Below are 72,089 nucleotides of genomic sequence, written 5' to 3'. Positions count from 1 at the left end.
ATAATGAGGAAAAACATTATAGTTATGAGAAGTGAAAAAAGAGAATTGTGATTTAATTACATGCTTTTGCTATTTTAACTGAGTACCAACTTAAGTAACACACAACTAAAGCAAAGTTCTTTGACAACCTTTAACAGTAAGCACATGACAAAATCGTGAAGAGAACAAGACGTTGAAAGAAAAGAGGGTGAGGGGTCTTAAAATAAACATAATTTAGTATATGTCTGATAAGTGATATGGAGTTGCTTGGCATATATAAAAGGAAATTAACTAGAAGCAGCTGATGTTAAGCTTTTGGAGGATTATACTGCCTGTATATTGCTTAATGCCAAAAGGAAAAGAAAATATTTTCATCTATCTATTGCAGGTAACCTTGGCTGGCCACCAGGTGCCCACCAAACCCTTCTATCACTTCCCCTGTTCAGCAGAACAGAGGGAGAAAACAAGAGTAAAGACTCATGGGTCAAGATAAGGAGAGGGAGTTCAACTCATCAATAAACATCATGGGCAAAGCAGACTTGACTTGGGGAAATTTAGTTTATTGCTAGTTAATAACAAAGTAGCATAGTGAGAAATAAATAAAACCACCCTCCTCCCATCCCCTTACTTCCCAGGTTCAACTTCACTCCTAACTCTTCTGCCTCCTCTCCACAAGCTGTAGAGGGGAACGAGGAATGGTGGTTGTGGTCAGTTCATCACTTGTCTCTGCTTCTCCTTCCTCCTTACATTCTTCCCCTCTTGCAGCATGGAGTCCCACCCACCGGAGACAGTCCACCATCAACTGCTCCAATGCGGATCCTTCCCCCAGGCTGCAGTTCTTCAAGAACCACTTCAGCATGGATCCTTTCCACAGGGTGCATCCCTTCATGGGCCCCCCACAGGGTCAAAAAGTCCTGCCAGAAAACCTGCTCCTGCATGGGCTTCTCTCCATGGACCATAGCTCCTGCTGGGAGCCTGCTCCAGCATAGGGTCTCAACAGGCTTCTGCTTCATTTAGGACACATCCATCTGCTCCAGCATGGTCTTCCAAAGGCTGCAGGGGAGCAATCTGATTCAGCATGGCCTTATCCAGAGACTGTAGGTGAATCTCGCCTGGATCACCTCCTCCCTCTCCTTCTTCCCTCACCTTGCTGTCTGTAGGGCTCTCTCACACTTCTCACTCCTCTCTCACATTTTTTACCCTATCTTAGTGTTTTGCCAGAGTTGACATCAGCATTGTTCACAGGCTCAGATGTGCCCTGAAGTGGGTCCACTGGAGCCAGTAGTAACCACCTGTGTCTGGCACAGGGCAGCCCTTCTCCTCTTTACTATGCTCCTCACAGGGGCCACCTCAACAGCCCCTCTGCTACCAAAACCTTGCCACAGTCACCCAATACCCCTATGTATGCATCAGAGAACATTTTCTGATATGTCAAGAGAGAAAACAGAATTAACCTTTACTGTTTTGCATTACATATTCAGCACAGTATTACAAATCTTTGCCTGAAGAAGCAGTTGCTTGTATTTAGTCGAGTGATCTCCTTTACTAGATAGCACAAACAATTGGAAGGTAAGTGCTGGAACAAGAAACAGAGGAGGCTGAGTGCCACACTAGTGTATTCAGTCCATCACTCTGGAATTTTTTGGTACTATAAGAAAACTGGGTAGGAAAGTTTTATATGAGCTGTTTTAATGCTATTGGATCATTCTACTTCAGTATTTTAGTTTCAGATCAGAAGAGTTTTGAGGTGCACCTCCTGATTGTCTCCTATGATTCACATGGTGGAGTGGTTTCAGACAGGCAATTATTGAATTCCTTTTGGCCAAAAACTAAACCACTAGATGCAATATAGGGGTTCATGTAATGCACTGAAATTCCTATCAAGTTCACGTCAAAAGACGAAAGTAGAGCTGGCGCAAAAAAAACCCTGCCCCTGAAACACACACGGTGGTTACCATTTTCTCATCTTCATCTGTTTGCTCTGTAAGTCTGATAAAATTATATTTCAAGACCTGCTGATGTAAACATGGTCCTCATGGTCATGAGTCTGAAGGTCAGGCACAACTATTAGTGGTACAACAGTATTTTGGAATCAGATCTTTTGTAACCTATTGAAATTAGTTTCGAAAATACCTTCATTTAGATTGTTGTAGGCAAAGTCAGGGATATGAAATGTATTCCTTATGAAAAATGAAGGAATTCTGGGTGGTGATTCTCCTATTACAATGTCTCCATGTTTCAGGAATCCTAGAGCATTATTACAGTGAGACATCGCATACAAACCCACCATAAGAAATTCAGCAACTACAGCAAGTTGCCATAACTATTGATTTGTTACTCTGAACTACTAATAACATGGTGTCTTAATCGACAAAAACAAGATTTGAGCTTTTATGCAAACAGTTGTTCAACACTGTTTCCTTCCACAAAACAATGCAAAAAGGAAATCTCACATAATTAACACAATCACTGTCTCATGGAACAAATGTAAAATGATCATTTGAAATAGCAGTTTGAGGGAGAAGATAACTTAAAAAAAAATCACTATTTAAATTAATTTATTTCATAACTAGGAGATCTTCTCTTCTGCATGAAAAAAAGTTAATTGTTAGAAGAGACATTCGTGAAGTCAGGCATTTTTGGTCAAGCATAGAGCTCAGTAAAAATATAATCCTTACAAGCATAATTCAGTTTCTTGATTTCATAGAATACAGTAGAGAAGATTGTAATGAAAAAAAATCAGAGACTCATACAGTAATTTGGGTTGGAAAAGACCCTTAAGATAGTTGAGTCCAGCCATTAACCAAGCACAGCCAAGTTCACCACTAAACCATGTCCCTAAGCACCGCATCTACTCGTTTTTTAAATACCTCCAGGGGTGGTGATTCCAGCACCTCCCTGGGCAGACTGTTCAAATGCTTGACCACCTTTTTTCTATGAAGAATTTTTTCCTAATATCCAATTTAAACCTCCCCTGATGTAACTTGAGGCCATTCCCTCTTGTCCTGTTGCTAGTTATCTGGGAGGAGAGACCAACACCCACGTCAGTACAACCTCCTTTCAGGTACTTGTAGAGAGCAACGAGATCCCCCCTGAGTCTTCTCCAGATTAAACAACCCCAGGTGCCTCAGCTGCTTCTCATAAGACTTGGTCTCTAGAGCCTTCACCAGCTTCATTGCCCTTCTTTGAACACACTCCAGAACCTCAGTGTCCCTCTTGAAGTGAGGGGTCCAAAATTGAACACAGTATTTGAGGTGCGGTCTCACCAGTGCTGAGGCCAGGGGGACAATCATTTCCACAGTTCTGCTGGCCACACTGTTTTTGAGCCTTCTTGGCCAGCTGGGCACACTGCTTGCTCATGTTCAGCGGGCCATTAACCCTCTCCCCCTGGTCCTTTTCCACTGGGCAGCTCTTCAGCCACTCTTCCCCAAGTCTGTAGCATTCCATGGCATTGTTGCGACCCAAAGCCTCAAGCAGATCAACATTCCCACCCAGCTTGGTGTCATCTACAACCTTACTGAGGGTGCACTCAATCCCCTTGTCTATATCATCAATAAAGATATTAAACAGAGCTGTCCCCAATACTGAGCCCTGGGGACCATGACTTGGGACCAGCGGCCAGCTGGACTTAACTCCACTGACCACAACTCTTTTGGCCCAGCCATCCAGCCAAAGAATACAGCTGTCTAAGCCACGAGCAGCCATTTTTCTCCAGGGGAATGCTGTGGGAGACAGTGTCAAAGGCTTTACTAATGTTCAGGTGAAAAAACATCCATGGCCTTTCCCTCATCCACTGGGTCGGTCACCTTGTCATAAAATGAGATCAGGTTCATCAAATGTGACTTGCCTTTCATAAACCCATGCTGACTGGGCCTGATCACCTTGCTGTTGTGTATGTGCCGTGTGATGGCACTCAAGATGATCTGCTCCATAACCTTTTGCCCAGCACTGAGGTCAGACTGACAGGCCTGAAGTTCCCTGGATCTTCCTTCCTGCCGCTCTTGTAGAGGGGCACCATACTAGCTAACCTCCAGTCAGTTGGCATCTCCCTGGTTAGCCAGGATTGCTGATAGGTGATCGAAAGGGCCTTGGTGAGCACTTCTGCCAGCTCCCTTGGTACCATCATGTGTATCCTATCTGGTCACATAGACTTATATGTGTCCGAGTAGAACAGCAGGTCACTAACCATTTCCTCCTGGACTATGAGGAGTTCATTCTGCTCTCTGTCACTGTCTTCCAGCTCAGGGGGCTGAGTACCCTGAGGGTAGCTGATCTTGCTATTAAGGACCAAGGCGAAGAAGCCATTATGGAGCTTAGCCTTTTCCTCATCCTTTGTCACTATGTTTCCCCGCCTCATCCAATAGAGGATGAAGTTCCTCCTTAGCCCTTTTTTTTCCTAACGTATTTATAGAAACATTTCTTATTGTCTTTTATGGCAGTAGCCAGGCTAATTTCTAGTTGGGTTTTTGTCCTTTTTAATTTTGTCCCTGCATTATCTCACAACATCCTTGCAGTCCTCTTGAGTTACCTGCCTCTGCATCCAAAGGTGGTAAACTCATTTTTTTTCCTGAGTTCCAGCCAAGGCTCTTTGTTCAGCCAGGCCAGTCTTTTTCCCCACTGGCTTGTCTTTCAGCATATGGGGACATCTTGCTCCTGCAACTTTAAGATTTCCTTCTTGAAAAATGTCCAGTGTTCTGGACTGCTTTGCCCTTCAGGACTGCCTCCCAAGGGATTCTTGTCAACCAGGTATTAAACAGGCCAAAGTCTGCCCTTTGGAAGTCCAAGGTAGCAGTTCTGCTAATCCACTTCCTTACTTATCTGAGAATCAAAAACTCTATCAATTAATGATCATTGTGCCCAAGACAGCCTCCAGCCATCACATCACCCCCAAATCATTCTCAGTTCATAAACAACAGGTCCATCAGGGTACCTTCCCTAGTTGGCTCACTGACCAGTGGCATCAGAAAATTATCTTCAACAAACTCCAGGAACCTCCTAGACTCTTTCATCTCTGCTGCATTGAATTTCCAGCAGACAATGTATGCTATCATATGGAGACCATCAAACTCAGAATGTAATTGAGGTCAAATAGTCAGGGCTATGAATACCTCTGGGAGATAAGACACTATGCATAATTTGACTTCAGATGCCAGTCCTAAATAGTACATCATTCTATAAATTAAAAAAAAATAATTAACAATTTTCCATTAGTATACTACTGTTGCATGGGTTGAAAATCTTTTTTAGCTGACTAATTTGGATTTGATTGTTGCCTATCACTTTTTGATGCAATCAATTAAAGGAGAAATCAAGAAGAAATGTCCAGAAGCTTATTAGACTAGTGTATTAGACTCTTAGATGTAAAAGTAGGCAAGCAGAAGAACAGTAGAATAACAATAAAAGAATTATCTTCTTTTAAAAGAACAGATAATCTCATAAACCTACTTGTTATCTTCTTGTCAAGCTAGTATGTTGAACACAAATTCAGTATCAATTTAAAGGCTGAGAGGTAGATTTCAGTTATTCTGAGCTGCAAATAGATTCTAGTTGCTTAGAGCATCTTGGTTTGTCTTCACTTAAAAGCAAGCACAAAGACACATTCCACATTATGTGGAAATGTGCTGAAAATGCAAGATGGCAAGATTCTTACAGAGAAAACAGAATTTAAGTCACTATCCAGGTGTATACAAGAGCAAAACAAATTATTTAATTATTTAAGCTGAAAGAGAATAGGTTTAGATTAGCTATTAGGAAGAAATTCTTTACTGTGAGGGTGGTGAGGTATTGGAACAGGTTGCCCAGATAAGCTATGGATGCCCTATCCCTAGAAGTGTTCAATACCAGGTTGGATAGAGCTTTAGGCAACATGATCTAGTGGAAGGTGTCCCTGCCCATGGACTAGATGGTCTCTAAGGTCCCTTCCAACCTAAACCATTCTATGATTCTATTTTCAATAAAAAGATGCAGGAACACACCTGTCTATGCACGTGTTCTTGCCAAATTTAATTGAATTTTGTATACTTTAGATGTAGCATACTGTAACAAGCCCAAATACCTGTTTATAACAGTACAGAGAAGTTGGTAAAACCAGCAATTAGCAGAGACAAGTCAAAATAATTCTAATCAATAAATTGATATTTTCATGCCTTTTTCCATTCTGGGCATGTCAAATTTTTTTTTGTTACTTCTTCTGAGACCACCTAAAGGAATTTTATTCATGGGGGAGAGATGTTCAGCAATCTTGATAAGGATCCCTTTGTTTATGATGAGTATCTTGCATTACTAGTTACTTTTACAAATTACCTATGCATATTTTTTCATGTATTAATTTCAGTTTTATTTAAGTCAAAGACAGTAAGGTTTTTGAATGAAAATAGTTCATTCTATTTTCTAGAATGACTAGCTGACAAAAAAACACCAAAAACTCTTGGAAAGGAAGCCTTAGGTTCTTCAAATTATATACACATCTCTGTATATGTTTATATACATATACATTTATATAAATTTGTATATTTCTGGTTTATGAGGTCTTTATTTAACATTATAAATTTGCTGTTTAGAAAATACTAAAAAAGTTATTTGGGCAATATTTAAAATATATAAATAATTTAATAATGTTGCTTCAGTGACCCTTTCTCTTCTGAACAGTCAGTGACTTTTGGGTATGCTCACTCATAGCATTTTAGATGTTTACATCCTATGGTATCATTATGCACAAACCTATAAAGGTAAACCTACACAGCTTAAAAGGATATAACTTGGATTCAAATACGTACTTTTTATCTTCATCTCATGTGAAGTACAAACTTTCTTAATGAGTATAACTCAGAATGGGTTGCAGGATTTGGATCTTTAGCTGTAGGATGTCAAACTACTCAGCGATAATTGGGAGACTCAGTGAAATGTGGAATGTCACAGAAGTGCTTTTTCATTTGCTTTGCTTCATCTCTTGAAAACACTGTGTACCTGACCTGCAAGCTGGCATTAGATGCAAAAATAAATTAGTTGTGTTATGTTAGATCAGGTTCTGTTCTTTTCTTTTTTTTTTTAATTGAGATCACTCCAATTTAAATTTTGCCAGATTCCTTTGTAGTGTATTCTAAGAAGCTGAAACAGTGGAAAAAAAAATTTTGTGATAGCTTATACAAATGTGAGAAAAGTTATAAGACAGTTATAGGAGAATTTATGTGACAATTTTAAAGACAATCTTCTGTTATATTTTATTTGATGCCTCTTTCTGATATGGATGCTGAAAGACAGTATTTTCCAATATGTATAAATGTATCCCATTATACTGTTGTGTAACTTGTCATACCAATACCTGTACCAATACCAGACAGAAAAACAAGCTAGTGAACAGATTCAGTTCTCACAATTTTTTCCATTTCTAACAATTCTGTAAAAATAATGAAGAAAATAGATTTCAGCTTTTAATCATTATTTGACGGACAATCTAAAGGATAAATTAATGCATTTATACTGCATTTATGCATTTGACATTCTATTCAGCTGTCTATTTTCACTGACTTGTCCCACTTTTTTATTATAGGGAGAACTGAGGAACACAGAACTTCCATCAGCATTGTCTGATGTTTCATTGTGGTACTGAGACAGGAAATTGTCTTCTTATTACTTCTTTCAGATTTTATGACTTCGCTCCATTTAAACAAATCACTTTAAGTATTTAAGAAGAGTTTGTGAGAGTCTCATTTAACAGCTTGCACTCATGTACTTTGGTTTGGACACAGGGATGAAAAGTACAGTTAGTGTATTTTCTTGATAAGCCTCCTGAAAACTAGGATTTTTCTCTAAAACAGGACAGAAAATATTATGAAAAAACAATTTCTATGTGTATCCCAACACCGACTGAACACAATATTGTCTGGTGGTGAATTCTCTGTTGTTTTCCACTGCATACGATATGCTTCTCCTGCAGCAAGGATCTAAGTGTGCAAAGCAAGAAGTCATTTGCTGATGTTTAACAGTCAAATCATCCAGTCCTTTGTCATTTTTCTTTTCCATTGATTGTGCAATTCCCTTTGGAGTGACAAAATGTACAGGATTTTTATTAAGGGCTGCTGAATCATCAAGAGTGTTCACATTTGTAGATCAGGTGTGAGTAATTGTAAGACAAATTGCCTGACACATACTCAGTTGGACCTCTGTGAAACTGTGCAGGCTATTTTTTGCCCATTTGCTCATAACTTTACTTTTATTTCATGCTATGCAACAGCCTAGCCTGATACATTCTCAGAAACTTTTCTGTTACTGTACTTTTTCAACTCCTTGCATAAAAATGGGGTCTGCCCTTACTCTGTAATTGTCATTAAAAAAAAAAAAAAAAAAAAAAAAAAAAAAAGAAGAGAGAGAGAGAAAGAAAAAGGGGAAAAGAAAAAAGAATACCCAATCCAAACATGCAGATATACATTTCTTTCTCTGTCTGCGTAAACTGCCCAAAAGGAGTCAAGAGATGGGGAGAATGGTACATTATCATTCAATATTTTGTACAGAAACCTAATACCAATGTTTACTTGTTGATTATGTGGTATAGCTTTTGGATTCTGGCTCTACATAGTACACATTTTCTTCTTGGTATTAAGTGAAGAATTCTTAGAAGAAATTGTAATTGAGACCTCTAACTTTTAAATCCAAACTGCTTTGAAACATCAGATACACCATGGCTTTACGCAAACCAGAAGAAGGTGGCATAAACTACCCAAAAGATGTGAGTCAGATATAAAATGGTAATTAAATAGATAGTAGACATTTGAATTGTGTTTTGGAAAAGTAATGATCCAGAATCTAAACACCTCGTATGACTGAAGAAGGCTTTTAAGCATCTGCTTATGCACATTCCTTAACCTGTCACTGCATAAGCAAATCTCCTTTTTCCCAGTCAAGCCTAATTATCATGTAGAAACTAGATGACAGAAAATAGATGATATTATATTTCCATTTGCCAGTCCATTGTGGCTAGCATTTTGAAAGTGCTCTTGGAACTAGCTGACAATACAAAAGCTTCATGGCAGAATGCACATGCATCTCTTCAAGTGCAGTTTGAGGAGAAGGTATCTCTAATAAGAGCTAAAAAAAGGTTCTCACATCAAGAAGTAGGAGACCTTAAGCCTTACTGAAGCCAACCTTTCAACTTCCACCAGCCAAGGAGCTGTCACATGAGGCTATGTTTTTTTTCGTCTCCTCCCACTGAAAAGAAGAATACAAGCTTCCTGGTGTAAGACAGGGAGTGTTAAATCAAAGAACATTATCTCTGAGGGCATTCAGCTGCAAAAGGGTACACCTGGCTTTTATCATTAACTTCTAAAAAAAATGTATACTGTATATATTTAAGTTGCTTAATTTGGGAAAAAAAAACAAAAACAAAAAAAACCCCAAAGGTGATGGTAGAATAAAGAAAAAAGAAATAGCTGCTCAGGACAAATGGCAGCTATCCCAGACAAGATCTGTTTACCTATGTTCACTACCTTCATTTAGGAACAGTAGTATCAGACAGGCTGGTTAAAGACGATACAAATGATAACTGTCTTTGGAACAGGAACTGAGGAATCTTTTCTTCTGAAGATTTTATTCTTATATTTAAGATCAATGAAAGAACACATACAATGAAAAATGTTAATCTTGCCTGCTTCCAGACTGATTCTGAAACTTCTTGCTACTTAAGCAAACAAGAATCTAATTGAAATAATTGAACTGAACATGGAAATAGAAGATTATTTACCCAGATGAAAGTATGATGACTGATCCTATGATACTTAAATCTGTGAGTTACTCTGCATATCAACAGTACCCATGGGTGGTACTGTTTTTTTGTTGTTGTGATGTTCACAGTCAGGCACTGTGATCCATTTCTAAAATTTGATTCATATTTTCATTTGTATTACTGAAGAATTTCAAGACTATACTCATGGGTTAGGACTGTACTGTGCTTTGAACATTATACACCTATGACAAAAACACAGTTCCTCCTGAAATTACTTTAATTTTTCTGTGTAACAGAATGAGTAGATAGAAGATGATGGAGAGATATAACGGCCTCAAGTTGCACCAGGGGTGGCTTAGATTGGATATTAGGAAAAATTTCTTCACTGAAAAGTTTATCAAGGATTGGAACAGGCTGCTCAAGGAAGTGGTTGAGTGCCCATCCCTGGAAGTATTTAAAAGACATGTAGATGTGGTACTTAGGGACATGGTTCAGTGGTGGACTTGGTAGTGCTAGGTTAACAGTTGGATTCAATGATCTTAAAGGTCTTTTCCATCCTAAACGATCCTATGATTCTTTGATTAATGTCTTTAGGAGTGGTACCTTAGGAGTACACTAGTGAATAGCCAGGAACTCATACACTGATTTCCATAATTATTTCATGGTTTATGCATTTAATTTTAACCTACCTGAGTTAAATCCAAGGAGGCAGAAAGGACAGAGGGCAAACAGCAAACAAAAAAGAAAAAAGCACCAGGATCTATTTGCTGGTTGATAACTCCCATTTTTCTCCAAGGAGAATAGCAAGGTTTTACTTTACAGAGCTGGAAGGAGTGTAAGTCCAGGAAGTCCCAAAAGCCTTTATCTATGAAAGGGACGAGTCATATAAGGACTGAATGAGCCAAGTTAAGCACCCAAGGTGTCTGACTGAGTGGATTCTGAAAGAGATGCAAGGAAATTCTGGCGGAAAGGCTGCAATGCACATTTTTTTCTTAATTGAGAGTCTCAGTAACATGACTGAAAAGATGTTATTAAAGGAAAAAATGGAGATTAGATACAAGGAAACAAAGGCACAAAGGCCTTTAAAAAGAATAAACTTTAAAGTATTTCCAAATGAATGAATAATGGTTTAGGTTATTTTAACTAAATTAATAAGAAAGCTCCTTTTTCTGTGCATTCCTTCAATCCTGACATGACAAAATGTCAGTGAAAGGAAAAGATACCAAGCTCAAATAGCCTCTTTCTTTGACTTCCCCAATACTGGAGGTTATGACTTCAGTATCATTGCTTGGTTCTCTGTTACTATCAATGTTACCTGTATGCAACCCTAATACAGTTGAGTACTTCAGAACTGGTTTATTTTGGGTTATTCATTCACTGTGTAGCTGGCTAATGAGAAATAAGGCCCAGCGTGTGTGACTTGGGTTGTTTTAATGCCTTAGGTTTGCACTGTCCTTTTTCAGTATTTAAACTTACCATTTGTACTGTTACTGTACCTTTTTGGTTCCTTGGTTAGATTTCTGTGTGCACATGTGAGTATGAAAATAAGTATCGCTTTAATGGCTACGTAATTTAAACAGCACAAAGAAACAATATAATTTTGAACCTACTTGACCAATAATACTATAAGCTAGCATACACAGAAGTCAAAACAAAATAATATTATGCAGACTTTGAGAAGCAATTTGGCTTCTGAAGAATAATAAAGTATCTAATGGCCTACTAGGCAAGGTTATTCAAGGAGAAATGCTGGAAACATTCAACTAACAGTGATTATGTAGCACAATGAAGAAAACGAAATACAGAGAAGAGAATGTGTTTTGACAGGCTAAATGCCCTTTACTCTTTCTTCAAAAAATTGTTTTATTCTTATTTATGGCTTTCCTTAGTGAAAATGTGTCCTTGTTGCATATTCCTTTTTAAATGCCCTGTAAAACCATTATGACACCTGCTGTAGAACAACTTGCCTGGTTTATGTCCACACAGATTGAACCGTAGTGCTGTAAATCTAAGAGCTGCCAAACTGTCCACAACACAGTATGCTGAAATTGTCTGTGATCCTCCATTAGTTGTCTTTAAATATTTTACAGTTCTGACATAATTCCAATATTGCTTGCTTGGCTGGATGATATTTTCTGATTCCAAGGTCATTTGCTGTGACCAGTAGTTCATGAACCCTGTACACAAACATTTTTTAGCTCTGTTTCCGGTTATATGCTAATGTACTTAAATAATTAAATTAATGTATTTTAAAAAAGGTCTCTTTCTCGAACATAATTGGGCTCTGACATGACCATGGAGAATGCCAACAAATGAATGTAATGGAAACAGTCGAGTAATTCTGAATTCTTTACCATTGGTAAATCTGTTACCTTTTTTGACTGTTGTGTGGTTGTGTAAAAAACTTAAAGGACAAGTAGTGACTGTTTAGACTTGTATATAGGACCCAAAAAGTTCACTTGCTTCACATGACAGTTCATTTATGTCACACCAGGTCATATTTTGATCAAAGCCTAATGCCCTATCCCTTCCCATTCCAAATATTAAATATATAAAATATTTGGTCTTAGAAGACTCCAATCACTGAAAAACAGTTTTATCCCAGTGACTGAGCCTGAATATGAATCTCGGCCTACTTTCTCATCTATAAAACACACTTGATACCAGAATCAGAGGACATCTGGTCCAACCTGGTGCTCAAGCAGAGGCACCTAAAGCCCAGTACCTAAACTACGTCCAAATTGCCTTTGAATATTTCCAAGGATGGAGACTCCATAAATTATCTGGACATCCTGTGCAAGGGCTCAGTCACTGTCACAGTAAAAGAAGTGTTTCCTGATGTTTAGAAGGAAACCCCTTGTTATGGTTTAACCCCGGCTGGTAATTAAGTACCACACAGCTGCTCACTCACTCTCCCCTCACCCAGAGGGATGAGGAGGAGAGTTGGAATGTAAAACTCAAGGGCTGAGATAAGAACAATTTAATAGTCAAAACAGAATAAAAATGAAAGAACAATAATAACAATGATGACAATAACAGTTATAATGAAAAGGGGAAGGGAAAGAATGACATCCAGAGGACAAGGAAGACAGGAACACCTGATACACAATGCAATTGCTAACAATCTACCATTACCCTGACCAACCTCCCAGCTATACATACTAGGTGTGATGTCCCATGGTATGGAATACCTCTTTGGCTAGTTCAGGTGAGCTGACCTTGTTGTGTCCCCTCCCAATCCCTTGTACCCCTCCCGCCTTTTCACTAACAAAGCCTGAGGAACTGAAAAGTCTCACATCAAAGCCAAAACACAGCACTGTACTAGCTCCTAAGAAGATAGTTACTTCCATTCCACCTGAAACTAGGACACCCCTGTGTTTCAGCCTGTGCTTATTTTCCTGTCACTGGGAAACACTCAAAAGAGCCTGGCTCCATCCTTTATACACCCTCCTTTCAGGTATTTATATGCATTGATGAAATCCCTTCTGAGCTTTCTCTGCTCTAGGCTGATCCTAGAACTCAACCTTTCCTTGTGGGAGAAATGTTCCAGTACCTTAATGATCTGTGTGGCCTTTTATTGGACTCCCTCCAGTATGTTGATGCCTTGTGCAGAGGAACCAAGAACTGGATACAACACTCCAGATGTAGCCTCACCAGGGCAGAGTAGAGGGAAAGGATCACATCCCTTGACCTGCTGGCAATACTTTGCCTAATGCAACCCAGGATATCATTGGCCTTCTTTGTGTCAAGGGCACACTGCTGACTCACGTTCAACTTCCTGTCCACCAGGACCTCAGGTTGTTTTCTACAAATCTGCTTTCATTTGGTCCCCAGCATATACCTGTGCATGGGGCTGGCCTTTCCTGGGTGCGAATCCTTGCACTTCCCCATGCTGAACTTCATAAGGTTCCTGCCAGCCCATTTCTTTGGCCTGCTGAGGTTCTTCTGGATGGAAGCATATTCCTCTTGTGAATCAGGCATTCATCCCCAGGTTTGTGTAACGAGCAAACTTGCTGAGGGTACGCTTTGCTCTATTATACAGCTCATTAATGAAGATTTAGAACAGGACTGGACCTAGTATTGACCCGTAGAGTACCCCACTTGTTACAGGCCTCCAACTAGACTTCTTGCCACCGATCACCACCCTCTAGACCCAACTGTTCAGCCAGTTTTAAATCCATGTTACTGTTAACTCATCCAGCTGCTATTTCATCAGCTTCTCCATGAGGAACTTATGGAAGACCATGTCAAAAGCCTTCCTGGAGTCAAGGTAGACAGTATCCACTGCTCTCCCCTTATCTACTGTAGAGGAATGAATCTGGGTTAATTAGCATTGATAATATAGAACTGTGGGCTGGCTTCAGGGGTGTCGCGTTGGCCAATGTAGATAAGGTGCAGCTGTGGCTGGTTCTGTTAAGTGGTTGAGAGCCAATGAAGAGAGAGCAGCTGAGGAAGAAGCAGGAGAAGCAACAGAAGAAGCAAGAGGAGAGGGAACACATACCCTGGGTGAGGTGAGGCTAAGATAGCAGAGGGGCTGTATGAAGAGTATGTTGGTATGAAGTGGTAAAAGACCTTGTTGCAGTAAGATAGTCTGGAGAATGTTGTGACAATTTACCAAGGCAGTCATTTCACAGTAGAAGGTTATCAGGTTGGAAGGTGTACTGAGTGTATAAGGTAAGGCTTTGGTAGCCAGGGGTAGCAGGGGTGGCCTCTTTGGGAAGAGGGCAGTTGTTGCTTTTTACCAGATGCTACTGGTTCCAGCAGGCTCTGGAATGAACACACTAGAAGCCAAATCAGTCAACTTGGTGGTGCCTCTGTGAAAAGGTTTTTAAGAATGGGAAGAAAATACTGTATATAGAGAAACAGGGAACAAAATAAACCAGCAAGGGGAACACCAATGTCAGAGGAGCAGGAGTTGCTGCATGGTCAGGCAGGCATACCTTCCAAAGGTACTGCAGCTCAGGGGTGAACCCATACTGGAGTACCCCAAAAGGAGTGAACCCCATGGAGAATACATGCTGGAGCATAGGAAAAAAGTGGGAAGGAAGGAGCAGCCAAGAGGAGCTGCTTACATCCTGACTGCAACCCCCTCCCACCGCTCCAGTACCAGCCATTAACTCACTGAAGGGACAGAGTGTAATCCATGATGTTAAAAGGGTGTGGAGGACAGGTGCTTGGAGTGAAGTTGAGCTTTATGTTTTATAGATCAGACTTATGCTTTAAATGCAAAAGGGGAGGGAAGCTGTTAATGTCTGTTTCTTTTTTCTTTTGTTTTTTCCCCCACTACCCAAATCGCTAATTAAGTTGTAGTAAATTGTAGTAGTATATAATAATTTATTTTATTTACTTGTAATAAGTTACTAATTTATCTAAATGTGGATTACTATAACTGTATTGCAAATATAATTCTTAAAATCAACAGTTACAATTACACATACCTGTCTTTTCATATTTGCATCATACATCTCATCTCATATGTCTTACAAGTTTACTGCGTACTGATAACAACAATCAGCTGTTGTTTTCTCAGTCATTTCCAGGTAAGATCCCTGCTTGTGGCAGAAATCTTCAGCCCCTGTTCCAGGATAGTACATTTTATGTTATTGCCTTCCAATTTATTATTATATTCATTTCAATGTCACTGTTAATGATATCACAGTTTTCTTTTATATTAATATCTCATGAAGTGTTTTCAGCAAATAAAGTTACTTTTGCAATAAGGTCTTTAATGAGCCTGTTAAATTGGCCCACACTATTTCTTCAGAAATTCCACTGTTTAATTCACTGATGACTAAAAGTTCGGTTTTGTCCTATACTTTTTAGTTACTTTACCTATAATGTGTTAAAGTGCTTCCACCTGAAATAAATTCATTTCACATTGAATTAAAATCTGAATTTTAAATACAACCTATCTTTTTTATTCCCTGTATTTCCCCAAAAGGCTATAAAACATATAAACGTATTGGTTTCATTTAGCATAATCAATTTTTAATGCACTTGTAGTTGTTTTGCACTCCTCTTTCCACTTATTTCCCTTTCCTGCCTGATGTCTTCTCCTGCATATTGGTGATTGTTACACTGACAGATCTGACCCTAACCATTCTGTTCTTTTCTTATGTATAAGTCCTAAATAACCATTTTGCAATTGTATAGCATTGTCAAATTATATACTGAAGAGGTCTGCTCAAAATACCTGGTATTGGATTTGAAATTTCAGAATTATCAGAGGGATATGGGGTGATTCCCAAATGTGACTGCAGTGAACTGGGTGAGAGAGATATGCTGCCATTTAGTCATTTTACTAGCAAGCCTTTGCATATTTCTTCTCATTAATCTTATGCAAAACTGAGAAAGTAATTTATTTTGGTTTGGGCCCATTTCCTGATTAACAAAAATATATCACTCCTACAATACAGAACACACACCTCCCCTTTATTTGTTTCCTTTATCTGGAAACTTTATTGAGATACTTTACAATTGCTGTCTGACATTTTCAAGTGATACTCTACAACTAAGAGAAATTAGGAAAAAAAAGTTTCCTGCTGGTCCATTTATTATTTCAAAGGATTTTATCCTACTGTGTCAAATGTCTTAATTTCAATTCTCCTTATGTCCTTTTATACATGGATTCATTCATGTCAAGCACTGGTTCTATATTACAGTATTGACCCAGTATTTTGGTCTCCCATTTGTCTGGACTAGGCACCTATCGAGGATGTGCCACAAGGTCATTTCTGCTTAGGTCTCTTAGTCTTTTTTCTGCATGTTTCTTTAATGTCCATAAAATTATAGATCTGAAACAGCAATTTATTTAATTCCCTTATCTGTCGAATTAATACTAACTATCCTGAAGATTTACTGTTCTTAATACAGTATTCTGTATTTTGGATATCACAGTTTTGCTTTTCAGAGAAAATAGATCAGACTGTATCATAAAATATGGTAGTTCACATTATTTTTTTTCTCCTTCTGAGTTGTTCCCTGTACTCAATGCACAGAGGTTCTGTTGAGAGGTTCCCATTCCTCAGATATTTACTTCATTTTATTTGATTGATTGATCTATCTGTCCCTGCCAACGTGCACCCCTTCTATTCTGCAAAATTATTTTTCATTCTCCATATATTAATCTAATATTTTACAGCAATGTTCTATTATATCACCTCATAAAAGCAAGTTTTTCAGAGACTTGGTACTTTCAACTGTGTCTGCTGAATGACACATTCAGCATTTGCTGTCAGTATGGGACTGTCAGGGAGGAGCAAAGGCAGGGGAGCTGTAGGTGGTAACATAGCTGGCAGGAACAAGGCTCCATCCCACATTCTCCAAGCAAGGAGAGTGGGGCTATAGCACAGGGAGAGTAGCCACATTCAGCAGAGTCAGAATCACCAGGCAAGTCCTATTGATGGGGCATATTGGGGGGTCGAGCCAGGGACTCATGGTCAGGTCTGGAAACATTAACTGGGATTGGACAGTCCAGTGGTCACCACGCAAGTCCTTAATGGTGAGACACATCTGAGGTCAAGGTGGTCAGTCTACTGGTCAACCTCCTGGTCAAGGCCAGGGTCCAGACCAATGGGGTACATGGCCAGACATGAGTATAACTGCAGCACTATTGCAATGTGGCTCAGGTTGGTATCAAATATTTGAGAGCCTCTGCTTAAAAACAGCTTCCGAGTGAAAGAGCTCTTGCTGATGCTTCCTAGTGTATTAGCTCAGCAGGGCCTTCCTGAGGCTTATTCAGGTTTTTTTTTTTTCTCCTAAAGCCAGCTGAAGCATTTAAAACAACTTGCCCTCATCAGCAAGCTGGCCTTGAAACTGGCTGCTTGAACTTTTTACCTGGGTGCACTGGGCCTGGCTAGGATGGAGTTGACACCTACGTTTTAGTTATTGCTGAGCAGGGCTTACACAGTGTCAAGGCCTTTTCTGCTCTTCAGACTGCCCCATCATTGAGTAGGCTGGAAGGGCACAAGAAGCTGGGAGGGGACACAGCTGGCCCTAACCATAGGGTGTCATGCTCAGCAATAAAATCTGGGGGAAGAAGGAAGAAGAGGTGATGTTTGAAGTTATGACATTTGTGTCTCCAAGGCAAATGCATGATGGAGCCCTGCTTTCCTGGAAATTTGTTGTTTTGCTTTGCTTGTGCTCACAGCTTTGGCTTTACCTACCAAACTGGCTTTGTCTCAACCCATGAGGTTTTTTCCTTTTGCCCTTCTGAGTCTCCCCATCCCACTATGAGGGAATAAGTGAACAGTTGGGTAGTACTGAGCTGCCATCCAGGCTGACCCAACAAAAAGTGTGCTCCAGATCCTGACAGACTTCATTAATATATGTTTTACAGTGTAAAAATAGGAATGTAAGAAGAAAGAACAAAAGTCTGAAACCATAAATCCACAGTCAACAAGTATTTCCAAGTATACCAGCTCTTTCATAAGAGCAGGGAGAATTAACCTGAAGAGGCAGGAATTTAATCTTAAATATACTCATTCAACATAACACAAATACTTACATTCCTGACCATCATTTTTCACACTCCAAAACCTACTTCAGCTATATGAATTAAATTTATTACTAAAAGTGAAACTTACCAGATCACTTTTGAAGCTAATTTTTTTTATCGTTTTGCATCCTAAACTATGTTGCTGGATTGTGTAACATTTATAGTTTAAATTCGTGTTAACCGATTCTAAACTCAGGTATGTAGAATTTATCTAATGGAATCTTATTTTGCAGGACACTAAGACAATGTTTCAAGTTATCTTTATTAATCAGCAGTAAAAAACTTCATATTTTTAAATCTCACTGATTTCAGGAAAAATCTGTAGCTCAGCATTTGTTATTGCAATGTATTCTTTAACAGAAAAGAAATATCAAATAAAATAATTCACAAAATAGTGTAAGAACATGGTATTGCATGTATTATAACTCATAAAATGGAACATAAGTCTCCATCGTGTAGCAGCAGTTGAGATAAACCTGATTTATTTTTAGAGGTATCACTCTCAAAAAATGGTTAGCAATGTTAAGTAGTCAATCAGATCTGCTGAGGAACTGTAATGACATCATAAACCATAATAGAACATTGTACATGGTTATTTAATCACTATCATCTACAGCTGAAATTTCATAGTGAAGGAGACGAGACATAAGAAAAGAGCTAGAAGTGGTAAGGGAGGAAGGGTAAAATGTCTCTGTACAGTCCCTCTGGAGACAGCAGGATAAAATAGGGTCATCCAAGGAGAGTTACAGATTATTTTATATTGGTTTTTTGTTTCATTTGACCACTGATTTTAGAAGAATACCAGGGATATGGCTGAGTATTTTGTCCCAGTTTTGAAATAAATCCACTGATTGTCCCCACTTACTATGCTCAATTCAAGGAAAAGTTCTGATACATAGGAATTATATCCCTTTTGGAGGAAATGGAGCTGCAAACTCTCCTCCAAATACATACAAAATATGCTCCTCACCCTAATGGAGAAAAAGATCTTTGAATCAGTGATTGGATTTTTGAACACCTTTGGCCAAGTCTTTGAGGGATGCTCACTCCTACCGATCAGACTCTATCTAGTTTGACACAAAACCACTAAACTAAAAATTGTGTAGATAATGAGGACCTTGGAAGCAATCGTTTCAATCTTCTGGTCTATTTTTATTGAGCCAAATTACTTGCCACTATAGGGATTGCCTAGGGTGATTTGCTGATAGGCTAAAGGTACCGTGAAATCTTAAAGTTATAGAACGTACAGACTGTGCTCAGTTCTGCACTTCTACGCTTTTCCTGTCTTTAGCTACCACAGCCCATAAAATGCTCCCCACCCCATCCCATCCCAGGATTTGTTGTAATATGCTCCCATTTTTGTGACTTATCTAATCACTAAGTAGTTACCCTGTTAATCTTTCTGCCAAGAATGCCCTTTCCTCTATAACAGCAATTCTCACCTGCCGTTTTAGAGACCTCCTGCCATCCAGAATGGCTGACTGCCATCTGTTTGCAGTGAGAAAGATAGCATAGGAAGCATGGCAAATGCTCTGACATTTTTCAGCTGGTTGCAGTATACTTAAGAAAATATTTTATGTCCATAGAAATTATTCTACCATTCAGTGGGTAGGAAATATTCAGTTGTCACTTAAACACTCCAGTAGCAATAAAATCAACTGGATAGCAGCGTTTCTATACTTTTTTTTTTTTTTTTGAAAGCATCAAAAGCCCTATTACTTCTATTAGCAGTGAACATTTTCAATTTATAATCAAATGCAATCAACATTTACATAACTAATGAGAAGAGACCTAATGGTATGTCATGGTCAAATATACAGATATTTGACATGATGGAAGGATTTTCATAAAATGAGGGAAGGAGAAGGAAATCTGATTTTTTTAATTGTAGCAGTAATCCTGAACAGAAAGCTGACAAAATGAAAAATGAATTCTAGTGAAAATATAATTTTTCAAATTTAAGCCTGTGGCAATTAACCAGGATGTATCAACCTCAGTAATTTTTCAACTCTATGCATAATTTCACCTTCCAGTATCTGCCAAATAATCGTGACAAATTAAAAGACTTGGTATTATAAAGGGAGTCTTGTTGGAGCAGTCAGTGGAATTTAACTATAGGAAGTAATGGACCATGTCCCATAGTTAGCTGGCTTATTAAAAAAATAATCCTGTTACCATTAAAATCCACATTTACATATCTGTCTGTTTAAAAGTATTTTTCTGAGGGTCTGTGTTTCTCTAGTTAGCAATTGGCAAACATTGGAAATAAGTACAGTGACCTGTTTCAAGCTTCCTCTTTTGATTCTGAGTTCAGAAGTTACTTGTCTTTATAGTGAGAATATATCTTTTTCATTCTCACTTTATGAAATAGAAATGCTTCATATATACTATGTCTTGAAATGTACGTTCATATTGTTTGCAAAAATTCAGGAAACAAAAAGACAAATAGTATGAAAGTCAAAGCACACATATCATATAATCAGGTATCATGTATAAAGTAAAAATGAATGTTACTTGTATTTATTTATGACTGGACTGTGGATAAAATATGAGATAGTAATTAAGAAATAAATTTAAAAGTAAAAATTGAAGTCAATGGAAAAATAGATTGTAGGCTCACTGATTTTCAAAAACGACAAAGTACTCAAAAATGACTACTAGGACAAGATTTTAACCTGTCAAAGTTAGCTATGCAGGTGCCTTAAAAACTTGCATTTAAAGATTAGGTGAGATTTTGAAATGCTTACAGAAAGATTGGCTGCTACGTGCTATCATCTTTCACTGTCGTTTCAGTCAGTAGCCCCTTAGTGATTCCTCTTAAAAGGTCAGGATAATCCAGAATTTCTTATGTTTTATTTTATGTTCTTACAAAATAAAGTATTGTCAACTAAATACTGTTAAGTTTTAGACCACTTTAAGATTATTTTTAATTTCTTCATTAATAAACATACTTAGTTGAACTATATTGTCAAAATCCATACTATAACTGAAATAATATTCAAAGGAGTTCTAAAATAATTATTTCAGAGGTGGAAATCAATTTGTGTAATTCTAGGTATCTGCAAAGTGGTAAGGAAATTGCTACATTGTTTTGTTTTAAAATGTCCTGTAATTTTTTTTTCCCTTCTATTTTAAACAAACGGGGGTTTCTTTTACATGCAAATTTTTAGAGACATAGAATATAAGCATACATGCATTATTTCTTTTTAAATAGATTTAATTTTAAAACTTTGTACTTCCACTATCACTAGTTGCTATGTCTCCTGAAACTGCTTTCTTACTGCTTTCCAGTTTCAATCAGAATCTATTTCTATGGAACACTCTTGGCTGTTTCATCTAAATTACTTCAGCAAAGTTACGATATTTATGACCATATAATCTATACTCACAACTGCTCAGAATATGACAGCAGACATGAACCTGGATAAAGATAAAGCATATAGTAAGTGCAAATTCAGTTTTTCTGATGGAAGACCAAGGAGAAAAATATTTAGTCATATGTCAAGGGACTGGTTTTACTGTGGTTTAAGCTATGTATCATCTTCCTACTGAAAAAACACTTTAAGATTACCAAAAGTCCATTGATTTCCATCCAGTTTGAAAAAGATGATTCACCAGAGAAAAAGCATTTTTGAGAAAAAAGAACAGATGAACAAACAAATATATTTTCCTTTCTTTATTGTTATTGTTGTTAATATTAGCTGGCTCATGTGAGGAAATAACTTTAGCCAGAGGAACTACAAATTTGCTCATTCTCTGCATCATCAAATGCACTTCATTTTGAAGACTAAAGCAATTGCATTTTGGGAATACAAACTAGATGTTAAATGATCAAAATTAACAAGATTTCCTTTCTTTGAAGCTATTGAGGGCATTTCTGGTTTTTAGGGGATTTGCCTTTCATTTTGTAACAGCCTACTCAGAAGCACCCAAGCTTTTCTGTGGAAAAGTGATAAAGTTAACAGTAGAATCTCGAATATTAATCAATTTCATTTTATAGTTGCCAACATATTGAGGCACTGCTGAGAGGATTTTTTTCTATTTTTTTTACTAAAAGTAAGCAACTTTTTTAACAAACCAGATTATCAATTTTCTTTTTTTTTTACTTTTTTTTTTTTTTTAATCTTTTGGATGAATATGTTACCATTTGCTCTGAAAAAATTTCTGATATATATATATGTTTACATATTTTTCTTGCTTTACTTGAATACTTATCTGATCTAATTAGAGCATTAATATGTATTGATTTAAATATTATACAGTTTAATTATTTTTTTATTACTAAGTTTTCATTACAAAATATCATCAGTGCTACCATTTCTTCAGAAGTGGTTGAAAACCACTGCATTTCAACATTTTTAATTCATGTGATTTTCAATAACCTCAAGGAAATACAGCATTTTTACTTTAGAATGTATTAAGACTTTATGATATTAATTATATTATTAAGGCTTTATGAAGTGATAAATGGAAAACAGATTCACAGACGAACTCCATGATTTTAATGATTTTGGAGCTTTTCATAAATTGGTCACAAGGAAACTATATGGAGACAAATGGTAATTTCAACATTTCTAAATGAACAAGGCAGACTGTACTTGTGTAATAAAGAATTCTATCTGAGAAAGCAGTGGCTGGGAATAATATTTAACCATATATAGTAGGTAATTATCAGAATAACTTGTCAAGATCTGCTGTGGAATTTTTAAAACATGGCTGGATTATTTTTTTTTTTTACCCCGAGATACATTCTTTATCAAACAAAATGATTCAGGGAAGGTAGATCGTACAATATCTAAATAAAATGTTAATTGTATTTTCTTTATATTCAAAATTCAATGTGTAGCAAACATTTTTTTAAAAAACAACAACAAACAAACAAAGCTCAGATGATATTCTGAAATCTTTTCTAGTGTATTATTCTGGGGTTTTTTGGTGTGTGTGGTTTTCAAAACACCTATTTTTGTTTAATCAAAATCAGTGAGAATCCATTTTTGCAATCACATTAACCTACCCCTGTGCCTTATACTCTTCTTTGAAAGAATCAATTGGTTTTTATCTTTTAATTGTATCATAGTCTGCTCTGGTGGATGTTAATATTATTTCCTAACAGTCTTTTTATGTGCCTTAATTAAAACTTGAATTCTTAATGGTACCATCAATTTTCACTTTCACTGGGAAGTTTCAGATGCTTGAATGATGGGCACACATTAAAATCAGTTTTCTTCTAAGAGAAGTAGGTGTAAGATTTATTTTATAAAAAGGTCAATATTATAGTTGCTTTCTTCTTTCATGGTTTTCCATATTTATTGTCCAATATACTTGCATTTCTTTTTAAGTATCAAAAATAGCCTGGGTTTCTGAGCATGCAAAAGTTAGTTTCAGCTGACCTTGTTTTCTTTTTCTTCCCAACCTTATAATCTATATCAACCACACACTGTCATTTCTTTTTCCTTCCAGTCTTTGTATCCCAGTTTGTAAAAATTTACCTTGGCACTTATTACTACTAATCTGTAGCTTGCTGGGATTGTACATATTTTTTTATTTGCTCCATAACTATACCTTTCCACCTTTCTTTTATATAGATTGTACTAATCTCTATTGACATCCCAGTTGTAAGAATCTTCTCACCAGGCTTCAATTATGCCCACAAAATCAAAACCACCATCATTTAGCAGCATTTTTTTTTTCAGTTCTTTTTGCTTGTTTCTCATCTTTCCAGCACTGTGTACAGGCACTCTAGTACAGATGTCTTTTGATTCCTCATGTTTCATTCTTTTGACAAAGACATTTTATGATTTATTACTGTGATCTAAAGGTGCCAAAAGCAGAACTCAACAGACTAGATTTTTATAACAGATAATATTTTACAGATAAAAAAAATTCTACAGTTATGTAACATGCAAAAAGAACCCCAAGCCGCCTTGCTTCAGGGTTTAATCAACAGCTAGTTATTTCTTTCTAGAGATTCCCTTAACACAGAAGTATCTATTAGGGCATGTAAAATTCACTATTGCTCCCAATACAGTCTGTGGGATAATCCCAGCACTTTTGAAACCAAGACTTTTTTGGGTGCCTAACTTCAGGCACGCACTTCTAAGGATTTTCTACATGTTGAGAAGTCCTATTCTGAAATTATGCAGTGAAATAAGCTGACAGAATTTCAAGATATGTTGTGATGTGGAAATAAGAGGAACGATACTAGCATTTTCTTTTTCAATTTTTTTTTTTTTATAACATTGTTGGTGCTCTATGTGTGAGATTAAGTGTCTAACAGTAAAAGGTAGAAAGAAGTAAGTAAGACAGAAGCCTGAATTCTGCATTAGTAAGGGTTGCTCCTGAGCAACATCTAAATTGACTCTGCTCAATGATAAGGATAAAGCTTTTGTTTCTTTAATTATATTCACCCTTTCATTATTTTCACCATTTGCTCACAGGTTTGGGTTTTTTTTCCTCTGGTATGTGACCTGTTGAGGTGGGTTGAGAGGAGGGCCATGAACATGATCAAAGGGCTGGAACACCTCTCCTATGAGAACAGGCTGAGACAGTTGGAGTTGTTCAGCCTGGAGAAGAGAAGGCTCCAGGGAGACTTTGTTGTTGCCTTTCATTACTTAAAGAGGGCTTATAAGAAAGATGGGGACAAACTTTTTAGTAGGGTCTGTTGTGATAGGGCAAAGAGCGATGGTTTTAAACTGAAAGAGGATAGATTTAAACTATATATAAGTTATATAAGATATAAGGAAGAAAACTTCTACAATGAGGGTGGTAAAACACTAGAAGAGGTTGCCCAGAGGAGCAGTAGATGCCCCATCCCTGAAAACATTCAAAGTCAGGTTGGAGGAGGCTCTGAATAACCTGATCTAGTTGGAGATGTCCTTGTTCCTTGCAGGGGGCTTATACTAGATGACCTTTAAAATGTCCCTTCCAACCCAAACTATTCTTATCATTCTATGATGATGGTAAAAAAAACCCATAGAAATTGTCACTGGAATCATACTAGTAACTCTTACAGTCAAAGTGTTATTTCTTCATTAAAACCTACTATCCTAAGTGCTTGAAATTAGCAGTTAACAGCCTTACTTTGCTTATTTAATTTATATAGCACATCTTTTTTGCTATCATGAGACAAATGCAAAATGAGAGGTTGAACTAAATTGCTTTGATTTCTCTTTTTATATTTAGATCTCTTACAGTATTTACACAGTGAGCTTTTCGTTTGTTCATTTCTTTTTTAAAGGACCTGCTAACTACTGGTATGAAGTATCATTTGAAGTGGCTGTCCCTTTTTACCCCATCATACACAGGGAAATTCGTATTCTGTGTGTTTCCAGTATTGGAAATTAGAGAAATACGGTGATCTTTGATCTTGTAGTGCATGTATATTCACCAAGTCTTGTAAAAGTTACGAGGCTGACACTCTCCTTGCTCCAGTTAGTTATAGTAGGTTTCAGTGGGTTTTGCCACTATTATTCTACAGGTGACAATAATAGGATGACAATTGGGATGATGACCCCAATTTCATAATATCACAGCTAATATCGACAAAAAAGGAAAACAAATTATAGCTCTTCAAAAAAACCCAAAAGACCAACAAGAAAACTGTTTACTGTTTTGGCTATCACTTTTTATCCCTCTGTAGGAATCTTTGATTTGTCAGAAGTGAAATAATAACCTCTTTCTGAAAGAGAAAACATTTTTTTCCTACTGTTATTCTGACCATTCAAAATTTCCATCTGGGAGCCTATGCTTCTTGGTTAATTTTGTGATTGTCCTTAGGATCAAAGCCTTTAATCTAATCTGCATGTTGGTCTGCTGAGTTCAACTCATTTTCAGTGTTTGAATTTTTCCTTATAACACATTTTCATAATACAGTTTTATCTTTCCTGCACCAAGAGCTATGCATCACTTTTTACAAATAATTCTGATCAAATGTACTAAGTGGTATAAAAACATTTAACTGTTTCTACCAAAAAAAAATCAAACAATAAGATGAAAATTCTTTGTTCTGTTTTGCTATCTGTAAAAAACTTTATGTATACCCATCAGAGATAATCCTCATTCACTAATTTCAAATGAGTTGTTATCTAGTTGATTTCAGTGGTTTAACATATTATCTACATTTCAGGCATTAATAAGAAAAAGTCATAGGATCATAGAACCATAGACCAATTCAACTGAGAAGACCTCAGGAGGTATCTAATTCAAACTTCTGCACCTAGCAGGCTCAGCTCTGAGGTCAGACAGCTTGGGGCTTCATCTAGTTGGGCTTTGAAAGTCTCTAAGGATAGAGACTTTGTATTCTTTTCCAGGATCCTGTTTCACTCCTTGACTTTCTTCATCATAATAAAGTTTTTCCTTATATCCAATCTGCAGATGTATCTGGTTCTCCTACCATGCACCACTGTGAAGATCCTGGCTCCATCTTTTTGATAACCCAATCTTAGGTACATATTTTGGTTGGGTACCATTACATCCCTCCAAGGCAGTCTTTTCTCCAGGCTGAGCAAGCCCAGTCCCTCAGTCTCTTGTCACAGGACAAGTGCTCCACCCTCAACCATTGCTGTGGCACTTCCTTAAAACCGCTGCAGGTTATTGATAAATTCCCTGTATAGGGGTACCCAAAATTGAACTCATAGGTATGACCTCATGAGCTGATTAGTCCCTTCCCTTGACCTGTTGTCTCTACTGGTATTAATACAGCCATGGACACCCATGCCTGCTGCTAGGGTGTACTGTTGGCTCATGTTCAGCTCACTGTTCCTGCAGGACCCTCAGGATCTTTTCTGCAGATACTCACCAACGCATCTGTCCCCAGCCTGTACTTCTGCAGGGGTTAGTCCATTCATAGCAAAGGACTTTTGCATTTGTCTTTACTGAATTTCTGCAGTTCCTGTGACTCGTTTCTCTAGGTGCCTTTGAATGCCAGTCCTGCACTTGAGCTTATCAGCTGTGTTCACAATGCAGCCTTATCTTCAAACTTGACTAGGATTCACTCCATGGTCTCCTTCAAGTCACTGTTAGAGATAGTAAATCTGATAGGCTCCAGCATAAATCTTGTCAATAGCCTCCAAATGGAATATGACTTTATTATTAACTCCATTAAACTGATTCCATTAAACAGAATAATTCTCATCTTCTGTAAGTTTCATAGCCTTTCTAGGAAGACAATTGCTGCTTTTTATTAAACCTTGAATGTGAATCTCCTATACACTGTTGGTCTTGGTATGTGTATTGACAGTAATTAATTTCAAAGGAAGCTTAGGTTCTCCCTGATCAAGCCCAGCAAGATCAGTAGATCAAGATCAGTACCTGGTGTAAGTCAGGTCTATGAAGATGACTTCGATCCACAGAGCATATAAATTTGTGGTAGGTACCTGCATATAACCAAGTCTTAACAGTTTTTAATTTTGTAGAGTAGATTTTCTTAATCTCCACTGTTATTTGGTAGATTCACAAAGCTGTCCTGAAGAAATATTTTTAAGGAGCACCTTATTTTACTCCTTTGCGGCTGTCAGGAACTCTGAAAAAATTAATTCTGCCCTAAATTCTCTTTTTGGTGTCATTATTTTTCTCTGATGAGACTTCGCTTATTTCACTTAATTTTAACAGTGTTACATATCAGTATCTTAACTAGAAAACACTTATATTTCATAAAAGGACATACTCCCATTCATCTTCCTCATTTTTATTTTTCAGCATTCCAATAGATTTCTATATCTATTTTAAAAACATCATTTGTCAATTACCAGGTATAATTAGTCCTGGAAGATATTTTTCAGTATCATTTTTTTCCCCCTTTTCTTTCTATTTAAAACAAAACAAAAAGTTTTTGATATATCGTAAGGTAATATTTCTGTTATCTTTATTTTATCTCCTTATGTTGTATATCTTCAATATACTGCCAGAGTTGCAGCACTAGCATATCGCAATCAATATGATCTATCCAGTTTATGGAGTTTCACAAAGCTATGAATTTAAAAAGAAAGTAATTAATTCTAAGGCAAGGAAAACCAATAAATAAATCTAAATTTTCCCATGTTGCTGTTGAAACCATGACCAATAGTAAACATGGTTTTTTTCTGCAATAAATACCAAATTTTGTTTGGTTTTTTTTCAGTCATTCATCTTTCTTCATTTATTTCCTGCCTTTCTGGCACTTCTGGGTTTTCATAGCTGGTTGAACCTTTGATTACAGGGAGTGGCTTATACAAGTTGTATTATGTCTATGGCGATATACAGACAGACTGGATTTCACAGTTTTGTAAAGAATCCAAGTTAACATAAGTTATGAAATTTCTCCAGATTGTTATCAAAAATACTGATTTCAGTGGAATAATGACAATTAAAATCTGGAAAGTTTCTCTTTGATTGCTTATGTATGCGTTCTATGTCTGATCCCTAGACTTGATATTCCAGCGCAAATCTATACATTATTTAACTAACTGTTAGTTTTAAAGGAATTAGTTGGGTTGTGGATTGTTTTGTTTTGATTTTGTGCTGCACAGATGCCTCTGTTTTCTTCTTGTAGCACTGCATGAAGCTATGCACAATCCCACTTACACGACAGGGTGCAAACTTGAGTTGCATTTCCGCATCCAGTAGGCAACTGAATGCTGTCTTGTTAGCAGTCTAGCTAAAGGTGTGGAAATTTTCGTACCTGCTCATATCCAATAGTCAGTAATGCCTTGCTTGCTTCGCCTTTGGTTTTTGTTATATACAACCAAATAAAATTATAAGGTTGTATTTGTAAACAGTGAAGTAAACTAGCAGACCTTGAATATCTCAAAAAGAAATAGATTTTTTTTCATCGCCACCCTCCTTTTCTAGTTTACTTGCTTCTCTGAAGTATAATGATTTGACATGCCACTTTCTAAATTTTTCACAGTGTAAGTGAAAAAAATGTATGGTCTAGATCCTCACAGGTTACTTTTTAGGTCACGTTCATAATTTATTCACTAGCTTCATTAATCACAATAATGTTAGCACTGCCATTAGCAAAAAATAAATATGCTTTTCCATATAGAATTAAAGCTGGTAAAAAATAAACCTTTGAAATTTCAAGGTATAGTGTTAGTATTCTGGTTTGGGTGTCCATTCAATACACAATTGTATCTCTTACAGTTGTTAAATCCATGAATTTGTATTCACATTTTCCTGTTTTATGTTGCCATCATTTTCACAGAACCATAGAATCATCTAGGTTGGAAAAGACCCTTAAGATCGTTGAGTCCAGCCATTAACCAAGCACAGCCAAGTTCACCACTAAACCATGTCCCTAAGCACCGCATCTACTCGTTTTTTAAATACCTCCAGGGGTGGTGATTCCAGCACCTCCCTGGGCAGACTGTTCAAATGCTTGACCACCTTTTTTCTATGAAGAATTTTTTCCTAATATCCAATTTAAACCTCCCCTGATGTAACTTGAGGCCATTCCCTCTTGTCCTGTTGCTAGTTATCTGGGATGAGAGACCAACACCCACGTCAGTACAACCTCCTTTCAGGTACTTGTAGAGAGCAACGAGATCCCCCCTGAGTCTTCTCCAGATTAAACAACCCCAGGTGCCTCAGCTGCTTCTCATAAGACTTGGTCTCTAGAGCCTTCACCAGCTTCATTGCCCTTCTTTGAACACACTCCAGAACCTCAGTGTCCCTCTTGAAGTGAGGGGTCCAAAATTGAACACAGTATTTGAGGTGCGGTCTCACCAGTGCTGAGGCCAGGGGGACAATCACTTCCACAGTTCTGCTGGCCACACTGTTTTTGAGCCTTCTTGGCCAGCTGGGCACACTGCTTGCTCATGTTCAGCGGGCCATTAACCCTCTCCCCCTGGTCCTTTTCCACTGGGCAGCTCTTCAGCCACTCTTCCCCAAGTCTGTAGCATTCCATGGCATTGTTGCGACCCAAAGCCTCAAGCAGATCAACATTCCCACCCAGCTTGGTGTCATCTACAACCTTACTGAGGGTGCACTCAATCCCCTTGTCTATATCATCAATAAAGATATTAAACAGAGCTGTCCCCAATACTGAGCCCTGGGGACCATGACTTGGGACCAGCGGCCAGCTGGACTTAACTCCACTGACCACAACTCTTTTGGCCCAGCCATCCAGCCAGTTTTTTACCCAGCAAAGAATACAGCTGTCTAAGCCACGAGCAGCCATTTTTCTCCAGGGGAATGCTGTGGGAGACAGTCTCAAAGGCTTTACTAATGTTCAGGTGAAAAAACATCCATGGCCTTTCCCTCATCCACTGGGTCGGTCACCTTGTCATAAAATGAGATCAGGTTCATCAAATGTGACTTGCCTTTCATAAACCCATGCTGACTGGGCCTGATCACCTTGCTGTTGTGTATGTGCCGTGTGATGGCACTCAAGATGATCTGCTCCATAACCTTTTGCCCAGCACTGAGGTCAGACTGACAGGCCTGAAGTTCCCTGGATCCTCCTTCCTGCTCTGATTTTAGATGGGTGTCACATTGGCTAACCTTTAGCCTTCTGGGATCTCTCTAGTTACCCAGGACTGCTGCTAAATGATGGAGAGCAATTTTGCAATTATTTGATACAGTTTTTGATCAGTTTTATGTGTGAAGGATGCAGGTTATATCTTTTGTTTAGTTAGCACAGTTCTGACCAAATAATTGGAGAAAATGCATCTTTTAAATGACATTTTTCAGATAATAATGTACTTTGTAATGCTGTGTATTTTATGTGTAATGCAGTTTATACGCCTTTTGGCCTCAAATGTCACAACATCCAAACCTTCATTTGTCTGTTTTGTTTAACAAACATTACTAGTACCGTTATTGTGGATAAATGCCACATTGCCCTGTGAATCATTATTCAGTTTATGATTGTGTTTGGAAATTCATGTATGTAGCTACATTTATGTGAATCTGTCCTAGTTAAAAAAAAGTGTGAATCAGGTCTCCATTATCAATACTTTATAGATAAGTTCTTTCTAATGCCCCATAGAAATTTGACAGCAATTATACTTGTCTGCTGTACTAACATAAAAAGGATATTAGTTCTATATGAATTTGAATTTTGTTATCAGTTCATAAAAACACAGATGGAAGAAGAGAAAGGAGGATTACCTGTAAAACCCACAGTCAAGCTTTAAGTGAATGATGAGCGTAGTCCTGCCATAAAGTATTGCAGGAAGTACAGTTTCTGGATGCTGACAGGAGAGATATGAGACAAACTCCTGAATATTGACATGCTTTAACTCAAAACTTAATATTCAGGCCCAGAAGTCTGAAATAAAAAGTTATAGTACAATTCTGTTCACCAAGAAGTAACATTTGGGAATGAGAATGTCCTTTCACATACTGCTTGAAAAATATAGTCTGTTTACATCAATGTGTTCTATCATTCTAATCTTCCTGGAACTGATGCCCAGACTACAGGCTCATAGTTTCTGAGATCTCCATAATACTTTCTTAAAGACTGATACCGTACTTGTACCCTCCAATCTTCAAGCAGCAAAAAAGTGTAAAGTAGAAGGCTACCCATAGCTATTCAGCTTGGTTTTAACTCTTGGGTTTTAACTTAAAATTAGGGTTTAAAATCTGACCTTTTAAAAAAAAAATTCTGTGTAGTATATGCAGTCCTGGGAGTTTGACAGCATTCATTTTATCTTTTTACACTATAATCTCTTCAACAGTTACTTCAGGCAATCCACCATCTCTTGCAGAAAAAAGATTTAGTAACAGTGTTTATTTGACAGTGGACATCAAAGCAAAGAATTAATTTTGCTTCTCTGCAATGTAGTGACACATCTGAACACTATCTTTTTACTCTGGTCAGCAGTTGGATCTACAGAACGTCTGACAGGATTTTGGCTCCTGGTGAATTGAAAGGAAATATTAGTACTATTTATTGCGTTGTTTAGTTTCTTGAGCTAGTCACTCTTCTGGCCAAGTATCTGATATCCCTATCATGCTGATTTAATAATTTAAGGACAGATATTCCCATTCCTCTATGCCTATCTATTCATCATATTTTCAGCATTCTTATAAATGCACTTTTTGGTACATTTATTGTCACTATATTTAGTATTACTAATTTTCCTCTTAATTTCATATTTTAATGTCTCTGTTCTCTGACTTTTCGTTCTGTTGAGGATACTGAGTTTTCAACTCTTTCTTATCAGAAACGATTTTACAGAAGTCATCCCAGCCCTTCACAATGTCATGGTTGACGGTGCCTTGAGCTTTCATTTCCATCAGGGTCTGTAATTCAAATTAAAACACAGATTTTGGAAACAAACTTTCATCAATGATATGCAAACTCAGTGGGGCACAAGCTCTATCAGTGAAACTCACATGTACTATGAGGAAATAATTCATTTGACTTCGTCCCTTATTCTATAATGTAACAGAATGCTCAGCCTACCATGACATGCAATATACACAAAGATACTGTTCAGGAGACAGAACATGCACATGTAATGTGACTGGACGCACAGTAATCTGAGGGGAGAAAAAAATCATATGACCAAGCATGTATGAAACTGACCCACATAACCTGCTTAACAGTACTTACAGTGGATCTTCAAAAAAGAAGAGAACAGAAAAGGTAGAGGATCTCAGATAATTTATCTGGATTCTAGCCAGCTGCCTTCTTGTCTTTGGGGTACATCTGAAAGAAAAAGGCAAAAGGCAGTGTAATGAGAGTTAAGTAAATAGTTCTGCCAAAGCATATCTCAGCAATGCACCAATAGCTGACTACTACTGAATTTAAAGATGAAATCTGCAATCAAGTCAAAATAATTTATATTCCTTATTTACCAAAGAGTTTGAAAGCGTAGGCTAATCTGAGAGAGTTATTGTGTTGTTCCCACAGTGTGGAAGAGGCAGTTAAAGTTTTCCCAAATAACATTCAACTGAATAAATAGTAGTGTGCTCTATCACTTTAAGCCATCCAGAATCTTTATGTGCTCTTTAAATTGCTTATGCACACTTTGGGCAGCCATTGGTTAAGGAAGCAAATAGGTTGTTTGGGTATCTTAAAAAAGCAATAGAAGATAATATAGAAAATACTATTTTAAAATTGCTTTACATTTTTCAAAGCAACCGAACATCATATTTACCTTTTTAAATGCATATATGTTCTACCTAGCCACTAGTTAAAGTAGTAATATTATACTTTTTTGCTTTAGAAACGAATATCACAAGTACATCACATTTTGTGTGTTGTCATGCTACCTAATCCATGAAAGTAAATAACTGCTCACATTTACTCATGTTATTTATTCATTGAAGCAACTTGGAATTTCACTTAGCTTCCTTTATCCCTGAAGCACTACTTATGAGTTAAAGTGTTCTTTAGCATGTGAAGAGATGTCAGAATCAAAGAATACAACTCTCCCTTAATTATTTTCTAAACAGCTTTTTTCTACTAAAGGATGGAAGGAAGGCATATTGGTTCACTTGCTCTGATTTAGGTGTTTGCACATTTTGAATCTTGTAGAGAATGCCTGGGATCATATGTTGGGGGCAACCTTGGCTGCAGTGACCGTGAGATGGTACAATTCAGCATTCTGAGAGAAGGGAGTGGTACAAAAAAACCAAGATCACAACCCTGCACTTCAAGAGAACAGATTTTCCCAGGCCCTGAAATCAGGAAACTTGGTAGCAAGGAAGACTTACCCTCGATGGAGGAAGTTCACATTAGGGAAAACATAAATAAAGTGGATATACACAAGTCCATGGAACCTAAGAGGAGAGACATTCACAGGTGGCGAGAAGGCTGGTTGATGACACCAGCCTTTACTGTCTTTGAGAGGTCATGGTGAGCAGGGGAGGTTCCTGAGGTCTGGAAATGGGAAAAGGTCACTCCTATCTTCAAGAAAAGCAAGAAGCAGGATCCAAGGAACTCCAGAGTGATCAGCCTCACCTCAATGCCTAGAAAGGTAATGGAAAAATTAATCTCAGAAAACATTTCCAAGAGGTGAAAGACAAGATGATGATTGGTAGTGACCAGTGTGGATTTACAAAAGTAAAATCATTCCAAACCAACCCAATCACATTTTAGAATGCAACGACTGGCTAGGTGGATGGCTTTGTGGAGAGCGGTAGATGTTTATTTTGACATGAGTAAGGCTTTGGCACTATATCCCATAATGTCCTCATTGACAAGCTGATGAAGTAGTTAAGTGTACAGGGAGGTGGACTAAAAGCTTGCTGAATTGCTGGGCTCAAAGAGTTGTGATCAGCAGCACAAAGTTCAGCTGGAGGCCAGTCTCTAGTGATATACTCCAGGGCTCAATACTGGGGCCAGTGCCTTTAACCTCTTCATTGACGACCTTGTTGACAGAACAGAGTGCAGTCTCAGCCAGTTTACAGAAGATGGGAAAATGGAGGAGTGATAAAGTATAATAAAGGGAAGCACAAAATTCTGCATTTGGGGAGGAATAAGCAAGAGTTTCAGCCTGATTTGCTGATCCCAATAGCTGTCCACTTTGAATAAAGGCTATGGATTTCTGTCTTCCCCAGTCACTGGTGACCATTCATTCAGCCCTTATCCTCAAGCCTGGATCTTGCTTGTAGCAGTGTAGCTTCAAATTGCTTGTTTACTGACAGGGTACTGAAGTATGCTGAAATAACTGTAATGAACGTTGCTTTTTGTATCAACTTCCAAGGAGGCCAGATGACATGAAAGTGACACTATGGGGGCAGAGAAATCATCTCTGAATACATATTAGAAACAAGTATTTCTTATATGTATTTGCAAAAGTGTAATACAGATATCATACTAAGATTTGTTATACAATAGTAATGAAAGAACAGTAACATCCCAGAATCTGACAGGGTTTTGTTTGTTTGCTTTTAACAGCTCCACTAATGTTATTTTCCCAAACATTATGACAACATTATATATATATACTATTTATATATACCATATTTTATATATATATATAATACTATAGTATTTATCATGCATTAAATGTTCTCCTAGGAGAAAAGAAAGAAACAAAAATAACTTGCTCTTTATGTTTTAAAACGGGTCTACTAATGTCTGTGTCTGTTTTACAGATATATTAGGATTTATGTTAAACTGTTTAGTATTTCTTGAAATACAGAAATAAAGCTGGCGGGTTTTTTTTTAGGAAGAAGTAAAAGCTGACATGTAGAAAAGAGGAGAATGTGATAGTTATATCAAATAGCAGGTTCTTCTGCTGTACTACTTTCCATCAGAAGGGCAGATATTTCCCATATAAGAAAAAAGCAAAATACATGGCCAATGCCAAGATTACAGTAAGAATTAAGGTGGTTTCTAAACCTTTAGATTTTGTTCTATCTAAATGGTTTCAAGAGTACCTACTAAAGTTTGAGTTTAAAGTATATGACTGTTTGTTCACCAATTATAAATGTCAGATATTGTCTTTCCCAATAATGCTTAAAAAAACAAACAAAATCAAACAACAAGAAAAGCAAACAAAAACTACCAGACTTTTCATCTCCTTGTTTCTTGGGGTTTTTTTGTTTGTTGTTTTTTTCTTCTACTGAGTTACAGTCATAATCTATTTGTGTTTGGTTTAACTGACAGATTTTTATTTGATACTGCTTCTCCCAAGTACTTACAGAAGAATCCAGTTGCTTTTATGCTATTGACCATTCCCAATATAGTCCAAAGTTTTCTAGATGAGTTAATAACAGTCAATGAGTCACAATTCCTGAATAGCTCATTTTGACAATTCCACACACTGCTCAAACATATATGCTTATGCAAACAACAGAAAATAGTTTTGTAATAAGATTTGGTGACTTCTACCTATGTAGAAACTTTGCTAATACATTAAAGAAATTTCAAACTGATATTTTATGATAAGCTATTTACCTGTACGTAAGTGATAAAGACAATAAACTCATGGCTAATAAAGGTCATGTTTTGCATTACACAGATTTAAAGTCAAATTAGCTTAGTGTAACTGTTATCGAATTTTGTAACCAGAATGTATAAGCTAACTAAGAAATACTATATGGACATATGGTTTTGTTTAACACTCCACACATATTCTTAAAGAAACAGAATGCATGCATTATTTTGGCTCTGGATGTCCCAGGCAAAGAACTATCAAGGATGACTAACTGAAGTATTTGCTGCTTAGGACAAGGTGACTTTGAAGAACAATTACATCCTGAAAAGTTGGCAACACAAGACTCTTGCTATCATGATATATCACATACCTGTTGGACAAATAGCCAAAAAAGTGTCCTTAAGTGAACTACCTTCATTGTAATACTAAAAATCACACCCCTTACACCAGATACCTCAGCCCACAAAGAGACCCTTCCTCAAGGAGCACGAATCATTAACCAATAAGATTGTGTAACCATTATGTAGATTATCATCCAATAAGTGTTAGATGATTGGAAGTTAACAAATTAATATTCATGTAATCATGTATAAATCTGATTGTGAAACTACCAAGGTGCGCTAGTTCACCTAGGAGCCAAACTTGTGCAACATTGTATTAAACACAATATCTTGTATTCTTAGATTTTTGCTTTGATTTTACGTGCAGGGTAATGAACTCATATTTGAGATGACGTAACCAGAAGTTTTGCTCCACAAAAAATGAAATTACTCATATAATATGGTAAAAAAAATCTGATCTGTGTTTCACAAGAAAGAATATTATTTTTAAAAAGGAACTTCATGGTATCCTGTCAAGGTAAGATATGTATTCCTAACATAACCAATGTCATACATCAGAACCAGAGCTGAGGATAATGCATAAGGGAGAAACAAATAACTTCTGTGCTGAGTAAAGCTTTGGGTATATTGTGGAGAAAAGGGATGAAAAACTCTTCAGGAGTAACCAAATTATTCAATATTTATAGCTCTTTCTGATTTCATGGACAGTTGACATCCAGCTTTCATAATTGCCTTGACAATGTGGAAGCAGAATTTCTTTACAGAAATAAAATTCTACTTCTGTATGTAGTTGACCAGCTCATGCAAGTCAACCTGCATATGCAAACAAAGCAAAACAAGGATTTCATTCACTGCTTCCCATGGGCAGGCAGGTGTTCAGCCATCCCCACAGAAGCAGGTCTCCATCACGCTTAATGGTTACTTGGGAAGACAAACACCATAATGCCAAATGTCCCCCCCTTCCTTCTTCTTCCAGCAGCTTATATATACTCAGTATGATGTCATACGGTATGGAATATCCCTTTGGCTAGTTCAGGTCAGCTGTCCTGGCTGTGTCCCCTACCATTTCTTGTGCCCCTCCAGCCCTTTCACTGAGAGGGCCTGAGAAACTGAAAAGTCCCTGATTTAGTGTAAATATGACCCAGCAACAACCAAACCCATTAGTGTGTTATCAACACTGTTCTCACACCAAATCCAAACCACAGCACTTCATCAGCTACCGAGAAAAAAATTAACTCTGTCCCAACTGAAACTTGGAAATTGGAACTGAAAATGCGATATGCATTCATACTCCCATGTGCACTTGAATACATGCAGAAGAAAAAGAAAGGAATTGGAGAAAGTATTTTCACCTTAATGGCTCAGTCTCTGGGCAAGCCTCGATTTTCTAGAATAACACTAATACAAACAAATAAAACATCAGGGAAAAGAGCTTTCAGCTATTGTAATGTAATCCTTATCCAGGGAGCACTAACTTCTACCAGGCCAAGTAGTCTCTGTAAAGAGATGAAAGTCAGTGTCTTTATGACTTGTATCAGTTTAGATGAGGCTACTTATTTCAGATTGTAATATATCAGTGCTAATTTAATCAAATCAACCAAATTCACACATATTTACTTGAAATTTATAACTTTTAGTCAAATCTACTTTGGCTACATCAGAATAGAAGATGAGAAAAATACATGTGTGTAAAATGCTATACAGTTGAAAGTAATTAGGGTAGTTCAAACTGACTACTTGAAAAGGTGAAGCCTAACAGTATCAGGTTTGTCAGCAGTATAAATACATTCTATTTCATGCAAAATTTAACTTTGAATGAGTAATATATCAAGATAAGCATATCTAAAATGTAAGCATTTTGCAGATATGGGTATTACTTTTCACCTGTAAAAAAGCAGTGAACAGCTGATAGCTAGAGGGAGAGTATTACTGCATCATTCTGGGTGACTCTTCTGTTCTCTGCTCCCATGGGTTCTTTTGTTGATTTGTTTTTTTTCTGTATTCATAAAACCAGAAATTAATACACAATGTCTTATGAAAAGTAAAAGATCACAAATTACCGTAGTTACAATCACAGCATTACAAGTGAGCTTCAGATTTTTAAATTATGAAAAAAGAATGCCATACACACAAATATTCTGCAGCTATTAATTTATACTTTCACCAGTTAGGAAATTGATACTATTGTTTAAGTTTAGGTATTTATATTACTGAACAACTCTGAGCCTAAAGTGAAAAAAAAATTTAAAAATCCACCACTATCCCGCCCCCCAGGCCCCTTATCTTAAATAATTGTTTGTAGATGACAAATTATTACATTGGCTTTGTTAAGTTTTATAGCAGAATGAACACCTGACAGAGACTAATACTTGACATACTTGACATATAGGCTTTTATAAATTCTCTCATTATCTTCAATTCAGACAGTGTAACAAACACATCAGGTTGGCCAGCATTTGCATATTTTCATTACATATACGACAGTGCAATAGATCTTAACATAACACTTCTAAGATGCCTTTCATTCATATCTAGCTTGTGTCTGTGTTGGCTCACAAACCACATTTCTCAGAACCAAGATGAAGGATATTCACTTTAAGCATCTGTATCTCATGATGTTAAAAGAAACATTGGACATAACTGGATGGATACATATCCTTCTGTGTCATGTAAGACATATATATTTCTATTTCTCACTGAGGCAAGTTATTCATTTTCAGTTACATCCAAAGGCTAAGGTTTATCTCTTGATTCTCAAAGTCCTCAAAATAAGGAGGAGGGGGGCACCAGGGGGCAGGTGAGTTTAAAAAAAAAAAAAAAAAAAAAAAAAAAAAGAGAGAGAGAAAGCATTTATAGCAGGAAAAAAGAAAAGATTAGCTTAATTTGGGCTAATAGTATGAAGTAATGAAATAGTACTTTGAATTAGTAGGTTGTTTACTAAGCCAAAATATTTTCTAGCTTTTTTAAATTTTTATATCAGTATCAGATTGTGCTATAATTTACTTCTTCTTGGCAAACAATTTCATGATATCATTATAAATAAAAGCAGGAATTATCCATAATGTTATTAAAACTTGGATGGCCATTTCTGTGATATTGTCTTTCTGATAAAACAATACTGGGTTTAGATAGTGCATTATTGTACTGTTTTTGGTATTACATTTAATTTCCCTCCTATCCAAGTCTATTTCACTGACTGTTTATATCAGTCTGGCACTTGATATGGACTGGCAGCCCTGGTATTTCAAGCTGAAGAATTTGAGTATCATATTCTTGAAGTTCAGAATTTTATTTTCATTCCAGGAGTTTCCAACACTGACATTTTTCTCCTAGACTTTAATTGCTTTTTGAAAAGACAGCATAAGACATATTTTCTTCTACATACCGCTGAATACTAAGTGCTGAAACCATCTTATTTCAAGACATGCAGAACTCATTGTGCTGTAACTAGCTTGCTAAAATACACAAAATAACAAGTCTTGAACTGAAAATGAAATATAAATCCAGAATTAAATAATAAACCCATTAATGCTTTACATCTATCCTATGCAGTTTATACTGACAGTAAAGATCCACATGGGTGTCACAACACTCTCAAAACTAGCCAGCTGCAACTAGGTCTCTTACCATCTCATACCAACATGCTCTTCACACTAGTCCCTCTACTGCCTTCTCCTGGTCTCTCCTTACCCAAAGCCATCATTCTCTCTCCTCTTTTATCTCTTCTTCTCCCTCCTCTCTCTTCCTCGGCTGCTCTCTCTCCATTGCCTCTCAACCACTTAACAGAACCAGCCACAGCTGCACCTTATCTACATTGGCCAACCCACTGCCCCTGAAGCCAGCCCACAGTTGTATATTATCAATGTTAATTAACCCAGCTTCATTCCTCTACATGTGGGTATTTGGTGCTGCCTTATTAGATCTCTAATGTCTTTTCTAAATTTAGTAATTCAGTAGAACAGATGAAACATTACCAAAACAAAACAAAAAAACCCAAACCTAAACACAGTTACAGAAGAACCTTGATCATTTCCCTGAGTTCAATATGGGTTACACAGTGTTCACCACTGCTCAGAGGAGCTGCCTTCTTTTTCCACAAACTCTCAAGGCAATGGAAATGTAGAGATAGAGAAATACATAACTCTTCATCCTAGTGGAAAACATAAAGAAATTGCTAAAGATTGGAAATAAAATCTTTTATATTCAGTAGATATAATTCAAAGAGCATCAACTATTTTATGGGACAACTGAGCCAGGAAGACTAGTGCAGGGCCTAGAAGCCTGGGTTTTTCCTTTTCTGTGTCATAACTGCCTTTTTGATTATATGTCTGGGGATACTTTCAATGTAAAATTCATCGTAACTGTTACAAAAAGCCTATGAAAATGACCAGTAAATATCGCTCAAATCCAAGGACCTGGGATGAGGAAATGATATGTGAAGGCGTATTTGGATGCTTCTCCGGCCACAGTTGTAAATCCAGCCCACTTGAAGGTTATAGATATTTTCCAAGTGCCATAGAATATGACTAGAAAATAACCCTTCTTGTTTGCTTTCATGGAACATCTAGGCTATTGTAGTCCACAGATTAGAGGCAAAACACAGCAAACGATCTACAGTTTGAAATGTGTCTGGTGGTGTGTTCACAGCCCCTTCTGTGTTTTTAACACAGTGTGGTCCAAACAGTAATGGAGTCTGACAACACAATATAAACCATGCTGTACTGAGGCACTAAGAAAGACAAGCAATAACACCGCCATACAGTGACTCACCTGATCACTGATAGCAAATCCAGGACCATAAGTGATGGATGCCCTGGCTCCAGCAGTCCATCAGGGACACTTAGTGTGCAGGTCATCCAACAGTAAATGCCAATCATGCAAATGCTTTTTGGATGCGGGTGAGAGTTGTGCTGCTCCTTGACTCCAGCAGTGGTGATGTGATCTGAGAGAACCAGACCTTACATAGCAGCAGTGTGCCCTACACACCACCTTGGATTATATGGGCCATAAACTTTTGATCTGTCGATGATGTTGGACAAGGTGGGCATGGTGTCAGTTACTTTAGCTCTTCTGGAGGCTGCTCTGCCTGTGTCTGTTCATTTGCTTCTGCAGTAATTTGCTAGCCTCTCTTAATCTAAATAAGTTGAATTGGGAAGGTTAAAAAAACAAAGGATAACCTGGCTTGGTTTGACTGCACCAGGTTCAGTCAGTTACATGGCTGCCTGTTGAGTCTGCAACAACGAAAGGCTATCATATGTTACTGGGAGAGAGAAAGTACGGTGGCTAGGCTGAGTTGGTAAACTCTTTAGCTCTGTACAGCTGCACCTGAAAAGAATGTGTAAACATTTATGGATTTGAGACAGATTGTGGGAATTTTCAAGGTCTTCAGCTCTGAGCTACCATTTTTGTTTTCCAAAGTTGTCATTTTATCATCAACTCAAGGAATTAGAATTGGACTTTTAATTTAGAACCCATTTGTTCTGATAAATGTCACCTCCGATGTTTAACATATTAACAGTGAGAATGTCATTTGAGAGAATGAAATAGTTTACCTAAAGCTGCAGTCTCTGTGGACATATGTTGTCCTTAGTGAAATTCATTTTTCTAACAGTAGCCAAGAAAATCCTCTTGGAACACAGAGAAATGTAAAGCTACCTGAGTAACTTTAACAGAATACATTTAAATGAAGGCAACCGAAAAAGTCTTTAAAACAATGAGTGATGTCAAGATACCTGAAAGGCCTAAAGGGCAGTTATGAACTGAAATAGCTACAGAGCTAGATAATAGACCAGTTCCAAATTGTACAGCTGACATTATAATTTCAAAATGTGTTTTAAAAAATCAAAATAATAAACTAGTTTTGATCTTTTAAAGCCCAAATATTATTTTCATAAAACATAACAATATGAACCAATTGCCACAAGAAGTCAGCTTTGGGGGCTAAAGACAATTCTTCAGGGGACATAATATCACCTAATTATAGGCTTTACTAGAAGTATGTAAGTTAATCTCTTTACCTTAGGCCTTTTTAAAGTCAATGGATAGACATAGGTTATGCCATAGAGCCTATCAGAAACTTGAATTCCATTTTTTGGATGCTTCTCTTTCCATTCACTCTGCTGAATGCCAAATTGTGTCTCTTGGTTGTAGATTTGAAATTAATCAGCAGGCTGATTTATGAATTTATCTAACATCTCTTCCTTCATCCTCACTTCCTTACCATAATTTTGGTAGTCCTGATGGAACTCTTGTGTGGAAAACATAATAGCTTCCATCAGTATCACAGAATCACAGCAAGTGAATCTGCATTTCCTTTCTTTAAAAAAGAAGAATTATGGGCTAAAGGAAGTCAGTGTCATGTTAGTGTGCTGCTGGATCTTGTCTGACCACATATGTAGACTTCCCCACTTTGGCAAAAACAACAGATATGATATGGTATTATGCATGACTTTCAAAACCCTTAAGCCAACAAGGATGCTGAGTGCAGACCAGAACAAAGGAGATACAAGGAGATAAATATATTCCCACGTATTTTCCTGTTCAATGTTGTTTAAATAACTCTCAGTAGAAAGAACCCTGTGATATACCAGAAGAGTCAGTTTTCTTTTATGTTTGAATTTCAAAGTAATACAGGTGGCCCTGAGAACTGAGGATATGTAATTTATACTTCTCTGAACCTGTCATGTGAAATCATCCCCACATCTAAATTTATTGCATACACTGAAAGAAGGTTTCTTAATTTCCACAAGTCAAGAAACCTGGGATAACTGATATTAAAAACATTAAAGCTAGAAACATGAATGTCTACTGAAAATAAAATGCATCTGAAGAAAAAAACCCCACCAAAACAACCAAACCAAAACCCCAAACAGCATAAAAACATTTACCAGGTTATTTCAAGTATAAACCCAATATTGTCTCAAGTATAAAACCAATATTGTCACTTCTACCTGCTCAAGGGAATGGAAAGTATATGTACAGCATCATCTACCCTGATAAATTACTAAAAAAGTAATTTTCACAATGCCTTAAAGAATATCCAGTCCAAGATACAATTGGTTGCAATATTATATACTTGAAGCTGAACATTTCATGGAGCTAGTGGGAAATCTTCCCAATGTTAAAAAATTGTAGTATATTCAGGCTTATTTCCATTTTATATTACCTTTTTTATGATAAAGCTTTTCTATTGTGCTTATTAAAAATGCTGCCAGTATCTACATGCATATTAATGATTTATTTTACAGAATCACGGAGTAGCTGAGGATGGCAGGGACCTCTAGAAACCTTTTGGTCCAAACCCCTTTTTAAGCAGCATCTAAAGCAGTTTGCTCAGGGCTGTCTCTATCTGGGATTTGAGTATCTCCAAGGATTAAGACTCCACAGCCTCTCTGGGTAATCTGTTCTAATGTTTGACCACAATCACAATGTTTTCCTTACATTCAGATAGTATTTCACTTTGTGCTTTTTGTTTCTTGTATTTTCACTAGATGCCACTGAGAAGAATCTGGTTCTGTCTTTTTTACTTTTTCCTATCAAGTGTTTATACACATTTATAAGAATTCCCTGAGCTTTCTCTTCCATCAGCTGAACTGTTCCAGCTCTCAGCCTCTCCTTCTATGACAGATGCTCCAAGATATTCACCATCTCAGTGGCCCTTCACTGAACTGTCTCTAATTGCATTGTATCTCTCTTGTACTGGGAGACACAGCACTGTACCCAGCACTCTGCAGGGCTGAGAAGAGGAAGGTTCATCTCTCCAAACTGCTGGCAATTCTGTTCCTAAAGTAACCCAGGATGTTGTTGGCTGCTTTACTGCAAAGACATATTGCTGTCTTGTTTAGCTTTGTCAACCAGGACTCCCAGGTCTTTCTCTGCAGATCTACTTTCCAGATGGTTGGTCCTCAGCTTGTAGCAGTACATGGAATTATTCCTCCACACATGTAGGACATTGCTTTTCCCTTTCTTGAACTTCATGGGATTCCTCCCTGCCTATTTCTTCTGTTTCTCCTCTCTGAATGTCAGCACACCTTACTGATATACCAACCACTCCTTCCACTTTTGTATCATCTGCAGACTTGCTGGGGGTGCACAATGCCTAATCATAATTTCTAGTAAAATATTTTTCATATCCTATATTGACATTATTCATATGTAAATGCTATGTTCTTTTCACATAAGAAAAAATTTTACAGTAATAAAACCAAGTCTTGATGTATCATCTATACTCAGCCACGAAGGATAATAAACTACAAATGACATTGCTGCAACTGAATTATTAAGTAATTTAGTTTACATACTCATTTCCTGTCTCATATACTGGCACTGTTATGCATAGACACATCCTGCATGCATGATGACCATGCATACACACACAAACAAGCAAATCATATCTTCCTTTCCTTTCCTTTTTTCTTTTCTCCTTCCGTTCCCTGCCCTGCCCTGCCCTGCCCCGTCCTGTCTCATCCTGTCTTGTCTTTTTGTCATTGAACTTTTCCCATTCACCTGACTATACTAAACAGAAAATCCTAAAGAATTATGCAAAATAGCAAATACATTGACAAAAAATAACAAAAGGTATTCATGAAAAAAGTCATTATTTTGAATGTTGTAGAACTTGGGAACACATACATCAACAGTGAGATTTCTCTCACAGATGCTTAGATGCATGTACAATGAGGTGAATCATAGGCTAGAAGAGCGTTTTTTCAAGAACCTTCTTTCTTTCATATTTCAAATACCCGACCTGTGCTAACCGAGATGTAAATCTTTGCAAAACTTATGAGAAGTGTCTTTGGTGCATAGCTACCATTACCCTTGCTGTACTTTTAAAACAGGTCAGTAGCTGGGGGTCTTATTTCAGCCTCCAGAAGAGCTCATTCAGTCAGATTTTAAACTATGGGTAGGGAAGTTGAAAGAAGCCAAAGAAGTTATATTCTGTGTTCTGAGAAATTCCAATTTGCCTATATTCTTCATCTGCTACAACCATGTCTCTAGTTTTTGCAGTGTATGTACATAGAGTGGACAATCCTATCTATATTCCCACACTGTTTTGAACAAGACTTGTAGCTAAAATGTCACAATATAGCTCTTACTATTTGCCTGTGTATGGATTCAGTTTCAAAACTTTGATATTTAGTGATGCTAGTCAATATTTGGACTGAGCTACAGACCTCAGGAGGTAAAAGCGTGCATCAATACAGGATGAAAACAGAATCCTCTTGAGTTAAGCCTATAATAGACTCACAGCCTCCACTGACTGATCACAGAAATTCAGATGGGCACACTGACCAGTGGAGATATATATATTTGGAGATAAAGTATTGGGTAAATGATAGAGACTGACACTGCTCATTAGCTATAAAAGCAGTTCCAAAATACAGAAATAAAAAAAAAAATGAATGAAATTATGTGTAATTTTAATCTCCAAGAAAAAAATCTTTTTAGCCTTCATTAAGGAAAACCATTTCAGTACTCATGAAAAATAAGATGAAGTGTCATAAACAGGTTCTGGTATCTTCCTGTTCTTTTGTTATGTCCTTATCAGGGGAAAATATTTGTGTCCTGGAGAGCAGGTGACTTCTATGTATATAGATTTGTTTATATACAGTAAATTTCTTGTTATGCTTACATCTGATAAAATCAATGCTCACTAAATTTCACAAGAAGCACATACAACTTACAGGATAATACCTTCAATAGCCCCAAGGAAAGAGTACAATGAAAGGATTCTTGTTATTATGTACAAAGAAAATCTTATCAATAATATATAATACATTAACAAAGCTAAGTTAATGTCTTAGAATGAAGAAAAGGAAGAGTAGCGTAATGATTATGTATTTCAGACCAAAAAAACTTTTCAGATTAAAGAACTAAAATAGTGGCTAATAATAATCTTTCCTCTCTAAGCATGAGAAATCAAGAATAAAATCTTGCTGATATTTTCAATTATAAGGAAAAAAGTTTTCAAAATAGTAGTATGGAATGCCACTAGTGCAAATAGATGTTTGTGTAAAAAAGATGTCTAGGGAAATATTTGTGCTGTATGGAGCACAAAATCTGTCACAGGACTATGTTTTCTTCAGTCAGCCTTTGGTGACTTTTCCTTTCCATGTTTGAGAACATGCTCCTGACCTTGCTGAGGTAGTGTCATATCATCAGATAAGGAGAAAGTACTCTCCTCCTCAAGAGCCCTTCTTTCAGCTGTTCAGGCAGTTCACTAACTAAATGGTCTTTTCCACAAACCAGGTCTCTGGATCAGGGAGACAGTCTTTGAGAGAGTGACTTGACAGAATTATTTTTGCCTCATGTCTAGGATATGGATAAAGTAATTTGTGGATTGTACTGATGAGAACCATAAATGAATATTATAAGAGAACAAAGTTCAAGCACTACATAACATGCAACATTTGCAGTTCAAATCCACAAAAGAGCTTCAACATCTACATTTATGAAGGCACTATTATGAAGGCACCAGGACACCAGGAAATCAGGCAGTACTTTGCTGGCTTGTGAATTTTTACTGACTCTGTAAAAACTGACAGATCGTTCAGTTCCCATTCCTAGCCAAGAACTTTCCTGCACTGCCTTTTGAATACATTGCCAAATGCCTATAGCATTTTAAGTCACTGTGACTAGGCTGCTATGAACAGGTTTGGAATACTTGAAGTTTAATGTTTCCTTAGCCTAAATCCCATAAATAGCATATATCATACAAGGTTCAGTGCCTGAATTCAGTCCTGGTGTTTGTTTTGCTTTGTTTTGTTTTGGGTTTTTTATTCAGAAGTATAGAAGTAGCCTCAGGGTTTAAGAATCCCTTAACACTGCTTACAAACTAAGATTCTTACATAGTTCTTTAATAAAATGTCGAGCACTGTTTCCCAAAGCAACTAACTTCAGGACAAGAATCCTTTCTGATTCTTGGTCACATGCTTTTCCTAAAATCCATGCTTGTATGTATTCTATGCAGTGAATTACAAGCAAGCTCTTTATAGCATTTCTGAATGGGAGTATGTGGGTTAATATTGTGTCCCAGCATCCATTACTTCTGAGGCAAAGATTAATCAAATGCAAAATATTGTCCCTGAATTCAGGTAACAGGAGAACAACCTACTTAGAATAGTGATTTTAATGAGCATATTAAACATACTCAGCAGATACATAGCAAAAGTTTATTGGCACTTTCGTTTGGCTGAAACATTAGGACTATTGCAGCTACCTGTTGAATAATGCAAGATGACTTAGAAGTTTAACCATCTAATAGTTGCTTTTAAAAAGCAGGCAGGTTTTGCCAGATCCTCTTGGCAGGAGTAGCATCTATGGATCCTCTTCCAAGATCTTTAAAAGAGTAGCTCAAACCCCTTCATCTAGGTTAAGTTCTTATTTCTAGGTTTGAAATGCCCTATGGAACATACTTGTTAGGACAGACTGTAGTTACTGAGAGCATGAAAATGTAAGTTCCTTACATAGAATGAAAAAAAGAACTAACAAGACTAGGCACAAGATAATATATATATACATATATATATATATATATAGAGAGAGAGAGAGAGAGAGTGTACAAGAAAGTGAACAACTCAAATTATATTATTATATTTTGCTTTCTAAATTGGAAACCTATGTCACCACCAGACATGGGGGACAAAATTCATTTAAATTCTCTTTAGGCTTCTATAACACGGGTGTCAATACCTGAGCCAATTTATTAGACTGTCTTTATAACAGATAGATAAAAAATAGTACTTCTTGGAAATGCTTATCTGATCAATTTTAGACATCTACCAAAGGATTAAATAAATCTTTATTTTGAATTGCCTGTTTCTCTCTACTGAGAGGTTAAATGACTGGTTTTGATATATACGTGTTCCTTAAAGACATTTAAAATTGATGTTCTCTGTTTCCTGGTGACATTTGCTCATTCTGTTTCTCTGCCATATAAGAAGAAAAAGAGCATCTTGTTTCCGAATGTTTCCTATTTTACATTGCCCTTTCACACTCACTATTAGAATGAAAATACTGACTATAATTTGCTGAAAGGTGTAACTGTCCATAAATTTCATAAGTTCTCACTGGTAAGTTGTATATCCCTGCTTGTGACAGGTTTATTTGACTTTTCCATCCATCAATATATCCATATGCCACTTTTGACTTGAAAGTTTGTATTGTGTAGTGGGTTGACCAGGTGCCTACCAAGCTGCTCTAAAACTCCCCTCCTCAGCAGGACAGAGGAAGAGAAAATAAGATGGAAAAGAACTCATGGGTCAAGATAAAGGCAGTTTAATGAAGCAAAAGCAAAAGCTGAGTACAGAAGCAATACAAAACAAAAGGATTTATCATCTACTTCCCATCAGCAAGTGATGTCCAGCCACTTCCTGGGAAGCAGGGCTTCAGTATATGTAGCATTTGGTCTGGAAGACAAACATCATAATAACGAATGTCCCCACCCCTCCGCCTCCTTTTGCCTACCTTTTATTGTTGAGCAGATGTCATACGATATGGAATATTCCTTTCGTCGGTTTGGGTTGGTTGTCCTGTTTACGTCTCCTTCCAAGATCTTGCCCACCCCCAGCTTACTGGGTGAGATGGGAGAATGCTGGAGATACAGCCTTGAACACTGGTGTGTTATCAACATCTTTCAAGCTACCAATACAAAGCACAGCACTATGAAGGCTGCCATCAGAAAAATTAACTCCATCTCAACCAGACCCAATACATATGGAAAGACATAGAGTACAACCATGTATTTATTTTCCAAGAATTCAGATAGGAAGTCCCACTTTACTTAAGGATATGACTGGCCATCAAAAAAAACAAAACTGATGTGAGGGATAGGTGAAGATTCAGTACTTTAAATTGTTTTTCAGACTCCTGTCTGATAGGAAATCAAATATCTCTGTATTCCAGAAACTCATGCTAAACCATCATTGATTTTGCACCTCATATGCACATTTTGCTGCTGTTGTACTAACAAATAGTACTGGCACATACTGCATAATAAATGAATATTCATATAATATCCACGTGAAGCAAGTAAATTTGTATTAAGCTACATTTCTCTAAGAAAGCAAGCATGGTGTAGGGTGGTATACAAAAGGTTAAAACTATTTTCCCATTACAGCTTTCCTTCTGTCTCATTACCGTGTACCTGTTACCTGTAACAGCATGTGAAATAAAGTCAGGATATCCATGTGGACTTAACCACAGTTAGTTTAACCACTGAAAACCAGCTCCTCTCAGCAGAGACCCAGTGCCTATCATTCTTTACTGTGTCCATGTGTTCCCTCAGCATACATCTTTTTAAATTATATTCCCATCTTTTGTCTTTATTTCATACGTAATTGCGACTTATGACAGCACCCATGAACACACATACAGGATGAAGTGTGCTGGACTAAAATATACCATGACAGATTAGCAACATGCTGTTATTAAAACATATAGTGAAACTAGACTAATGATCAGCAATGCCATAAATCACTTATCAATTAGCAAGTGCCATAGCAAACAAATTGGTATATCCAGCAGAATCCAGAATGTCAACATAAGACTATTAAAACCTTGTCCCGAATTCTACTTCAAAAAGGCAGAAAGCAGCTGCTAAAAGAGATGGTCTGGCTGTGTGATGTTGGTAACAGCCCAAAGGTACCAAAAGCACTGCTATGTGATGTAAGTCACCAGCTAAAAATACCTTGTTTTAGCAAATTATTTAAAATATATTGTATGTATATATGAGTGTATAGATAGATAAATGACAGAGATAAAAATAAAACAATCACCTTAGAGAAAATATTTTTTTCTAATAGTTTTATTAATTCCCCAGAAATATATATTAATCCTTAAGTTTGATATCTCTAAATACCATAAGAATTCTTTTGTATTGCTTCTTACTTTTGTTTAGAAACTTGAAATTCTATAGAGATCATGAAATAGCACAAAAGAAGCCTGAACCAATACTTTTAAAGTATAAAATTACCTACCCAACAATTTCTGTGTGCAGCAATAGCACTTTAACAGAGCTATACAAAATTTTAAGCAGCTTCACCAAAATAAGATATACTAGTTTCAATATTCTGAGACTATTAAGAAAAAAAACCCAAACAAAACTGTAAGCCATAGAAACGGCATTAGAAACTGCAATGTTAAGGAAAAGAAAAATGCTTTAAAGGAACATGTCTACATTTATCAGATTTGATGTAGCAATGAAAGAATTCATTGCTCAGAGAAACAGTTAATGTATGAGACCTGTCATGCTAACATAGCAGAAAAACCGAGGTATATGCAATCCTGCAAAGGACAGTGTATGGTACCTTGTATGGAACTGGGAAGATCTAATAAATTCTTGTGTTTTGTTGTTATAAAAACTCTATTGCACTGCAATCCATGAGGTTATTTTTAAATGCATATTTATTTCAAAGTTCAAACTGAACTGCTGGTCCCTGTGCATCTCAGCTGACCAGAAAGCATGTGATTGATTCATAATAGTCAAAGAACTCTAATGTTGCCTGACCAGATGTTATGTATGGGCTATAAAAGGAAGTCAAAGAAAAAGCTAAGGAAACTTAAATTACCATGGGGGGAAATATTGTAATACCTGTGTTCAGTAAGGCAAGTTTACTGCAGTCAGGAGAGATGTAGGGACATAGAAAATGAGATTTATAAGTTTCAGTGTTCTTGGAGCAAAACAGTCATTGTTTTTAGGGTAACACATATGGGTTTAGAACTAAGCCAGATTTTATACACATGTAGTTTAATAATACTAAATTTCAATTCCAAATACTTTCCATGAACTGCTACTATTTGTTAAATTGCTTTAATAAAATTCAAAGTTAAAACTTTGTTTTGACAGGTTTCAAAAAAAAATGAAATGTCAAACCTATTGTGGGCTTAGCACAAAAACAAAGTGTTAAAGTTTGTGTCAAGATACTAGGAGTAATATAATTTTATTTACAGCTAGGTCAGTTTTAAATTAACAGTGGGCTGAATTATTTATAGGAATCTGTCTGTTTAATGCTAGTGTACAGTACAAGTTTGAGTTATCAGATCAGAACTCGGCTGTTAGTACTGTTGCAGTACTTTGGTTGTCTGGTTGTTTTTTAGCATTACAAGATAGGGATTGCAAAGAGATTACTGCAAAAAAACCCCAAACAAACAAAAACAAAACAACAAAAACTCAAAAACCAAAAAAACCAAACCAACCTGCTCTTTTAATTGAGAATGGTAAAATATATGAGAGTCAAGTATATCAGTGCTTGAAATTAAAATCTTGAAAGCACTCAAGCATGTGTTTTAAGACAAGCATATGTATGTTTCAAGGCATGGGGACCTCAGTTTTCTGTATTTTGCTATTATTTCTAAGTCAGAGTGAATGCTGAGAACAACCTAATTGCAAAGAATTTTATGACAAAATAATTTATGGAATTCACATATACCTGCATGTGCATATGTGTGTGTATGCATGTCTGTGTGGTTATCAATATGTATATATATTTTATTGAATATCTGGTTTTGGTTTATTGAATATCTGTTGGGGGGGAGTATCGGTCAGGATGAACTAAATATATTAACTACTACTCAATAACTGGATCTGTGTCAAGGAGTTCTGAAATGTATTGTCTATGTGAAAGAGTGATTAACAATGCAAAAAATACTGTTAAGTTACAGAAAAGTGGCTATTTCTGCTCCCTCTTTTCTTGCTCATCAGTGTTTTAGCATTCATTCTGGGGGAAGCCAGGAACTGAGCCTGGTGACTCTGATCTCAGGCACCCCTGGAGGTCCTCCATGGCCAGGTGCCTCCAAAGGTAAAGTCATGCCACTCCATGTTGGGATGGTGGAGGATGGATAAGCTTTACCAAATGGGGAGCATCTTCCAGATTGTTTGATCTTTAGTGTTTGGTGGACTGCTTCAAGGTGTTGCTTGTTGATGGGTGTAGCAAGTTAACATGCAAATGTTCTTGTAGAAATTTAGTTTTTCTGTTTTTAACATTTATGTGTGGACAGGGTTTTTTTTTCATAACACCTTCCGAACTGAGCTTTTCCTAACAGGGGCTGTGTTCCCAACATCTGCTTAGCAACATACCTCAGGCCTCCAATATAAGCCTGATTACTCAAGTGATGTCAACTCAGTAGACCAAGACAGGAAGAATCCCATCCTGGAGTTCTTGTCCTGTTTTCCATTGAAGCTCTAAGGTTTCTGTCATCGTGTAGACTCACTTTGAAAAATTGTTTCCTTGAGAGAATATTGTATATCCTTTTCCACTCTTTAAGACAGTGAGATTATTGCTTTGCAGAGTTTGTCATAGTGAGCATGGCTCCTTGCAAAAGGTCATTGTCTCTATGTCCAGAGTAAATGAGATATTTCTTCTCCTTGTATTACCTCCAATTTTTTTATGTAACACTGCAGCTGTAAGACTGCCGTCATTGATACTGAAATTTTGAATGTCAGGGTTTCAGACCACAGCTGCTGTTTCCTTTATGATCTGCAAGATCCTTTTGATCTTTTGTACACTTGTCCCACTTTTCATGTTCTAGTCAGCAACTTCTATTGTTTTTCATGCTCCTAGAAACTAACGTTGGGGGACCATCAGTTTTCACCAGCAGGGAGCGCTATATTCTTTTGTTTGAGGGGGGGGGGTGGAGGGGAAAAAAGTCTGCCTAACCAGACAATATATAGAATTCTAGTCAAGTTAAGCACTGAGCATTGTATTCAGCTCTTCAAATGAACATCTGGCTCTGAACGGGTGACTGTACCATCTATAGAAATAATGAAACATAGAATATCCTGAGTTGGAAAGGACCATCAAAGATCATTTAATCCAACTCCTGGATCCACACAGAAAAGTTTAAAAGTCATAGCAAATATCTAAGTGTTGTCTAAATGCTTCTTGAACGCTGACATGCTTGGGGCCATGACCAGTTCCCTGGGGATCTTATTCCCGTGCCTGACTACCCTGTCAATGATAATGTAGACACTGTAAATCCCTCAAGACTGACTAGCTGACTATACATCACCTAAAACTATCCACAGACATTAATTATATGGTGATTGCCTAAGTACTATCACATCAGACTTTTTCCTTGCATTTCAAACTTGATAGTAACTCACACTTCACCATTTTAATGCTCTATTAATACAGACTTTGCTTCTTCAAGGAATCTTCTTTTTAAGATGTCTTTAGATAATATTACAGAGCATACATAAGTATTCTGGAATTCCAATCCATGCTATGAATAGTGTTTAGTTTGCCTAGTTTTCTGTTGATAATATCATGTATAAAGTTTATTTTTCTATAAAACATTCTTATTGTACATCACTTGTTTAGTTATTATAGTTTGAACTAATCCAAATCACTTAGCCTTTCTCAGTTTACACTTAAAAGAAATTTCACATAATGTTGAGAAAATAATTTATTTTCTTACTTGAAAATACTTAGAATGCCTTGTAGAAGCCATAGACAAGTCAGTGGTAGCTGCAGCTTTCAAAATTACCATACCATCTTTCCAGCAGTGCAGAAAGTAATCTAGAAGTTTGCTTCTTATAGAAAATATCCATCAAAATGAGGCTAGTTACCAAAACTCAAAGAATTTGTATATATTTATTTTTCTGATTTTATATTAAAAGCAGATTGAACAATCTTATTTATGCTACTTGAAGGAAGTATATCTATCTCAGGGTATTCAAAGATATAGTAGAAATAAATTGAGGAGTGTCACATAATTACAAATATAATTGAGAACAGGTGAACTGTTTGGTTTATATTTTGTTTCACTTTAAATAAGGTGACTCACTAAATCTTTCTTCAGTACTCTTCCATTTTTTGCATAAAAATAAAGAGCATTATATTATGTGTGTTCAGCTTCAAAACATAAATTATATAAGAACTCTTTGGGAAACTGCTTGGTTCCTAGAAGCTATATGTGTACTCTGAAGTAGAAGCTTTGCAGTAAACACAAAAAATACTTGAAAAAAAATTAAAGTGACCAATAATAGAACCTACACACCTGTAGGTTAGTGACTCACTAAATGTAATAGTTCTATCAGTTTTCACTAACATGTGCACAGGTATCTTCTGATAAAAAAACTGAATTTCTATGCATGCTGCAAAAATTATTTTTGTTGCTCTCTCAGAACAAATTTATCATATTTATAGGGAAAATATTTATTCTTCTCAATAAAGATGACACGTTGTGAGGGACACCTGGTCTTGTTCAGCAACTTGATGATTGCCATATATGATTTATATTTCATGAACAGCTAACAGATGACTCTCATCCTTGTCTTAAAATTATTCCTGTTGTCTTCTGAAAAAGCAGTAAATATATGAGAAGTAAAGCATTGTATCAGCATTAATCAAGTCTACAACAAACTCTTGCCTTAAAAATTTGAAGTACAGCATTGGAATGAAAGCTTGGTTGATTTTTCTGCTCTTCTTCATGACTGAAAAAAAATAAAGCATTGAGCTATGGTTTAGTAGGATTTTTTTTCTGTTACATGGTGTATACTAAATTAGAGGTCCTTGAACTCTTTATTTTATATAAGTGTTAAATGTTGATATTGTTGTTGGGTTTTTTGTTTGTTTTTTCCCCTGCAACAGGCTGCCAGGGAAGCCTGAAAACTTGAAAGCAACTTGAAAAGGAAGAAGAATCTTGACACTGACCTTTAAGAAAATTAATTGAAATATTAGGAGGAAATATCTGCCCTCTGAGATAGCATTGTTAAAACAAAACAATATTAAAAATATTGTTTGCTAGAATTTAATGCTATACGCTACAAATATAAAGTATTATTCTATTTTGCATGCAATGGATCAATGCTGGGCCTGGCTGTATTCACAAAACAAGAGACGAGTTGTCTGAAGAGGACTTCTGGAGTCATCCAGCTCAAATTCAACCTGGTGGCATGAAAGTCATAGTTTATCTAATGTGGTCTTGAAAACAGAATAATCAGGAATGATGAAAGATTTAAAATACTGTCATTAATGATCTGGGAAAGGGAATAAAGAAATAGATACCCAACTCTGCAGATGTTAATAAGGTCTGCTGGACAGTCAAACACCGTGCTGATGATAAGAAACTCCACAAGGACATCACAAAACTGAGTGAACTAAAAGATGACCTTCGATTTGGATGAATGAAAATATATGTATAGGTAAAGAAATATATATGTATTTACATATATGAAAATATATGTAAAGGTAAAGATTGCCTACGTGATGCCAAATACAGAAGTAACACTTAGCCACAGTCTCATGAGGAACCCCTGCATTTTTAGGCTTTCCTCATAAAGGCAATGTAGTACTCAAGGTGTGCGCACAGAAAAGTTTTATAGAGGTAAAATGATTTCTCCATCTTTTGTAGTTCTGGTCTCCTGTATCTGTAAGGATATAGGATTATAAGGGAAAGGACAGAGAATAGCAACATGAGAAGTGAAGGTGTTGCCTTGTGAGGAAGTGCTGTAAAGGCTGGTAATCTTAAATTCAGAGAGGAAATAATTGAAGAGAATTATGACCAAGGTTTATCAAGTCATTAAGAGCCTTGATTAGCTATTCACAAACAGAATTGGAAGCATTCTGTTAAAGTACAAGAGTTTGAACAAATATGACAGAGTACTTGACACAGTGGGAAGTGAATTTCACAGTCCGCTGCCACAGGACACTATGGAAGCAGCCAGTATCAGAAATCTCAAAAAAAGGGTCAAATTCATGAGAAGCAAGTCCATAAAGAGGTCATAAAAAGATTAGTCAGAGTCCTTATATAGAAATTGTACTGGGAGCATGAGGAAAATTACTGCAGAAACTGGTCAAGCTATACAGCTTATCCTACTGCTACTGCTAGAGACTCATGTCTGGTCTAAAAGGAGAATTGCTTTGACCCAGCAGGGTGTTTGTTGTGTTCTTCCAACCTCTCCTGAACACCTGGGAGTTTCCAATTCTTGATAGAAAATACCTATAATTATTTTTAACAATTTTAAAAATAGTACAATAGAGAAAATTGACCAAGTTACAGACAATCCTTAACATATCTACTGCCTTTTATTTAGCATCCAGACCAATTTAAAGCTTTTAGGAATTGAAGGCGTTTCTAGGTTTGTTGCTTTGTTGTAGAAGCATACTACCTCTTCTCAATATGGCTCACGGCATCACCACAGGCAACAAAAGTTTCAGAATAATAATGTCTTCCTGCTGTTGATGAAAGAATCTGAAAAGGAATTTAAACAGAAACTTCTGAGAGCTCCTTATCATCTGACAACTAGTTCCAAATACTTACACTTGGAAAAAAAGTGTGAGAACACACCTTAAAGAAGTCTAGATTACAGTTTCAAGGTGATCAGAGAAGCTTTCCTTAAAAGAAAATAAAAAAAAAAATAGTTTTCCTTTTTTCTACTAAAAAAAGAATATTCAAATTTACAAAACTCAGATTTAAATTACATTAATGTGAAGTCAAACTTCTAAGAAATTACTTCAGTCTGGAAAACTCATATGAGTTTTAATACCAGTAGATCATAACGTGTAACTAGCTGAGCCTGTGCTTACTTGAAAGCTTATTTTTATTTTTTTCAGTAGCACCATATTTAAAATAGAGATCCAGTTGATATAACAGCTGCATCAAGTTAATCAATAAGTCCTTATTAAGAAATCTCTATTCTGGTAAATCAAATTAAATCAATTGTGATCATCAATGGCGTTTAATCTAATCATTTAATCTTGAGTATATTTTCTTATTATAACTATTTTCCAAGCACACTTTTATGAGCATTTAAGACTTCTGATCTTAAAACTCAAATTTTAAGTTCTGATCAAAAACTCAAAAAATCAAAATACGATTGTTTTAGAGAAAATACATTTGTACAAAATTTATAGGTGGTAGGATTCAAACAAAAAAAAAAAAAGAGAATCTGTAAAACTAAAAAATATGCAATATAGAGGCAGATACTCAATGGAAGATGTAAAAGAAGTGTATCTTTTAGATATATATTTTATTTTATTTTTTAGATGGACAGAGTCCTGAAATGCAGATCCACATCTTCAGACATTTCCAATTTCCAAAATTTTTGAGGAAAAGTTCATTGTATCATATTTTTAATCTGATCACATAAAATAAACTATCTTCCAAAACTTGCATTTTTCACTTTATCTTTCATTTTAAAGACCTTAGCACACCTGAGCACCCTGGGTTTTTTAACTTCAGAAGAAAGCATACTATCATCATGTAACCAAAGCAGAGGCCTTTAACATCTATACTTAAGGGTACTAAGCAGGATTCAATTCCTATTAGCTATAATATAACAAGGCTGAAAGGCAAGACAAAACAAAAGAAGAAAAGCAGTATCAAGAGCAGGTGATAATCCCCTTTTTTGAGAGGGACAATACCATAAACATCAGGGAAAGAAGACAAGACCATTTTTGTTCCAGCTTCTGTCCTCAAAGCTCTCAAGCCCAAATGATCCCATTGGGAACAACCAAAGACCATAGCCATCAAAATTCAATGGTTACTGTCTACATGGTATAGTATACCCACAGACAGTGTAGAATATGTGTTAAAGCCTAATGGTTCTGTATACGTCATGATGATGATTAATATTGTATATGAATGGAGAATTTGCCAGATTTTTTTTAAGTAATGTAGCAAAGTATGGTTGTAAGGTTTGAATTTAAATTGATTTGTCAGTCTCTTACATGCTCCCATCGGAGTAATTCCCTGATCTCTCTCTCTCTGTGCAATAACAGAGTAAGTAAGAATGTATGAAAATGATGTAGTCATATGCGTATATGTGAATCACTTACTAATGGCTGTGTCTACATTAACATTTTCTTTCAGAGTGTGATTTCTAAATTGAATTAATGTATCATCTCCATTTACTTCATTTTCCTTTGCCTTTTGGAAGCTTTTCTTCTCCACAGAGTAGGGGTTTTGAGAGCAAACTAAAGTACAAACTCTTACTAAGGTGTATGCTGTATGTTCTAAGATCTAGTAGGACCATAAAGGTTCTTATGGACAGCTTTGAACCACAGATGTGCTGAGGACAGGGAACCAGATGATACCGATAGGAAGTACAAACCTGTGTCGCGACAGAGGGAAGACACAGTCACTCAATATGAGTGATCAGCAGACTTCGTTTATTGTCTCTTACAGTCACCTTTTATGCCTTGTTATAATTAGCTCATACATATTACAAAAGTTAAGCTCATTATTGGTTAGTTGCCTAAATACCAAGCCCGCCCCTAGTTTCTCTTCTGTAGTTATCTGTTCCCACCTGCAACATTCTTTTCCCACCGAAATCTTCCTGTTATTGTGTAACAAGAACAGCCAAAGACAGTGTATTTTGCTTTACTTCAGATAAGCTGAGAGCGATGTGCATTTTTGTCCAGCCAGCTGGACTATGTCTATGTGACCTTTTTCAGTTAGCCAGTTATCCACAAACCTGAACCATTAATTCAGCGCCAAACACTTCAATGCACTGACCCTCTCCTATTCCAATATAATTTCTTGCTTAAACAATATATATTATCTACTTAAATTGTAACTTAATAATATGGAAGTTTCTGTGCTAAAGGTATATAATATACCACTGGTCTTCATCTTCTTCTCCTGAATGAAGTTCATTCATTCATTGTACTTATATGTTGAAACGTTCACTAAGCATTGTGAAAGTTTCCACATGCATGTGGAAAGCCAATGATGCAGGTTAACTCGGGAGTATTTTGTGGTTCAAGGTGGATGGAAAAGGCTTGTGAACGCTGCATGCAAAGAAATAGAAAAACAGTCACCTGTGTTCACTGAAGCTGCAATATGTAGCCAGGTTCTTCTACCTAGCACAAACCACAACAAATAAAGTATATGCAGAGCTCTGAGTTGAAGATTTGTGTTCTTTATGAAGATAGTATAAACCACTGCATCACCTAGGAAAGGAAGAGAGTAGATGAGGTGTATTCACAAGGAAAAAAATCTAGGAGACACTGATTCTTGGGGCTTGCCCTAGATTGTCCTACACTAGTGGGACAGAACAAAGACAAGTAAGTGCTGTGCAAATTCCCTACACATGTGTTAAGTGAATGTGTTTTAAACAGACTTTTTTGTTAGAAACCACACACTAGAATTTTCCATTGAATTTTAACGGTCAAGAATTTACCAGTGCATAAAAGTACTGCCACAGTGATATGAATCAAATTCTATGCTGCAGTTCCCTGAAACTAAAATGCCATAGCAGGGAATATGTGATAAACCCTAGAAACAGAGTAGTATATAGAAATCAGCATGGAGTTTGATCTTCTGTCTTTACATATGTGGGAGCAGATGTTATGGTCTGATGTGCAAACAGCAAAATGAGTTGCTTTGATTTAAAATACTTCATTTTAAATTAACAAGTAGAATAGGACAGAATAAAGACACTAAATATTCACTGAACATCTGCTAGCTTTGAGTCATTCAGGTGACTCGTATACCTGCACTTCCCCTGAGGATGCCAGGTTGTTAAAACTGGCTTCTACTACAAGACTGGTGCCAGTAGAAGATGTGTATAAAATTGACGTTAGCAAAAAGTGTCATTTCAGTGTATTTATTTTGCTGAAACTTAAACACAAAGTTGCCTTCCATTTCCTTTGTTGTTTTTTTGTGGAGATTTTTTGGTTGGTTTTGTTTGTTTGTTTGCTTGCTTTTAACTAACCCATTACCACTGGTCTTCTAGACTAAATAAAATTATGGCTGTGTTTAGGAATTCCCCATTCTTGGAAAGATAAGCCTATCAGATAAGGTAAAGAAATAATCTGGATTTTTTTGAGTTACACATAAATAGTTCAGCAACATGCTGAGCTATATGTGACATATTTAAGTACATGCCATTTTGGGCATCCACACTGCAACCTGGCACATTCAGCATTTTCCCAAATTTCCCTTCTGCATGGTGTTAAAAGCTGACATAAAATTATATGCAACCACCTTTGGCTGACTCAGAAGTAATAAAGATAACAGTGATTAATTTCTTGCTTTCTTGCATTTGTTGCCTCAATGTTTTGAAAGCGGCTTCTCTACCAGCAATCATAACAGAACTCTTCACACTGTCCTGGTTAAGAGAATGTAGTAAATGTTTTCCACTGCAAAGTGTTTGTCCTCTAAGCTTTCAGTGATGATTTTGATTTTTTCTTTCCAAGAGGGAAAATGTTCCCAGTTCTTATGTTTTCCTCTTTCACACTTTTCCTATGGCCAATGATGGACTTAGCAATCACTGTCATGGAACTGATGACATAATTTCATTGTCTGTTTGATTTCTGAATATCTGAATATCCTTTAATACTAACTGAAATAATCATAAACTTTTACCAAGCTGCATAATAATTAGCCCACTGAAGGAATTCATATACATTCCTAATATATGTTTGTATAACTAGAAAGCACTGGTGATGAGTCAGCAAACTGGTTTTGTAGATCCTTTTCCCTGAATTAATCCTTAGTCATTAAAGCTCATAAAAATAAAATTTTATGAATATATTTCAAATTATCTAACCTCTGAATAAAGCAAATAGAATTCCTTTAGCTGCAGAAACACATTTCAATACAAATCCCCTTACTTCAAGATGGTAGCTCTTCATCAAGCTAAACTATTTTTTATCAGATCTTCTCTGTCATGACAGAAAGAAATATTACCACAGAGAGAAAGAAAATAACTTCCCAACTGCAATGAAATCCTGGCTTCATCAAAGTGAATGACAAAACTCCCATTAACTTGAACAGGTTCAAGAGAAGCCTTCATTCAGATTAGTTGGCGTTGCACTGTTCTTAACAGCTCAAGTGATACACAACTGTACATATGCAGCCAGGCTAGCTAATGAATCTTCTTAAAGCAGTTCAAAAAGTTTTTTTTTTTTAAAAAAAAAAAAAGAAAAAGGAATGATATTTTCATGAATCTCATTTATACAAGAGAAGAGGGTTCATAGAACAGAAAAGCAATAAAGGAGAAGTGTGCCATTTCCTGAAGTAGAAAGAGGTAACTTGGGGACAGAGAAAGCTGTCTCACTGAAATCTCACCTACCAATCTGAGTTTCAATAGACCAATCCTTAAAACATAAGTAGTGGCAATTACAAAGGAGCCTCAAGCAAAAAAATCAAGGTCTTTAAACACTCTCCATGCATTATCCACTAAAAATTAGCAAATTTTTGGTTGTAAGCTATTTTTCTGACTGTATTGAGTGTAGCAGTGCCCATTTGTAAAAGTGATGAGGGATCATTTACATTTCCCTGTGCTATTTGAAATAATTTTATATCTGAGCATTATTTGTGATGTTAAGATTTTGGAGGGTTTTCAGACAAGTAATGTAGAAAAAAAAAACAAAAAACCAAAAAGAAATAAAAAGAAAAGAAAAAGAAAGAAACAAAGTACAGTAGTAAAAAAAAAGAAACCCAGACACAGTGAGAAAGGCATTTCTAACTTGACTAAGGAAAAGCGTGAGAAAAACTAATACTGTAAAAACATGAAAAAAGCAGCTTAGATCTGGAGAAGAGAAACTGAAAAGTGTCTGGTTCAGTTTGTCTTTTGTTAACAGAAATAGGTCTGTGTGAATATTCTTAGTAAATAAACCAAAAAACCACTTTATCTTTGTTTTTCCTAATGGTAAAATCTGTCAGCAAAGTAGTGTGACTAACAATTTTGGTCAAAAAAAGTACCACAATTTTAAAACCAGACAATACAATTTTACAAATACAGTGAAGTTTTCTCTGTGAAGTTAATTTTCACAAGATCATTTTGTATAAGCAAGTCAAATGCAAGCTGTCAAGACACTATTCCTGTACAACTTTGATGATGCAAGGAACAAAGTAGCTCTACACGTAGAGAGATTTAGCTGAGCAAGCATAGTCTGCAATTGTTTTTTTGAAGATCATCCCTCATAGAAGAAATTTAAAAAATAACACCCTACAAAATAACAAAGACTTTTTTTAAAGCCATGGAATTTATGAATAAAAATAATGGCAAACTATCATGAGTGCTACCATAAAAGCAGGGCAACTTTAAAATCTTATAACATAAGGAACATCTTAAAATAGTAGGGAAAAGAGACTGGAATTTATTATGCTCCCCTGAGCTGCATTCAAATGGACAGATTTCTTTCTCTTTTTCCAGTCTGCCTTCTCAGGAAATGGTATAGCTGTGGTTTTTAAGCTGAAAGTTTTCCCTGATACTCCAATGGAAGAGACTTTCCAGAGAAAGAAAAAAGCCTTGGAAGTGGCATGAACAGAAATGGCATTAGTCTGCCTCTTCTGGAAAATCGTGGAAGATCAGGAGAGATCAAAACCTAATAGAACTACTAAGGCTATATTTCACATTTATGGTTTTCTTCTTTTTTTTCCATTAATGTGATATTTTGTGGAGAGGAATATTACAAACTACTAGCCTATGGCTGTAACTGGGGAAATGAGACTTTGCTAAGGTATTAAACACTGTATGAAACTCGCCGACCTATCACCCCTCAACAGTTGTGTTTTGAAAGACCAGGAGCTTAGGCAATGTGTTCGCTAAATGCTTAAGTAATGCAATTAAATAAATACGTGAATGTACCTGGAAGAGAAATGAGCCAGCTGTTCCATTCCTTTATTCTTTTTTTATGTTAATAAATGCACATATCGGACAGGGTTGTGACACTGCCTTTCTAGTCCGCTGCAGTACTGAACAGTCCACAGAAATGGAATTACTACTTCATGATAGAAGCAAACTATTTTTTCCCAATGTACTGTACCTTTTACCTACACATTACAGAACTTTCTGATATAAAACCACCTTGAAAAACACATCTGTCTACTAGTAACTGAGGACCCTTTCTGAGAAAAGGCTTCGTTCACTGTCTGGGTGCCAGGCTGCAGAGTGATTGTGCCTTAAAATGCAGTGAGGAAGCAGCCGGCACTAAATGTGGCTCTTGGAGCTCACCTGCACATCAGTTCTGTGCACACCTGTCTGCAGTGAGGGGCTGCCCAAAGCCTCCCACAGCTTAAATCCTGATCTGGGAAGAAGAGACCCTCTCAGGTGAGCAAGGAGGGAGTAAACAGCTTGGTGGAGCTTGAGCTGGATGCAAAGGTGCTTTGCTGCATATAGGCACATTCTGGGGCAGAATGTGGGCGGATAAGCAATTGTATATAACCAGCACTTACATATGCAATAAAGGACCTTGCCTGGGGTCCCTGCCTTCATATGCCACAAGTAATTTCCCAAAGCCTTTGACTTCTTAGAATCACTTTATCAGGGTATAAACAATTTACAAAATGGAAGTTCCAGCTCATCTAGATTATGGTGAATGTGGAAAAAAAAGAGCATTTTGAAGTTACTGTGGTTTGGTGCTACTTGCCTATCCAGGTTCTGATAAGACTGTGGATGTCTACAGAGAAGATTATATTTTTAATTGATTTTTCATTTCTCCCTTATTCTGTTCTTTTTATAAAGGCAAACATGGAAGAACAGTTTGACAATGCATATTCTAATATTTTTATTCACAGAAAATAACACTTTAATATGAAAAAGTAAGTTTGTGCTTTGAAGAAGTATTCTTACTGTAGAAGTATCTCTGGCTACCACTACTAGATGTGCGATGTCCACTGCCTTTTAAAGACATTTATTTAGTTTAATTGTATTTCTTTTTGTCTATTATATAGTCTATTTTGACCATGTTTTGGGGACCTACAAATATCCCATAGTATAAACAGTAATTTCTTTTGTCCCTGCAGAAATGAAACTCCTGAAGATGTGGAGCCAGTAGGAGGCTTGTGTGTCTACAACCCGGAGATCAAGGTCTGGTTAACTGATCTGTATTTGAACTGTGGATGATTTTTCAAAGGTACTTTCTGAATTTTAATGTCAGGAGTGTAATACATAACATTTTATGCAAGAAATTTAGATCATCCTTTTTCTCGCAGGCTGAAATTGATGAAAAACAACTTGTGATTGTAAAGGTGATGCCATTTTAGGCTGTGGTTGGCTGCAGTTCTTTAGGCTAAGTGCTTGAAACAGTTGCATTTGAAATCCTGAAGCCAAGGGAACATCTACTTAAATTTCCCCAGTGTAATAAATTCTGCATTTTTGCATTTCCTCAGAATCATCCCTGCATGAAAAGCTAGAAGCTAAAATTGGAAACTAAGAAGAATGGAAGCTAAATCATTTGATGAGTCAGATACAGTGCTCTAAATTTTAATTTACAATTTTTATTATTATAAGCAGCAAACCAGACATATATCCAGTAAGTAGAATACCTGAATTTCTCCCTCAGCTATTGGGAAAACATGATTTCAAGGCTATCACTTGTTCTCAGTTAGGACATCTTTCTTAATTACATGGGCATGAACATCACATTACAGGAGTTATGAAGTCAGCAGCAGTACAAGAAGGAGCTTGGCTATTAGTGTACACATGGAAATGATAGCTCAGCTTCCTGTTTTCAAGATTTTTATTTTGTATCACTGAATTTCATTTTTATCCAAAGACTATCTGAAGCTCAATTTATAAGAATACTTGGAAGCAACAAAATAGTTCTATTACTCCACCTCAAGTGAATATGTTTACCACTAAGTTATAGTTATGCCTAATGGCATCCTTAGATTCTACAGATTCTTGCATTGGGTCTGTGGCTGAGCCCCACAGCAGCCTTTAACAGCCATAGTGCTGTGCTTTGTATTGGTCGCTAGAAAGGTGCTGGTAACACACCAGTGTTTTGGCTACTGCTGAGCAGTGCTCACACAGCATCAGGGCTGCCTCTCCAACTTTCCGCCCCTCCCCACCCCCAGTAGGCTGGGGTTGGGCAAGATCTTGGGAGGGGACATAGCCAGGACAGCTGACCCAAACCAACCAAGGGGATATGCCATACCATGTGACATCCGCTCAGATATAAATGCTAAGAGAAAGGAGGAGGAAGGGGAGGAGGGGAGGCATTTGTTACTTACAACATTTGTCTTCCAGAGCAACCGCTATGCATACTGAAGCCCTGCTTCCTGGGAAGTGGTCAAACATCATGTGCTGATGGGAAGTAAAGAATAACACCTTTTGTTTTCCTTTGTTTTCAGGTGCATGACCTTTTCTATTGCTTTATTAAACTGCCTTTACCTTGACCCACAACCTTTTTTTTCATCTTGTTTTCTTCCCCCACATTCTGCTGAGGAGAGGAGTGTTGGAGTGGCTTGGTGGGCCAGGTCAACCCACCACAATTCAGTATTTGCTACAGGGGGTCTCATGTTCAGCAGTAGGACAAGAAGGTCTCCTATTAGTACTTATCAGATAATCAGAGCATCTCATACACTTTTCTGAATTTATTCAGGTTAAGCTGGATTCAGGAAAAGCTGGATCTCCTTGTTAAGCACCCACTCTTAGTGGGAGGCATCACACTATCTTATTCACACCTCTAAATTAGGAAACTACTCTGTCACTCTCTCTAGTTAGAAAAACTGTATTGTTTATGTTCTTCCTGTTGTTTTTTTCTTTCCAGATGTAGAGAAGTAGCAGAACTTAGTGACCGGCAGAAGGAATCTTTTACTCCAGATGTAATACCTAAGGTGAGAAAGTTTCTAAAATTAGGCACCTGCAATAGAGGATGTAAATGCCCTAATATCTTAAAACAGACAATGTTAATACCTTCTTCTAAGAGCACATTTATATTTACACTCTCAGAATAATTCTATTTATTGTAAATTCAAGTAATTGAAACAAGCTTTTTTGAAATTCTGACTTGGTTTCCCAATAACAAGAAAGGGGGGGGGGGGGAAATAGTGGTTGACATTCCTTTGTGATCAGCCATATGTAACTCTGAACTCAATAAATTAGAATTATTGATCATCTATTGATGGATGATTAGTGATCATTCCTCATAAAACGTCAAAAAAATCTAGGCATTTAATCTAAGTTTCAGCAACCTTACATCACGGACATGTAATTTTTATTGGATTTTGCATAGATGACTTCAGACAACTTACATGTATGTAATTAATCTAGCTTTCAGAAATGTGTTTATAATTTTCAAATCTACCTGAAAGGTGGTTGTAGCAAGGTGGGTGTCAGTCTCTTCTCCCAAGTAGCAAGTGATAGGACAAGAGGAAATAGCATCAAATTGTGCCAAGGGAGATTTTGACTGGATATTAGGAAAAAATTCTTCACCGAACGGGCTATCAAGCATTAGAACAGGCTGCCCAGGGAAGTGGTTGAGTCCCCATACCTGGATGTATTTAAAAAGCCTTGTTGTGGCACTTTGGGACATGGCTTAGTGGTGGACTTGGCAGCGATAGGTTTGTGGTTGAACTCAATGATCCTAAAAGTCTTTTCCAACCTAAATGATTCTATGATTCTATATGTAGGACATTAATCCTTTTTCATTAACTTCAAAGAAAAAAAATAATCTTTTTCTTTAGGTCATGGCATTTTTGCCATTGGTGGGTTTTTGTTTTGTTTTCCCATAAAGACTCTTCTTTATCATGAAACAATCACTAGCTAGATGATTTGGTGCTAGCAAAGTAAGCCTTTCATGATGACCCCTATCTTCTCACTTTCCTACATGTTCAGGCTCATCACAGTGAAAGAAAAAGCAGAAAATTATTTCTCCAATTTATTATTGCATTTGTCTGGAGGCAATTTTCTGACTGAAATGACATAAAATCTACAGGGAAACAAGAGCTATGGACCTTATAAATATGCAGTCATCACTTCTCTGATCAAGCTTTTGGCTGTTGCTATGACTGTCATAATAAGCAGAAATGCTATGGGAGAAAAATAAAAAGGATTTTGTTTTAAATTCCTTGATGCATTCCCTAGCACCCACAAAATTGCTGTCTATTGTAGGCACCATGGAGTCTGAAAAATTATTACACACACAGTTGGCAGCTGCTGTCAGCTGAGATGGTAGCTGTTACTCACTGCAGAATGCCAGAGTCAATACTTAAAAAATCATTACAGATGTCTATTGTTCAGTGTATTATGTTAATGAGGATGATTTGGGCAATTGTTTTTCTTTTGCTGCCTATCGAAGTCTCCTGGTATACTCCAGCTTCCTCCTTTTTCATTTACTATTTATCAACTAAAACACAGAAGAAATCTATCAGAGGAATGACATAAAAATTGTTTGTCTGGACAGAATACAGCCAGTATTATCTTCTGCTGCCTGTAGGCTCCTCATTAGTACATTTTCATGTATCCAATTACAATTTCTGTAAGCCAGGAGCCTTACATTCTGCCAGCAACGTGCTGCAGCTGGCACATTGCTCCCTCCTCACTGAGTGTGACTGGGTTTTGCAGATAGATGCTATTATTATTATGGTTTGCATTAACAGGAGTATGATGTGCTAAAATATCTGTCAGCCAGTCCAAAATGCCTGAGAGCACTTATTTGACTTTTTGAATTTCACTTTGTGATCTAGCTGGACAGGACTACAGGTGACTACAGAAATATCGCTCATCTGCTATGTTGGGTGGCACTACATTAAATAGGGAACCCCAATCAGTCTGGAAACAGATTTGTACCTAGTATAAACAGACAGTTGTGTGGAGGCTGGTAATTAGGGCTGTTGCATGAAGCTCAGGAAGAACTATGCAGGAATTGTCTCAGTCCTAGAGAAGCAGCGTTTTGTTATTGTTCTCATTGCCTATATGATCTAAGAAGTGAGTATGGATGGAGACCTGATTCAGAGTGAAGCTTAGGGGAATACTATATATTCAAATTTCTACAGGCCAGTAAGAAGAAAAAGTTCACAAACGGGTCCTGAAGTCAATAAGCAGTATTATAGGTTCAGCAGGATGTTTGAGTCCATGAGTGAAAAATTCAAATGTGTAGTACGTGAGCTCCCTAAACCCTCAAAAGCTCACCTATACATAAATAATGTTTCTTGCTCCTGTAGGTGCTGAACTCCACAGACTCAAAAAGGGCACCTGGGGCCTGACTTGCCAGCTGGCCTGAAGGAGCACTAGTTCCCTATTTGTTTTCACTTGAAGTATTCTCCAGAAAGAACTTGGGTATTTTTTTTCCTCTTTATACACATACCTTTTTTAAAACAGAAGTCTACTTCTATTCCCAAAAGTGGAATTCATAATTTTGAAAAGGGCATTATAATTTCAGATTTGAGCAACTCACTGTGCATACTTGTGTATTCCAGAGATCTATTCAGATAAGAAGCATAAATTATTTATTTTGTTTTTACCCAGTACCAAGGGTCAAAGACTCATCTTTGATTAGCTGATAGCTTTTTTTTTTAGCCTCTCAGATCAATAGAAAAAAGTGGAAGGTGGGAAAAAAGTGATTGATTCTTATTCTTCACAAGGCTTCTTTGTGTATACTAAGTATTAGTTGAAAAAAGACACAAGCTATAGTAAGAATAGTAATACGGTCTGCAAAGCCACCCACCAAATAAGGAGCTGATAGAACAGAGAAATGACAAGCCAAAGGGAACAAAGCGTTATCTGACTTGCATATTCACATGTAAATATCCAAATTTTAAAAGCCCAGCTCTATTCTACTATGAATCACCTTTCAGCCTCTTATCCTGGAATTATGGTACTTGACAATCTCATTTCTTCTGTTTCTAATTGCACCTTCCTTTCCCTAAGTATAAAGATTGCCCTAATACTTTTTTTCTTTTAGATACCCATATTATATTACTTGGAATTCTCCCTCTGTGTTTTCTTTCCAGCATATTTCTCCTCTTTTATTTTCTTATTTTACTTGCTTTGCATATATTCCAGAATTCCCCATTCTCCCCACACAGCCATATTTTTTGTTTTTTTCTGGCTTAGTGAAAAGACACTAAGAACAGTCAGGAAACTGCTACTCCAGAAGCATTGCCCAACAGAGAACTGACAGTGTCTTCACACCTTTTGGAGAGTTTTCTCTGCCTTCTGTGAACATAGTGTAGCATAAATATTTCAAATACTTCAGGTGGCTGGAGGGCACATTTTCAGTTCATTAGAGGAGCAAAAGGTTGAAGGAGAGATATTGTCAGAATTTTTTGAGGAAATTCAACTAATTTCTTTCTTCCACAGCTAATTTATTAAAGAACAAGAGCAAAAAAAAAAAAAAAAAGGGGGCGGGGGGGGGGGGGGGGGGGGCGGGAGGGAAATCATTCAGAAATACCAATTCTGTGATTTGAAAGTTATTGGGTGCCTGGTTAGTTACCAGAGGCTTTTGTTACTTTTTCTAACTCTCCCTGGCTGTACGCTCTATCCTGATACAGTCAGCCTGCCCGAGTCCTGTGTGGATCATTGGGTCTGTGCCTGCAGCATATCATCAGAGGTGTAACATGAAAGACATCTCAGCTGGGAAACAGCAAATGATAATCACCAGTAGCATGCAAGTCAGCATTTTTCCATTTTCACAATACTTTGGCAAAACCCCAATATTTCTATTAAATTCATATTATATTAATGAAAACTTTAATTTTGGCTTAAAAACAAAGTTTTCCAGTTTTGACAGAACTTTCACAGGAAATCTCAAAGTAAGCTTTAGTCAACTCTCTAAACCAGACATTGCATACTTTCCTATGACTTATTTAACTGATTTTTTTGTTTCTTACATTCTTGTTTTCCTTTTTTTTTTTTTTTTGTAATTTCTCTTTTTATTTCTTTTTACAATAGAATTATCTAAACAATGGAGAGAACTAGGAAAAATTAGTATTCCTTTAGATGGAGACCCCATATTCTCCACACATTTTTTGTTCTTAGAGCAAACTGTGCTGGCTGAGCTGTAGTAAATGATTATTACAACATAAAAACTATTGTCATGTAAAGCTCAAGCTCAGTATTTTTCTTCTATTTATATATTCTGCCCTAACTAGGCACTATTGGTTCAAAAAACATTCCTCCAATTCCATTAATCTTTCCTCAGACTACCATTTTGCTCTTCAAGACCCTAAACCATCCTGGCTTGGTCAGCAAACAAATGCCATAAGTGACCAAATAGCTTTGGGAATTTTGGGGGTTTTCCTAGCCTTTCTGTCAAAGTCCTTCTCTTGGCAGGCGCTGCTGGTGTTTTTCTCGGTGTGTTATCTGTTTTTTGTGACACTACAGAAGTTTATATGCCTGAATTGAATTTTCAATATGACATTGTAATATTTTTTTTCTTTCTGTAGAGTATGATTCAGGTGATGGTAACAGCAGCAGTAAAAAACAGGGTATGAGTATAACAGAAATGGTATACAAAAGAACGTTTTATTATTTCATTCACTCTCAGTCTTAATATAATCAGATTTATACCCTTTTTTACCATCATTTGACTAAAATAAAAAACTTCCTTTAAGGTTTAGAACTTAAATTTTTATCTGTGTTTAAAGACAAGGAGCCACCTATAACGATATTCATCCCCCAAATACATTTTCTTAAGTAATATCTTAACAGGTGTTTTCCTTATAAAAGGTGGTTTCTTGTCAGTTAATAAGACTGCTTCTACTTTTTCCTGATTACTTCAGAAGTCTACTTTACAAGTCCTTTTAATTCTGTCATTAGATTTATCTGACAGCCTGAAATGCGAGGGTCAGTCCAGTGAAGGATCTAGAAGCCCAATTCCTGATTTTAAAATGCTTAAGATAAAGAGGTATCTAAAAGTGTGTTTAGATATACAATTTCATTAAATAATTAGGGGTTTAGGGAAAAAAACAGAAAGGGACACACACACACACACCACTCCCCCACCCCCACCCCCATCCCAAATCCAAACCTTTCTTCCTTTAGTGTCTGATAGAGGCAGACCTAGCCATGTGTGAAAGTCTGTACCAGCAGCTGTAGTGGGGCTGTCTGAGACCAGGTGCTGGTAAGACCCATCTTGTACATATTTATTTAATTATTTACACACACACATACATATATATATATATTTCCCCACTAGTGAACTGCCATCCTGCTCAGACAGAAAGGAGCAGGATGAGGCCATTGCTGCTGTTTGTCTTTTTCTGTGGGTGCACTGAATGTCTGCTTGTGATCTGTGCAGGTGGCCATGTGTATCTGTGGTGTATGTGTTCATCCTGTGAGTGTGCACGCCTGATGAGCATACACCTTTTGCCTCACTACTGATTGCACCTGGGGTCATGGAGCTGTATCAACCTCATCTCTTTCAGGCTTTTGGAGTGGTTCTGATAGATTTTCCTCTAACAGTGAGTACTTCCAACTGCCAGCAAAAGCTGGCCAACATCAATGTAAAGACATGATTGAAAATAATTAAAAGCTCATGGAGTTTGGGGGAGGTTACTGGATCTTGAAGAAAGGACATGTCACTTGTCTTCAAGAAGTGCATGAAGGAGGATCTGGGGAATTCCAATTTGTTCACCTTCACCTTGGTGCTTGGGAAGGTGACAGAGCAGATAATTCTGGAAAACATGTGAAGGACAGGGAGGTGACTGGGAAAAGCAAGAATGGATTTACAAAGGGACAAGCAATTAATCAGCCTGATAGCCTTCTATCAGATGATTCAGAGAAAGTTGGTGTGGGTGGTAAGGGGAGAGCTGTGGACGTTGTTTATCTGGAGCTTAAAAAGGTTTTTAACAGTGTGTCCCCTAACATTCTGATAAGACAAACTGATGATGTATGGACTAGGTAAGTGGATAGTGAAGTAGACTGAAAACCGGTAGTACTGCTGGGCTCAGAGGGTTGTGAACAATGGCATAAACATCAGCTGGAAGCAAGTCTCCAGTGGTGTACCTCAGGGACTGGTAATGGGGTCAATTCTGTTTAACCTCTTCACTGATGACACAGATAACAAGATAGAGTACACCTTACAGAAGTCTTCAGGTGAGAGTAAAGGTGGGGAGAG

The 72,089-nt window shown here is 36.8% G+C and overlaps 1 long non-coding RNA gene across 1 annotated transcript; it reads right to left on the bottom strand.

The window, feature by feature from the left end:
- Positions 1 to 23,437: 23,437 nt before the first annotated feature.
- Positions 23,438 to 65,477, bottom strand: LOC308059470. Its single transcript, XR_013926261.1, has 2 exons — positions 58,769 to 65,477; positions 23,438 to 58,405 (listed from the first exon to the last, which is right to left on the bottom strand). It is a non-coding gene; the product is annotated as an uncharacterized lncRNA (long non-coding RNA).
- Between the last annotated feature and the right edge of the window lie 6,612 nt (positions 65,478 to 72,089).

Source organism: Falco punctatus (genome assembly GCF_963210335.1).
Source record: "Falco punctatus genome assembly, chromosome: 2".
In the NCBI taxonomy this organism is placed as follows: Eukaryota; Metazoa; Chordata; class Aves; order Falconiformes; family Falconidae; genus Falco; species Falco punctatus.
The sequence above is the reverse complement of the archived record's forward strand: the minus strand, read 5'-3'. Positions and strand labels throughout refer to the sequence as shown.